General features: G+C 48.3%; 9 protein-coding genes and 1 long non-coding RNA gene across 14 annotated transcripts in view; 7 read left to right on the top strand and 3 right to left on the bottom strand.

Annotated features, from left to right (window-relative positions):
• LOC112897163 (putative receptor protein kinase CRINKLY4) overlaps positions 1 to 3,973 on the top strand; it is a 4,088-nt gene extending 115 nt beyond the window's left edge. Inside the window, exons 1-4 of one of the 2 annotated variants that reach the window (XM_025965384.1) lie at positions 1 to 418; positions 563 to 668; positions 831 to 1,282; positions 1,361 to 3,973. The exon at positions 1 to 418 is cut by the window's left edge and continues 115 nt beyond it. In XM_025965384.1, the coding sequence (XP_025821169.1) occupies positions 844 to 1,282; positions 1,361 to 3,567 (2,646 nt within the window). In that variant the 5' untranslated portion in view covers positions 1 to 418; positions 563 to 668; positions 831 to 843 and the 3' untranslated portion in view covers positions 3,568 to 3,973. Of the gene's footprint in view, positions 419 to 562; positions 669 to 830 lie in introns of both variants that reach the window. The other variant, XM_025965383.1, reaches the window with a different exon arrangement.
• A 4,700-nt stretch (positions 3,974 to 8,673) lies between these two features.
• Positions 8,674 to 11,139, bottom strand: LOC112898526. 2 transcript variants are annotated; one of them, XR_003229846.1, is made up of 3 exons: positions 10,984 to 11,139; positions 8,841 to 9,805; positions 8,674 to 8,688 (listed from the first exon to the last, which is right to left on the bottom strand). It is a non-coding gene; the product is annotated as an uncharacterized LOC112898526 (long non-coding RNA). The 2 variants fall into 2 exon arrangements; XR_003229847.1 differs by having other exon boundaries at positions 8,892 to 9,805.
• Positions 11,140 to 11,943: 804 nt separating this feature from the next.
• On the bottom strand, positions 11,944 to 17,388 carry LOC112896841 (WD repeat-containing protein 26 homolog). Of its 2 annotated transcripts, none has more exons than XM_025964966.1 (5): positions 17,178 to 17,388; positions 15,269 to 16,166; positions 14,658 to 14,759; positions 13,300 to 13,929; positions 11,944 to 12,499 (listed from the first exon to the last, which is right to left on the bottom strand). In XM_025964966.1, the coding sequence occupies exons 2-5, from the start codon at positions 16,061 to 16,063 to the stop codon at positions 12,227 to 12,229; spliced, it is 1,800 nt and encodes a 599-aa protein (XP_025820751.1). In that variant the 5' UTR covers positions 16,064 to 16,166; positions 17,178 to 17,388; the 3' UTR covers positions 11,944 to 12,226. The 2 variants fall into 2 exon arrangements, with proteins under 2 accessions (XP_025820751.1, XP_025820752.1); XM_025964967.1 differs by lacking the exon at positions 17,178 to 17,388 and adding an exon at positions 17,070 to 17,093.
• An 11,844-nt stretch (positions 17,389 to 29,232) lies between these two features.
• Positions 29,233 to 34,586, top strand: LOC112896314 (protein CHUP1, chloroplastic-like). Of its 2 annotated transcripts, none has more exons than XM_025964247.1 (8): positions 29,233 to 29,401; positions 30,671 to 31,536; positions 31,631 to 32,587; positions 32,698 to 32,829; positions 32,923 to 33,104; positions 33,212 to 33,323; positions 33,808 to 33,951; positions 34,226 to 34,586. In XM_025964247.1, the coding sequence occupies exons 2-8, from the start codon at positions 30,754 to 30,756 to the stop codon at positions 34,307 to 34,309; spliced, it is 2,394 nt and encodes a 797-aa protein (XP_025820032.1). In that variant the 5' UTR covers positions 29,233 to 29,401; positions 30,671 to 30,753; the 3' UTR covers positions 34,310 to 34,586. The 2 variants fall into 2 exon arrangements, with proteins under 2 accessions (XP_025820032.1, XP_025820031.1); XM_025964246.1 differs by having other exon boundaries at positions 29,233 to 29,405.
• Positions 34,587 to 36,130: 1,544 nt separating this feature from the next.
• LOC112897068 (chaperone protein ClpC4, chloroplastic-like) lies at positions 36,131 to 40,691 on the top strand. The gene is made up of 9 exons (XM_025965259.1): positions 36,131 to 36,206; positions 36,711 to 37,144; positions 37,251 to 37,403; positions 37,488 to 37,673; positions 38,067 to 38,285; positions 38,375 to 38,592; positions 39,012 to 39,087; positions 39,179 to 39,274; positions 39,396 to 40,691. The coding sequence occupies exons 2-9, from the start codon at positions 36,734 to 36,736 to the stop codon at positions 40,545 to 40,547; spliced, it is 2,511 nt and encodes an 836-aa protein (XP_025821044.1). The 5' UTR covers positions 36,131 to 36,206; positions 36,711 to 36,733; the 3' UTR covers positions 40,548 to 40,691.
• A 243-nt stretch (positions 40,692 to 40,934) lies between these two features.
• Positions 40,935 to 44,920, top strand: LOC112897069. Its single transcript, XM_025965261.1, has 6 exons — positions 40,935 to 41,175; positions 41,263 to 41,564; positions 41,747 to 41,808; positions 43,606 to 43,696; positions 43,781 to 43,865; positions 43,946 to 44,920. Exons 2-6 carry the CDS (start codon positions 41,317 to 41,319, stop codon positions 44,633 to 44,635), a joined length of 1,176 nt encoding a protein of 391 aa, XP_025821046.1. The 5' UTR covers positions 40,935 to 41,175; positions 41,263 to 41,316; the 3' UTR covers positions 44,636 to 44,920.
• Positions 44,921 to 54,888: 9,968 nt separating this feature from the next.
• LOC112896228 (methionine aminopeptidase 2B-like) lies at positions 54,889 to 59,242 on the top strand. Its single transcript, XM_025964149.1, has 13 exons — positions 54,889 to 55,215; positions 55,780 to 55,876; positions 56,360 to 56,486; positions 56,614 to 56,647; positions 56,729 to 56,836; positions 57,046 to 57,145; positions 57,241 to 57,386; positions 57,490 to 57,581; positions 57,670 to 57,764; positions 58,077 to 58,173; positions 58,276 to 58,419; positions 58,609 to 58,826; positions 58,922 to 59,242. The coding sequence occupies exons 2-13, from the start codon at positions 55,808 to 55,810 to the stop codon at positions 59,030 to 59,032; spliced, it is 1,341 nt and encodes a 446-aa protein (XP_025819934.1). The 5' UTR covers positions 54,889 to 55,215; positions 55,780 to 55,807; the 3' UTR covers positions 59,033 to 59,242.
• A 472-nt stretch (positions 59,243 to 59,714) lies between these two features.
• Positions 59,715 to 60,856, bottom strand: LOC112896827 (BTB/POZ and MATH domain-containing protein 1-like). The gene is made up of 2 exons (XM_025964957.1): positions 60,631 to 60,856; positions 59,715 to 60,475 (listed from the first exon to the last, which is right to left on the bottom strand). The coding sequence occupies exons 1-2, from the start codon at positions 60,854 to 60,856 to the stop codon at positions 59,715 to 59,717; spliced, it is 987 nt and encodes a 328-aa protein (XP_025820742.1).
• LOC112896826 (BTB/POZ and MATH domain-containing protein 3-like) lies at positions 60,651 to 62,171 on the top strand. The gene has a single exon (XM_025964956.1). It carries the CDS (start codon positions 61,221 to 61,223, stop codon positions 62,169 to 62,171), a length of 951 nt encoding a protein of 316 aa, XP_025820741.1. The 5' UTR covers positions 60,651 to 61,220.
• A 1,360-nt stretch (positions 62,172 to 63,531) lies between these two features.
• Positions 63,532 to 64,106, top strand: LOC112898616. The gene has a single exon (XM_025966971.1). The coding sequence runs from the start codon at positions 63,546 to 63,548 to the stop codon at positions 64,101 to 64,103; it is 558 nt and encodes a 185-aa protein (XP_025822756.1). The 5' UTR covers positions 63,532 to 63,545; the 3' UTR covers positions 64,104 to 64,106.
• The last annotated feature ends 2,979 nt before the right edge of the window (positions 64,107 to 67,085 follow it).

Genomic DNA, 67,085 nt, shown 5'->3' with positions numbered 1-67,085 from the left:
CCGCCTCGGAGCATTCAATGCCGCCCTTTCCCTCCTCCCCCACTCCTCCGCCGCCGCCGCTCTCGCTCTCACCACTCTCATCCAGCACTGCGCGGAGCAGACTGCGCACGCGCGGCCGCCGCTCCGCAATCCTCCTCCGCTACCGCCGCCCCCCTCTCGCTGCGCCGCAGTTGCCGCCGGGGGCATGGTGCCCGCTCGCCCTCCGCCGTCGGCGACGAGCGCGGGCTGTCCCGGGCCGCTGGAGTAGGAGATCTGGGTCGCTGTGTCCCCGGTGCCCCAGGGCCCCGCGGCGAGCTCGCCCCCATGGAGTAGGGGCGGCCTTCGTGGAAGCTTTCATGCCGCACTGACGCTCGTTCGTGCCTGAGGACGGAGGCTTGAAGTTGAAGCAATCTTGGTCCGGGGACGCGTCGAAATTTCGGTACGGATGAGCCGGTTCCTCACTTGCTCTCTATTTGGGTTCTTGATTCGCCGGCCAAATGCAGCAGTAAAGTTCAGCATGTCATTATTCAGGTTGCCTTGTCTCTACGCTAATCGTCGGTGTTGTTTTCTTCCTGCTTGGTAGGTACCAGAGAAAAAGGGGGGAAATCAACAAATCAGTCGGCTGTTCCCATGCTGTGCGGTGAGGGTGACTGACTAGCTACTCCACCACCCCTGTGTTCTTGCTCCTGGTATGCCCTGCTGAGGAGAAAGCTTCTCTTTTTGTTTCATAATCTACAATAAGACTCATTCGCCTGATTCCTATTGCTCCTGAAACGATTTTTTCAATATAATAAGACTCTTGTGTGATGCCTGTTGGTACTAACAAAGAACAAAATCTGTAATTCTTGCAGGGATCTTCTCAGCATGAGCGCCTGCCCCAAGTTTCAAGAAATGGGACATGTGCTGGTCCTAGCCGTGTGCTTCCTGGTCTTGCTGCCCGGTTGGGCCTGCGGCCTTGGCTCTATGTCATCCATTGCAGTGTCTTATGGGGAGGATGGTCCGGTGTTCTGTGGCCTCAGCTCCGACGGCTCCCACCTGGTCACCTGCTTTGGTGTGGACGCCTCTGTTCTTTATGGTGCGCCGCCCAACATCCCGTTCCTTGGCGTTACAGCAGGGGATGGGTTTGTGTGTGGCCTTTTGCTTGACACAAGGCAGCCTTACTGCTGGGGGAGCAACTCCTATGTCAAGAGCGGGGTGCCACAGCCGATGATTGAGGGCGCAAAGTACTCTGAGCTCAGTGCAGGGGACAACCACCTCTGCGCTCTGCGAGCGGCTGCGGATGGGATTCATGGCGCTAATGATGGTGCGTCATTGGTCGACTGCTGGGGATACAATATGACTGCCACACATGTTCTCACTGAAGCTGTTTCGACCATTTCAGCTGGTTCGGTGTTCAATTGCGGCTTGTTTGCGCGGAACAGGACAGTGTTCTGCTGGGGTGATGAAACAGTGAGTGGCGTCGTCGGGCTGGCACCAAGGGATCTGCGTTTCCAGTCTATAGGAGCAGGCGGTTACCATGTCTGTGGGGTGCTGGAGAATGCACAGGTGTTCTGCTGGGGCAGGAGCTTGGAAATGCAGCAGGTGGCACCATCCAGTGCTATTGGTGATGGCGATGTGAACATAGTGCCAATGGATGCGATGGTCTCAGTGGTCGGTGGGCGGTTCCATGCTTGTGGCATCAAGAGCCTTGATCACCAAGTAGCTTGCTGGGGTTTCACACTTCATAACAGTACATCACCACCAAAAGGGCTCAAGATGTATGTGCTTGTGGCTGGGGACTACTTTACTTGTGGAGTACCTGCTGAGACATCAGCGATGCCAAGGTGCTGGGGCAACAGTGGGCCATTGGCATTACCAATGGCGGTACCCCCTGGGATTTGTGTACCTAATGTATGCAGCCATGGGTACTATGAGTTTGTGAACCATGGTGAAGTTGGCAGTAGCAAGGTGTGTAAGCCTGCAAATTCTAGACTCTGTTTGCCCTGTAGTACAGATTGTCCAGAAGACTCGTTTGAGTCATCTCCTTGCAATGCGACAGCTGACCGTGTTTGCCAGTTTGATTGCTTGAGGTGTGTCACAGATGAGTGCATGTCATTCTGCTTATCACAGAAGCGGACCAAGAGCAGGAAGTTGATGGCTTTTCAGATGCGTATCTTTGTAGCAGAGATTGTATTTGCCGTCATCTTGGTGCTCAGCGTATCAGTAATCACTTGCCTATATGTCCGGCACAAACTTCGACATTGCCAATGTTCAAATAATGAGCTGAGACTAGCAAAGAGCACAGCATACTCTTTCCGGAAGGACAACATGAGGATCCAGCCTGATGTGGAGGATTTGAAGGTCAGGAGAGCTCAGGAATTCTCCTATGAAGAGTTAGAGCAAGCAACAGGTGGCTTCTCAGAGGATTCACAAGTTGGCAAAGGCAGCTTTTCATGTGTATTCAAGGGCATATTGAGAGATGGGACAGTGGTTGCCGTGAAGCGTGCAATAAAAGCATCAGATGTGAAGAAGAGCTCAAAGGAGTTCCATAACGAACTTGACCTCCTCTCCAGGCTCAACCATGCACATTTGCTCAACCTGCTTGGTTACTGTGAGGATGGCAGTGAGAGGCTCTTGGTTTATGAATTCATGGCTCATGGATCTCTGTACCAGCATCTGCATGGTAACGATCCAAACTTGAAAAGGCGACTGAATTGGGCCAGGCGGGTCACCATTGCTGTCCAGGCTGCTAGGGGAATTGAGTACTTGCATGGCTATGCTTGCCCTCCTGTAATTCACCGGGACATCAAGTCGTCAAATATATTGATTGATGAGGATCACAATGCGCGTGTTGCTGACTTTGGTCTATCTATATTGGGTCCTGCAGATAGCGGTACCCCACTATCTGAGCTGCCAGCAGGGACGCTTGGCTACCTTGATCCTGAGTACTACCGTCTCCATTACTTGACTACAAAGTCCGATGTCTACAGCTTCGGAGTTTTTCTCTTGGAGATATTAAGTGGCAGGAAAGCAATCGACATGCAATTTGAGGAAGGGAACATTGTTGAATGGGCAGTACCACTGATCAAAGCTGGGGACATTTTTGCCATCCTTGATCCAGTCTTATCTCCACCCTCGGACCTTGAGGCTCTCAAGAAGATTGCTTCTGTGGCCTGCAAATGTGTCAGAATGCGAGGGAAAGATCGGCCTTCCATGGATAAGGTGACAACAGCTCTGGAGCATGCTCTTGCTCTGCTGATGGGCAGTCCGTGCATCGAGCAGCCCATCCTACCAACCGAGGTTGTTCTCGGAAGCAACCGGATGCACAAGGTATCACAGATGTCCTCTAACCACTCTTGCTCAGAGAACGAGCTCGCCGATGGGGAGGATCAGCGGATCGAGTACAGGGCGCCATCCTGGATAACTTTCCCTAGCGTGACCTCATCACAGAGGAGGAAATCATCTGCATCGGAAGCTGACATCACTGGCCGAACGACCACAGAAGGTAGGAATGTCGGGAGCAGTATAGGTGATGGACTGCGGTCGCTGGAGGAAGAGATCAGCCCGGCCTCACCGCAGGAGAACCTGTACCTGCAGCACAACTTCTGAAGAATGTCAGGAATTTTACCGCAGAATTTAACGCAGTGACTCTCTGCCATTGCTGGGCAGCATTTTAAATTCAGACTTTGCGCCCTGTTGCTATATGGCAATGCATTACAGTGTTTATACATCCTATATAGTAGCAGGCCATTTAAAAACAAAGAGCTAATTAGTAGTGTAATGTAAGAAAAATTTAGCATCCAGGGGCATTTCTTTGTAGATTCATATGGCCTTTTCTTTTCTTTCCCTGATGTTATTTGTCTGTGGGTGGCTACAATTGATGAATTATCTTGTCTCCTTCGCTTACAAAATTGTGTAGTTTCCTTAATCCTTCGAATCATCTCATTGGTTCGCGATGCTCTTTCAGCAACGAATTGTGATGCCAAATGCTTCATAAACATATGTTATTGTGGAAGGTTTCTTCAGTTACTTGATTTGTGATTCTCAGTAACAGGTTGGTTGGCCCTGTAACATACCATGTTAACCCCTAGGGGGTTTGTTTAACAAATATCACGAATTTCAAAAAAATTTTGTGTACGATCATATTTGGAAATGGTTGAGCATTTTATTGGATTTGGATTTTTGAAATTGTTTGACTCCATTGTGGGGGATTTGAATTTGGAAAGGATGTTCAAATTCAAATCCAAGTTTTCCTTCTTTGATTCCCTCGTGGACCGCCAGCCCACGCAGCCCCGGCCCAGTCCACCTTCTCCCCTTCTCCTTTTTCTCTTCCCCACGCGCGTGAACCAGCCCGCGCGAGCCGGCCCAGCCCAGCTTCGCGAACCGTCCCGGCTCCCCTTCCCTTTTCCGCCCGGGGCAGCTGACGGGCTCCTCCCGCTCGCTCACCTCCGCCGCGACGCCGCTCCGCGACAGGAGCTCCTAACCGCTCGCCTCCTTTTTCCTCTTTTTCTCCCCCGGCCGCGGCCCCGCTCCTTGCGTCACCTGCCAAGCGCGCGCCCCTGTCCCCGCTCCGCGACAGCTCGCCGCAACCGCCCGCGCGCGCTCCTCTTTTCCCCCGCCTCGGCCGCCCGCGCAGCCGAGCCCTAACCCTAGCCGCGCTCCCTCCGGCGTCGCGATGCCGCCACGCGTCCTGGCCCGGACGCCAAAAAGCCCCAGCCGCCGCCGATCCCGAGCCCTAGGACCGCCCCATAAGAACCCCCTCGGCCACCACCCCGAAACCCTAGCCGCCTACGCCATTCTCCCCGTTCCGCCGCCGCACCCGAGAGAGAGAGGAGGAGGAGGAGCCGGAGCTGCGCAAGGAGGAGAAGGCCGACGCCCCGGAGCTTCACCAGGCCAGCGCCCCGTACGGCTACGTCGACGTCGCCGCGCGTCCTGCACCGCACCGACCCGCCGGCACCAGCTCGCCACCGCGTCGCGCACCCACGCCAGCGAGCCCTCGGTGAGCGCTGCCGCCACCGTCTCCCTTTCCCCCTGCTGCCGGCGTTGCCGATGAGCCTCCCGTAGCAACCCTAGGTACCCTACCCTTCCGGCCTCTATGCCATTTTCTGCAGGAGCCCGTCGCGCCGCGATCCCCACCGCTACCGCCGTCGCCCTGCCGCCGCCGCGTCGTGCCGCGGGCCCGGGATGCCGGTGCCCCGCGCACGGCACGGCCACGCCGCGGCCCTGGGCAGCCAGGCTCCGCGCGCGTGCGTGCGCACCCGCGCCGCAAGGCCACGGCCGCGTCCACCCACGCCACGCCCAGCCTCGCCACGGCTTCGCCGTGCGCATTCACTCCCGCGACGCGGCCGCGACGTCGCGTTCGCGTCGCGGCCATGTCGTTGGGGCCTTTCTCCGAGCACCCTCCGGGCGCTCACACCCGTACACGCCCACGCGCACACACGCACACTCGTCTGCCACACCGGATCTGAGCCACGACGCACTAGATCCCGCGGAGGCTGACAAGTGGGACCGCCCTGTCAGCGGAGGTGGAGGCCAGAAGCCGCCGGGCCGTGAAGAGGAGAAGGCGAAGAGTCAGCCCAGCCAGAGGAGAAGAGGAAGGAGAAGGCCGCCAGCCCACGGAGGAAAGGAAGCCGGCCCGCGAGAAATCCAAGCCGAGCCGGACCGCGCGCCCAGCTAGCCCACCTGCCCGAGCCGGCCTGCTGAGCCGCAGGCCGAGCTGCACCGCGAGCCTAGCCGAGCTTAGCTGGGCCTCGAGCCGGCCCAACCTCCTTTGAGCCCAATAACAAAACCGAACCCTTTTCTTTTGTCTTACCCAGCCTGACCCATGGGGCCCACCTGTCAGCCTCGGGGTGAGGCTGACCAGTGGGGGCCCGATGACCGCTGACCCGACCTTGACCGTTGACCGGTCAACGTTGACCGGTCAACGCTGACGTCAGCAGGGCCCACTGCTGACGTCATCATCCAGGACCCCCCCATGCTGACGTCATGCTGACGTCAGCATGCCACGTGGCACGCCCTAGTGCTGCCACGTGTCCCTGTTTTCAGACCTTCTTTTCTGAAACTCTTTTATTAATTTCAGAAATAGGTTTTCCTTAGAAAATTCATAATAAATTATCCGGACCTCCGAAAATTATGAAACCAGTTTCATAATTCTTCTAAAATCATGAACCACCTGTTAGAATAGGTATTGTGGTGATTTGGATCTTATTTGCAACCTTTTGTGCACTTTTGCACTTTGGTCCCTACTCTTACTCGTATTTACGAATAGGACCCGTCCGCGAGGAGCTGACCGACGACCCGGACTACCTGGAGACTCAGGAAGACTTCGAGGAGACGCCAGGTTCACGCCCATCTACGATTTGAATTCCTATTAGACATTTGCTTATAGATATGCTACCGCTGTATGTGTATATATATATGTATATATGTATCGAGATAAACCTGCATGGCCTCTTTTATGTACCCTACTCCTTGCCAACCTATCTTACTCGTTTATTATATGATACGCCTTGTAAATCCTTGAATGTGTATGTGTGGGATTTGGATGGATAGTCTTGGCGTGTGTGAAGTGAATCTCTTCAGGAGTTGGTGAATAGGGTTTAGCCGGGAGTGGGCAACCTAACTCGATCATGGATCGAGGGCTTGGGGTGTGTATCTTGGCACACCCTACGGAGTACCTGTGGCGGGTACAGTTTGTTACGCGTTTGGGGTGTTTGGGGCACCCGTTAAGGGTGCGGTTGCGGACCACCGTGGTGGATACGCTATTGACGGAGATGCCCGCTCCGGCAGATAAGGACCGGGTGAGAGTAACTATGACTTGTGGGACTTTGTAAGCGTGCACACCACTTACCCATTATGAGGGTGGGCCCGGTCCGGACTTAGCAAGCGCGGTACCAAGCCGGTAGGAGGATCAAGTATCGGTGCAGGGGGAAGGAGGTGCTGACCTCACGTTCCCCGAGACGCATGGGAGGCTTCACAGTTCCGGGGCGACCTCTCGCGGGAGGATGCGCCCAAGACCCGGGAAAGCCGGATGGTGCCGTGGCTCCTGTTTCCGTTTCTGTAGACCGGTGTTTCGTATACTAGTCGGCTGATCTCCGGCTAGTGTCGATTCGAGTGGGTCCAGGTGTACAACCCCTGCAGGGTGAAAACTATACGTATAGCCGCGTCCTCGGTTATGGACATCCCTACTCCTCTGTTGCTCTTATTAGATAGTGTTACTCATGATTTCTACCTCCCCCTAGAATTTTGTCCTGCCAGGGGGCAGTTGAGATGCGAGGAGAGGGAGTCCTCGCATCGACTGGGTGGCTTTGGAAGGTGTGTGTGACCGGGAGTCCGGAATGCCGGAAGAGCCCGAGTCGGAAGAGAAAGGAGATGTGTATTCTTATATATATATAATGCATGCATAGGGAAACCTCAGCTTTACTCCTTGAACTCTTGTATACCCGTAGAGTAGTCCACAATAAAGCTTGCATACAGATGGTGACGTGAACCTATCCCATTCCTTGGGGATAGCCTGGTACGATGCAGGATCCGACCCGGAATTCGACCCCAACGACGACGGATGGTACGATTGAGGCCCGAGCTACGCTCAAGTCGCCTGTGGAGATGGATCCCGAAGATGGAGGACGGCCGAAGACCTAGCTACCGCTATGCGCCTTCTGCTTGTTCGATTTAGCCGAGAGGCTTGTAATAAATTCCGTACTATACATCCTCTGGATTTATGTAATAATTAAACCCGTGATTGACCTCTTAATGAGTATGACTGTGATATTATGTCTGAAATGAGTTCTGTATATGATAGCGCTTGATCCAGGGACTATCACGACGTTACAGGGAGTCGGATTCCTCGATTCGGGAATCCGGTTCATTTCAGGCCCAGTCTTCTTTTCAGAAACAGGTGAGATGTGATTCTCAGAGGTCTGCCTCTGGAAGGGCTGCTGCCAGTTTCCATGACCTGTTTAGGATGCTGTTTACAACACAATAAAGACAGTTTGTTCTAACCAATTAACTCCCTAACACAATGAAGACAGGCCATTTTTAGTTAAACTAGAGGCATAACGATGGGTTCTTCTTGAAAAACATCATCCCCCTCTTTTCTGGTTCATCCCTAAATGTTTGCTGCAGAACTTGAGTGTCTGGAGTTGCTACAAAATTTCTACTTTCAGTGACGATAATGCTTAGCCATCAGAAATGGATTTTTTTACATTGTTTTAAAACGGCAAGGATTTGCAAAATTAACAGAGTTTTGCTACAAATTTCTTCTGATTTAGCATATCAAGCAACTGAAACGACGGGCGGATTTGCAAAATTAACAGAGTTTTGCTACAAATTTCTTCTGATTTAGCATATCAAGCAACTGAAACGACGGGCTGTTTTAGCTATACAATGTCCAAGCTTAAAACTTCTTTTCAAGCGATGCACCACCGACCTTCTCGCCGTCGGCCGTTCGTCGTCTACACTGCAGGTCCGTCTTCCGCCACTGCGGAGACCGCAGAGCATCTCATCATCTTCGCGTATCTGGCCGCTCGCCGAGTCCCCCTGACACTCAATCGCCGGACGCCGGGGCTATGGCCTGGAGAGAGCGCCGCTCCCCTGCAGCCGCGTCGAGTTCTTCTTCGCTCCGGCCGCTGTTACCGCCGCCGCAGTTCGTCTCCGTGCTATGGAGACCTCACCCTCCGGGTTCGACGTTACAGGGTCAGCGCCTCCTCGTCGCCGGTCCTCCGCCGCCGTCTGTCAGCCGCAGGTGCGAACAGGGGGTTATTCGTAAACAATAGGGAGGTATTTGCATATATTCGGATCGCGATTAATAATCGCGATCCGAATCAGAGGTGTATTTGCATATATTCGGATCGCAATTAATAAACTCGATCCGATCTAGGGACCTATTTGCACATTTAGGGGGTAAATTGTAAAAGTTCCGTCCGCCTCCGCACCGGGCTCCGGCCTCGACCTCGCCGTGGCGCCCCCATCGTCTCGCCTCTCCGGTGCTCACGCGGCCACCTCCCTCCGTCGACCAGCTGGCTCGCCACGCTCACGCCGCCGCCTCTGATAGATCGCCCCCACCCGCTCCTCCCTCACGGCTCTCTACAGCCGGCGGCTGCCTGCGGCGCTCGCGGCGCCGCGACAGCTCCGGTTAATCTGTGGCTCTGATGGCGGTCAGGTCATTCAGGACCACTGGCGCCAGGGAGAGCTCGCCGAAGATGCCGAGGCCCCCCCGGCGTTTGGACATGCTCATGTCCCCGAATCTCTTGGTCCCGCTGGCGGTCAGCTTGACGGCCATCTCAAGCATTATGATGCTCCAGTCGAGCAGTGCATCATCCAAACATAGCTCATAACAAAGATAAAGATTAATAGCACTAAATGTTGTGCAGACAAACATCACAAGACTAGAGCACACTGAAGCCTCTGTTGCAGTGACTTCAATCCACAGCAATCAACCACAGAGCTCGAGCCAGCAGCAGCATCCAGAGGACCATTAAAACACAGATGCAAGAAAATCACAAATTGAGCACCACGGGAATTACTTAATAGGTAGGTAGATATTAGCAGCAAACAAAGCTCCATAACAGGTCCACAAAACGACTCATTTATCTCAGTGCAAAACTCTTGATAGAACTAGAATGACGATAACAGGCATACTGAACCGCAGGTTCCCAAGACAAGCCATTCAACAGATGATGAACAGTGACGCCATTCCTATTAGACATCTCTCCATGAGGCTATCGCATCCGAAGATATGCATACAGTCATGCCATCACCACAACCATCCATCTCTATCAGCTTACTTAGATCTCTGCCTCATCTTTCGGCGCTTCCTCTTCAGCCTCCTCATGCGCTTCTTCTTCCACTGAAGGTTGGTACACATAAGAGCATTAGCTTTATCAGGAACTAATTGCATGCACAGCAGAGGAAACAATACATCAAAGTAATGGGCAAAAGAATGCAAGAAAAGTATTATTCATACACAGGAAGCAAGTCTTTTAACAATAATATTCAAAGTAATTTGAAAGTGTTTGCTTTGTGAAATAGAAAATTTGGAAAACTACCCACATGGGCCTAGCTGCCAGTTAATGTTATATGCTCCATGCTTGTGGCACTAGGTGACTAACGAAGTGGAAGAAGCTAACAAATCAAAGTGGGTGAAGGTAAACAGCAAATCAATCATCATTAGGGTGGTAAGTACAGTAACAGGCTCAGAAGTAGCTCCAGGTGAAAGCTTGACTAATGCTTCATGCACACTAGAAGCTTAATCTATGCAGCATAATTAACACAGGAATGAAACATTAACATAATTTGACAGAAGTTTTACATCAACAGGCTGCAAGACCCTAGTTCATATGCCACTGGAAAAGAGCAACAAGTGTTGCACACTACACATAAACATACTGTAGGAAGACAACAACATAATTCCAGTTTCAGATCCACTACTATGCAAGCAAATTAACAACGGACCAAGTCCTTTGACATACCCAACATTGAAAGATCAAAACTTATCATCAGATGCTGCTAATCTAGAAGTATATTTCTTAACTAAACTGCACCAAGCAGAATACCACGATCCACGGGGCTCATATCAAGTGTATGCGATAAAGAAACCTTCACCGTGGCAGGGGAAGAGCACTACCAGGCGGCGTACACCATACGCGCGCGCCACACCTCCAGACCGCAGCGGCACGACGCGGACCGGGACCATGGAGCACGGGATACCAAGCCCGCGCGACAGATCGATCTCAGCTCGGCTCGGCTCGGCTCATGTTAAAGCAAACAGGCGGCACCCCGCGTCCCATGCTATCTATCCCAGACCGCCCGTCCTGCCGCCGCGGCGAGGGGAGCACGCGCGCACGGCGCGATCCGCCGGCCCGGCAAGGGCCTCTCCCCCAGAATTACGCCACTCGAGCCTCTCTCTTTGTAATCACAGCCCCAGCACAAAGCACGAACCGAGCGGAGCACTACCCGTGGCAAGGAGCTGCTACGGCACAAGGATCTACGCGACGGAGGATGGGTGAAGAGGAGGATGGAGGATACCTTGGCCCTCATGGTCGCCTCCTCGCGGACTCTCCTTGGCGCGTCTCCTCCTGCGGCGTCGGCGGCGGCGGCGGGGTTGCGATGGGGAGAGGGGAATGAGAGAGCGGCGGCGGCTGAAGGTATATATAGGTGGAGAGGGAAGCGGAACCCTAGGAGTGATCAACGACGTGGGCTTGGGCCTTAGGTGGGCCGGGTTCCCGCGAAGGGGAAGCAAACATGAGCCCAAGGCCATAGAGCTGCTGGATTATTACTGTACTCTCAGAAGAAGATATTACCGTCTCGTAAAACATAGCTGTTACTGTTGTCTAACAATATTGTTTCAGAATTTTTCCAATTTTTATGATCCAGTACTAGTTATTTTTTAGCAAAATGGGGTACATCGAACCTAATCCAATCTTTCAAAATTCTTTGCGGCGATCCCTTCCAGACCTGCCAGCCTATATAACTGTAATGACTTAAAATTAGCTTAGTAAAATGGAATTTGTTTCTCCACTAGCGCAAGGATTTCATCATTTTCCCTAGGATGTTTCTCTTCGACTGTTTTCTTGCCAATTCTCTACATCTGTTGCTCTTTTTGCAGCTGCGGATTCAACTCTTTTGCCTTTCGGGTACATATATGTACGTACGACACAACATTAGGTGCCAGAACAGTAATGAGTTGTTTAGTTCTCAATTATCATTTTACACCATTTACACTATACGTGGTTACTAGAAAAGGCATGGTGATCAAACAAACCATTTAATCCCCCAAACCAAATAAACGGATTGAACGCAAAGTTATGATCAGATGTTGTGTCCCATTCCTTGGACGACCGAACATCCAATGCCAACATGTCTCTTCTCAAGGCAAAAGTCCACTTGTTCTGTACGCAATAAGAGGATTTTCTTTTCTTTGATAGTTGGGAATAGGAGGAATTAACCATCGTCATCACCGAAAGGCACTCAGAATCAATCAGAGGGTAAATCAAGAGATCGAAGATGCAAATTAATATCATAATTCTATCCCAGCTTGAATTAAGAAATAAATGTGACAACAGTCATGATGGAACAAGGGAAAGATGGCGCCCGAAACCCAGCTGGTTTCCCCACACTTTGTGCTGCAGCTTTGTTTTTTTTTTTGGTTTTTTTCTTCCGTTTTCTTTACTATGGAGGCCGCGATTCTTCTTCCTGGAGCAAAGTAAAGGAAAGGGGGATTTACAGATGCCAGTCAACCATCCATGGGGATACATTGCCTTGGCGAGTATCATTTGGTGCTGTTCCCATTGCACTGGTGAATGAAACCGTTGCCATGGGTGTTGCCATTCGCGTGGATCCCATTGCTGCTGCAGCTGCTGCTCCCGACATCCTTGCGCTTCAGACCGGCCTTCTTTGCCCCCCATATACGAATGGTGTGATCGTCGCTCGCCGATGCGAGCATGTGGGGATTTGCAGGATTCCAGCTTACACAGTTGACTGTGCCCGAGTGACCAGCCAGAGTCTCGATGAGATCCCCGGTGGCTCTATGCCATATGTAGACCTGAAAATATAACAGGTTTTGCACAATATTACTTCAGGGCCACTTGCTGGCTAAGAGAAAACATGCAATGAACTGCGTAGCTGGACCAACCAACTGCTAGACATTGCAAAGGCCAGGTCTTTCTGTTTTCCACTACAACTTTTAAGAGATCTAACAATTTTTTATTTTTTCAACTGTAATGCAAGGCAGCATAATTTCTACTGCCAACCAGAAGGATGGATGCCACCACTACATGCCTCCATTATACCCATTAAAGTAATAGTTCATCAGAAAAGGCATATCAATCGAAAGAAACAGATAATTCCAGCATATCTCTAACATTCATAATGGTATCTGCTATCCTAAAAATAAAATAGCAGCATGATTCAAGTCATGAGACATATGGTACAAATGAGAACGAATGTGCCGCATACTGAATGTATAGAAGAAAACTTATGGAAACTGACATGTGCATGCCTATTAAATTATAATAGATCTGAAGAATAGGCTAGACAGAAGTGCCAATTAGCAATTGCAACAGCATATGAGTTAACTAAAGATTTCTAGATCTCATGATGTTTGAATGTTTTGTCATATACAAAAGAATAACGTGATGCATTGATGATGGTTAAAATGACAAATATATTCTCCACATTTTCAATTAGATTGGACTCATCAGATGACAAATATAATTTTCTAAAATGGCATTTGTCTGGGAGTAGCGCAAATAATAGAAATGGAACACAAAGACAACAAATTTTAAGTGCACCCACAATATATGAGTTCTATAGCCATAGGTGGTCACAAGGCAATCATCATACCTGTGAATCTTCACTCCCACTAGCAATGAAAGCCTGCTCAGACCCGCCAAAACAAGACCTTATCACAAACCGGTTGCGCTTATGGCCACTGTACCGATTGACTCGAATTGGACCATTTCGTATGTTCCACAAATGAATCACCTCATTTACGAGATTTACAAGCAAGCAATCGCCATCTTCCGATAGAGAAAATGAAGTAATTGTATGATCCTCTTCAATTAGCCTCTCCTGCTTTGTCTCCCTATCAAATAGAAGAATTGTTTTCTCCCCATTCATGCTTATTATAAGCTTTCCATCTTTTCCTACAACAAAATCAGGCGTTTTTGTTGATCTCTGCCCTTTCCAGCAATCTACTTCCTTACCATCTAAATCCCAAATGCAGAAGTGTTGATCAGTTAGACCAGACAATATTTGCTTTCCATCTGGAAACCAAGCACATGATATAAAACCAATGCCAGGTTTTTCATAAACATGAAGACATTTGCCAGATTCAACATCCCAGCGCCGGATGGTTTCTTCCACTCCACATGTGAGAAGCTGACAATCATCAGGGCTCCATGCAACCATCATCACTGACTTCTCATGACCATTCAATGTGTGCTTCAGTAATAGCTCTCCATCTTCATCGACCTACGAAATGTAAAGATTACTGCATGAAAAGATAACTGAAAAAAAAAGGGGAAAGGAAACTTCACACCAGATCACAACACAAGACAAAACAGACTCTTAAGTACAAAATTAAAGTACAGCTCCTCTATCAGTGAGAAATTAGTTTTTCTACCTATTGGAAAAGGCTATCCCCCCACCCCTCAACACGCACACAAAATAAAAACACCCTTTTCAATCCATAAGTAGTTTAATGATCTGTAGCATGTGGTATACTAAGGGAGCTGACCTTTGAAGATGACATGCTGAAAATCCTATATCTAAAAAGAATGGTCCAAAATTTTGTAACTAACATAAATCCCTCAACCATAAAAAAAACACAACAACACCCAGATCCACTACTTTGTGTGATTGTAAGATATGTAATGTAACAGGAGAACAGATGGGGACGCACGCTTTCATGATCAACAATAACTTGGCAAACATAGAAGCTAACAGGATGTAAGTAGTAGGTTTCGAGGAAAAAGCTCATATGAAATGGCAAGCTTCTGTCTTCTTCTCGAAAATAATCAAGGATTCGAAAATCAACCTTTGTAAAGACATAAAGAGCAGGAAGTGAAACGCATTAGTAAGAATGGACAAATTCAGTTCTTAGTGTGAGGTGTAAAATAAGAAACTAAGGAATAGGCCACCGAGTTTCTACACAGATCATGAGAATAGAAGACGTTAGAAGAATAGATTCCCAAGTTTACCTCCCATATCATTGCGGATTTATCATTTGATGCTGAGGCTAAATACTTTCCATTGTTTGAAAATTGGATAAACCACACCTCATCACGATGCGCACGCAAAACCTGCAACAAAATTTTACTTTGATTAGAACCATCAAACATTAGTATATGCAGCTAGTAGAAGAGATTAATCTTGATAATCAAATTATCTAACTTCAAAGTCAGTTTCAACCAAAAATAAAGTATGACACAATGTGAGCTGCATGTTTCTATTTATGTTTTACTCGGAGGGAAAGATCGGTTCCTTGACATGATGGAGCAAGCTAGAAGAAAGCTTAAGGTTTTTATGCTATAAAGCTTGATCATGCCTTCAAATTTACAAACTCAACATCAAAGTTGGAAGTTCCATTGCATTCTCATTGCCATACTTAATAGTCCAAAATATAGATGATGGCAGTGAAATACAATTATACAGAACAAAAAGAACCATCGAGCGGTGTTTAAAATAATGTACAAATGACGAATCAAGACAGTACATGAGCGGTTGAGTAGCAGACACAGCACTGGTGCTTATGTAGGAAAACTAGTGCTCCAAGCAAACACTGAAGCAGGCACTAGCATTAGTTTTTTACCTGTAGTGCGCGAGATGGTATCTGATCTTTTCCACAGTGATGATCAATGTAGAGTGACAACCCATCTATAGAATTATGGAAATAGCAAGCATCTCGTTGCACAGTAAGTGCTTGCTCAACTAAATTCTCTAACCTCCTCTCTGGTACCATAACATTTGGAGGAAGCACCTTTTCCAATTCCTCTAGGAGCTTTGACCGTGAAGTAGAAGAATCAATGCCAAGCTTTGAGAAACCAAGGAACAACTGTTGTGGAGAACAAGAAATCATACAACTTGATAGTTCGTGCACTCTTTTCCTATTAACACCAAGGGGTGTGATTTCACTTCGTAAAGTCTTCATAGCACCCATGACATTGTCGTTTCTCAGAAGTTCAAAGAATTTTTGTTCCAATATCAAAAATGCAGCAGATTTCACAATGTTCTCATCCAGGAGGCCGATCTTATTCAACGTAACCACTGCATTATCCCATTTCCCATCAATCACTTGCTCTCTGAAAAGATTCACCATAGGATTATGCAAAGTTATCCCTGATTCTTCCTCCAGAACTGCTCCGCTTTTTTCATATCCAAGACTATACAGAGTTTTTGTAATTATCCTGACAAACTCCTCCTTCTTAATAACACCCTTAGAACCAACCATAACTTCTTTCCCTTGGGAAGGCAAAGGTCTAGCCATTGTACTTCCCAAAGGATTGGCAGACTTCGAAAACGAGAAACAATCTGGCAAACTTGCAGATTCTACTGAGGATGCTCTTGCGCGTTTTGAGGGTGGTTCATCATCTTCAAAACCTCCCATGAAATGCCAAAATCAGCCCATATATTTTTCACTTCAGGGAAGGTGATGTTATTCAAGCTCCAAGTAAAATGTTCCAAAGAGTTACTAAAACAGATGGAGATTTCTGCAGAGAAGCAGCAATTAAAAAGTGTGAGTCATGAATCATCAAAGAAGGTCAAGATTCTAGCTCAGCCTTAGTACAGTAATGCAAGGAACACATTGCCGTGAGAACAAAGTGACAAACCAATCCTGTTGGACATAATACATACCACACGACAAAGACCATCCGCCCAACCAACAACAGCAACAAAGATTACTCGCTACTACTTGAACAGAAAATTGTCAAGATGACCTGCTTTACTCCAGTACAACATACTAAAAGGAATGTGCATACTGAATAATTTATATACCAAACAGTATCAGTCAACCTTCAGAGGAGCCAAAAGCTCTCCACCAATTCTACTTGCAACGCCTTCAGAGGGTAAAGTCGCCGCAAGCACATTCGACATATGTATATGCATAAGTTGCAGTCAGTCCATACAACAAGTACACTGCTAGAGTCAGTCACATGTTTGGCTGATCCAAAAGTTCTCTAGCATACCAGTATACCACTCACTCCTATTTTTGTCCATATCAGTACAAGATGAGGCACACAACCTCTACTGCCACGCAACATCAGCAATCCTCTTGCCCTCGCAATGCTACTTTTCCACACAGCATTCCTTCCACCCCAAACGTTCCCCGCACACAGAGCAGGCATCCCCCTTCCTAACCAAAAAATCATACCAAATGGATAAGAACAGAGTCATTAACGCCAACAGGTAGATTCCCGTCTGCAATCTACTCCTGCAATTATTAGTTAGTTACTGCTTAATTAACCACCATGAGCTAGCGCCCCGCTCGCACCCCTCCGCAACCTACTCCGCCGCATCCCACAACTCAACATACGCCGCCCTGACGCGAACCGATCATCGAATCCCACCCACCCAGCACCCAGTTCTCAAGCAAGTTCATCCGTTCACCGCACCTAGACGCGCCGCCCGCGACAGGTAACCGGCGCGCGCAGGCGCCCAAACCCACACCCCACGGGGCGGGCACCAAGCAGCGAGGGTTAGCGATCAGAGGGGGGCCTGACCTCCAGCCCGGGAGCCCGATCCCCGCCGATTCGCCGGGAAACGCCGAGAGGAGCCCCGAATCCGCGCCGAATCGCGCGGAATCTCCGGGGAATCGCCCGCCCCAGCGGTGAGGAGGCGGCCCGGCGGGCGGATTGGGTGGGGAAAGCGGCGAGGGGGAGTGGAGGCGAGGAGAGAGAAGGAGGTGGGGAGGGGGGAGGGGTGGTGGTGTTTGGCTTGGGGGAGAGGGGAACCGACTGAATAGAAAAGGGCAGGAGGGAATGCAGAGAGGGACACACCGGCACAGCACCAGGAGAGAGAAACAATGGGTAGACTAGAGAGAGAAGAGGGAGTACCTTGTGGATCTCTCTCTCCCCCTCCAATTCTTCGCACTCTTCACAGCTTCTCTCTCTCTGATCTCTTTGCTCTGTTGATGGCGTTTCTTGTTTGGGCAAGGGTCTTCTAAGCATAGATGTCCAGATGGCCCGTGGCCCCAGCCCGACAATAAGCACGTAGTTTGGGCCCGACACGAGCATAGCTCGGCATGATGGCCTCTATGCCCGTGCTGGCCGGCCCACTAGCTCGTGCCGGGAGTGGGCTGCTACCCTAGCACGCCGGGCAGCACGAGCCCGACACGGTTAGAAGAGTTGGCCCGCCAAGGACCCGTTACCCTCCGCCCCAAATAAATAAAGAAAAAACCATAGCAGTCAGACTCCTTACTTATCCTTCCCCTCGGCGCCACGTGCCTCTCACTCTCACGCTCTCCGTCTCCGACGCCCGCCTCTCTCTCCGCCGCCACCCGTCTCACGCTCGGAGCTCCTCCCCTCCGTCGCCGGCCGCCGCTGCCCCTCACATTTACTACACCGCCGGCGCCGCTCCCCCTCTCCTCTGTCACCGGCAACGCTCCCCTCCCCCTCTCCTCAACCGCCTGCGCCGCTTCCCCCTCCTCTCCTCTGCCACCAACGCCGCTCCCCTCCCTGTCTCCTCAGCCGCCGGTGCCGCTTCCCCGTCCTCTCCTCTATCGCCGGCGCCGCTCCCCTCCCTATCTCCTTAGCTGCCGACGCCGCTTCCCCCTCCTCTCCTCTACCGCCGGCGATGGAGGACAGGACTCAACCCCACTGAGCTAGCGCCGCTCTCCTCCCAGGCTCCCACTCGCACCCCACGACCCCACCGAGCCGCCGCCTCCCTCCCTCGTGGGTTGTCGGCTGGCACGGCACGCGCTGTCGGTGTTTAACCTCCAAGCCCACCGAGAGATACCCACGTTCGGACCGCAGTATGCGTAATATCCTACATCCTGTGTGGTGGTTTGTATTGCCTTAAATGATGTGATATTTGGAGGGGGTCTCTATCCGCTCTTATATAGTCTGGGGGGACAAGGTTACATGAAAATTCTAGCTAAATATGATCTTAGGAGTCCTACCCGAGTGTTACCAGAGTAGTTTCCTTCTGTTCTGACTAGTTCTACTCATGTACGAGTAGTTACAATTGGTGTAGGATGTGGACCATGTCCCATCCCTTATTCTAAAATATGTATGCCATGTGCACAGTCCCATGGCCTCAAATCTGACAAGCCCCGAGTTCTTCGTAATCGAGTACTGCAGACTTCCGAGTACTTCTGAAGGCGTCTTTGAGTTCTTCCGAACTCCGTCTTGAAGGTGTCTTCCGAGTACTTTCTTGGTTGCATCGAGATTGTGAGGTGCTCATGCCTCGATTAGATTTTAAATCTTCTTTTATACGGGGTGCAATGAAACCCACGCTCCATATCGCACTCCTTATGAAGTTGCCCTAGAGTTTTAGGTTGAATTGAAGCCGAGGGTCAAATTAGTCTTGAATCTTCCGGTCTTTATCTTCCAAATGAATTTAAAAAATAAGCCATTAATGACATGTGTTCCGCAGCTCCGGAGTCTTGAATCCAAATCCTAAGGTTTGGAAAAAAAGGATCCAATGAATTGTGGCATGGATTGTGGAAAAATTAAGAATTTGACTTGATGGTTAAAATTAGTAAATTGGTTCAGAAATTTGAACAAAAAATTCCGGGATAGCATCTTGAAAAAATGGTTAAGCAAATAACTTTCCTAAAGTAATCTGAAATTACCGTTCAGAACAAATTTTAACCCGATACGAAGTCTTAAGCTTCTGCATAATGATACGCTGAGTTGTTTCCTGCGCTCAGCCCCAAGCATAGGAGGCACACGAGCTGCTGAAAACATGCTGAGTGCCCTGTTGCGCCCAGCCCCCGAGCACGAGAGCTAGATGAGCCGCCGAAGGTACACCAAGTGCCTTGTCGCGCACGGCCTCCAAGTATGGGAGCTAGACGAGCCACCGAAGGTACACCAAGTGTCATGTCGTGCCCAGCCCCCTGTGGCAGAACCGCCTGAATTATTCCGGCTCAAGTACGCCAGTCATCGCGATTTAGCCGATACTAACTCAACGCACTTCAAACGGAACAACCCATGGGTCTGTCGGGTCTCCGCCCGATACAACCACGGTTCAACAGGATCGAAGCAGGTTTACCTCGTACGAAGTCGAGTTTACAATCACAGTACAGCTCCTCAACTTTTAATTTATAGATATTCAAATATTATTACAAACCTTGCTCAAACTCAAAGTAAAACTTATACAAACAGTGTTTAAACCGACAAGCCAAATAGTTTGTCCATGCTTGCAGCGGAAGGAAAGATAAACACGTGACTACATACGTCGCAAAGGTTGACACCATGCTCAGCCCAAGGCCTGGTGTCACTCAGGAGGGTCACTGCCAGCCGGGGACGGATCCCACTCTACGGATCAGCCATGTGGAACAGAAGTTGGCCACGCAGGACTATCTGCGGGGTTCTCGAAGATTATACCTGAAAATGATACTAGCAAGACTGAGTATTCTAATACTCAGCAAGGTTTAACCGGGGTTGGGTATACTTTAGCTCGTAACTAGACTCATGAAGGCATTGCAAAGGTTCTGGATTTATTTTCAGCTGAAAAGCAACAAAGAGTATGATCTATTTTCATATTTTAGCTTCAGATTCTAGTTTTATTATTTGTTCTAGGTAAGCATCTACACTAAGCAAGCAAGGTAGAGATTATCATTCATCAAGATTATTCTATCAATGGTTACACTTCTTACTCTATGTGGCAGAAGGAATAAGCAGTCTCAATTTCCACGAGAGACGGACGATTCTGAATCGAGTTTCAACCTTGCAAGGGTAAAACTAACTCTCACGCTTGGAACATCCAAAGATCGTTCCGAAGCAACCGTTTTCCTCATATTCCGGGTTATGGATCAGAGCCACCACAAGCGACTGCAGGACCGTACGCACACCAATTGTACAGGACATACGTCTGTAGCACGACTACATGACCCCGTATTCCTGTCTGCTTTGCAGAACGCACTCCCACACATCGGTGCGTGTGCACAATAGAAACTAAATAATCGAGTGGTGGAGACATGTCCATTTGCCGGGCCATTCAGGTACTAGGCTTACCGCTTACCATATTTCGCGGCATGTGGCTAGTACTTTCAAACGCTTAGCCACCACTACCACACACTACGGTGTTATCAACTTTTATCAACACGGACGGGGCAAACTTTCAGGTCATGTTACTGCACATGACCCGTCCATGATCCTTATAGTGGTTGTGAATGGTAACATTCAACTCCTATATCGCGCGAGTGACAGAAAATCACCCGACTTCTACCGGTCCTATTAGCAGAGCATCTATGCGATAAGGACTCAGGTACAATATATTGGTTCCTAGGATTTATGCATCTAGGGTTCCATCTCAACTCCTAGACTTAATGCAAGATATAATATATAAGTATAGAATTGCATAATGTAGTAATTTGAAATACTGGGTAATGCACCGAGGCTTACCTTCTTGAATGGGGTTGGGGGCAGGAGTGTCAGAGACTTCCGAACTTTGGTTCGGGGCTTCAGTTAGATCTTCGGCGACGTTTGTTGGGTCTTCGGAAAACCCTTGGTCTTGTCCCAAGACCAGCTTATAGTCTCCGTCGTCGAGAGTCGTTGATTCTACATGACATGCAATAATTTAAAATGAAACGGTGTTTGAGTTTTAAGAATTTTTATTTCACAATAAAGTTGCAATCCAATAATTTAATCAATACACACTCATGAAGCAAGGGTTTAAGTTACTACTTATACTTAAGTTAAGGTCATAGTACTGGAATTACTGAAAATAGAAATTAAAACATTGGAATTTGAATTCAAATCTCAAGTTTAAATTTAAACCTTAGTTAAATAAAAGTATTAAGTCTTGAAGATTAAACTATAAACAAATTATCAACACATTAGATTATGATAAAAAGATCCAATTAAATAAGCCTAAGGAACATGCTTAATTAATTTCAAATCATCTCAAATTTGAATTGCCCAAATTCAAGATAGCTTATACTACAAAATAGTGCTAAGTTTAAAACTTTTACACAAGCTCACATATGACCTATAGAAGCTGCATATCAAAAATCACAAGAAATAAAGTTAGCATGTGCAAGTTATGCATCCTATACTCTTTTATCTTGAGTTTAAAATAGATTAAAAAATATTTAGTTTCAAACTAAACTTTATTAACAAAAGTTGTAGGGTTTGAAATCTAGTTTCCAACAAAATTGATTTGATAATTTTTGGAATTTCCTACAATTTCCTAAGGATTTTACCAGTCATCAGCTTTACACCGGGGGAGTGCGGGGATACTTTCCCCCAACTCAATTTGGACAGAGACAGGTCGGAGAGGGGTGATCGACGGCGGGGTGGAGCTCGGGTTCTTACCGACGGTAATGGCGGCCGGCGTTCTGTAGGCTAGGGCGATGGAGGGCGGTGCAGGAGGGGCGGGATCGCTTTAGGAGGTTGATGTGGTGCTGATGGTGTTGTTGATCGGGACGGAGAAGGCCTGTATCGGTGGGTCGACGGGAGGCCGAGCGGCGGCGGAGGAAAGGGGCTCACCGGCGCTGCAGTCCGGTGATTCTGGTGGAAGAACTTGCAATTGGTTTGCTCAGTGAGCTTCAGTGGTTCGTGGGGATGCTGTTCGTGCTTCGGATTGAAAGGGGAAGCAGTGGTGGAGGCTGCCGACGGTGAGCAGGGACGGCGGCGGTGATCGGGCGGCGGTGATCGGAGCAGGAGGGGTCAGGTGAGTTGTGCGTGTGCAAACGCAAGAGCAAGAGTGCTAGAAGCTTTAGGGGGTGCTCAGGATCCAGGAAAAGATAGCCTCACACGGAAACAGGAGCTGGCGTCTCAGCGCGTGCGTGGCGATCGCGGCGGCGCTCGGGCAGAAGCTCAGCGACGTGAAGGGCGCACGGGCAGGCCAGCACGGGGTCGGGAGGGCGGCGGCACTGCAGAGGGGTGACGCGTGGAACGTCGGAAGGTAGGAGGTGGCGCGGAAGATGCTGCAACAGCGAGGTGCAGCTCGGGCAGACGGCGGGCGACGTGGCGAGGGCAGGGGTGGCCAGCGCGAGGGCGGGAAGCGGCGGGGCAGAGGCCGGGGTGGCACGTGCACGGGCGTAGAGGGGTGCTGGAGCGGCAGGGGCGGCGCACATGGCCGGGGCAGAGCAGCGGCGGCGCGCGGCAGAGAAACAGAGAGGAGGGAGAGAGAGGTAGACGAAGGAGGATCTAAATGTATATCCGAGAAATGCAGGGACCCTACTGTAATGCATCAATAACTTTTAAACCAGTGCTCAAATGGAGATGGGCCCAAAAGCAAAAGTGTATGATTTTTCAAAATGTACAACTTTGTTTCAAGGCTCATTTGCAGAAGAGCTAAGGATTTGTAAGTAATTTGAAACTTAACAAGATTTATAAACTTTGCATAAATCCTATTTTAAAACTACACTACAAATATATCCAAAGGGTAGTTCTACCTACTTTTACGATTTAAACATAAGTTTTTGACTTTTGCAAAATAACTCTCATACATTTGAATTACTACCCTCCATGTTTACCCATTTAGCACTAAAGGACCTTTATTAAAATATAATTATATAAATAACCCTTTTCCTTTAGTACTTAAATTTTTAAACATACTTTTACCACATTTTGCACATAACATCGCACTAAAATTTAGAGTGTGACAATACTATTTCCCTGAGTGTCACACCCCCGAGCATGTGAGCTAGATGGCTACCGAAGGTACGTCGAGTAGCGTAGGTACTGGCCGAATCAGAGGAGATACGCCACATAGTCGGCGGCGCCAGCCACTGAGCCTGGGAGTCGGCCGAGTCGCTGCTAGCACTCCGAGTGGTCTGTGCCGATAAAGTGATGGCCGAGTAAGGCAGCTCTCGGAAGCATACCTCACCCAGCAGCATAGTCCAGGTTTGGTCCCTTGCAAGGTAAACATAAAAATATGTTGTAACTGATATACATGATATCGAGTCGGGAACGAATCTCAGCATTATAAAATGCATGATAAAAAATCGTGTCTTGCTCTTGTCAGACCATGTAGTTTCCTCGAGCAGTTAGCCTGTTACGATTAAGCACCTGATCACTGATAGTCGTAGCCTATAGCGCAGGGAGCTAATCACGTGCACGCGTAGAAACATAGGCGTTAAGAAGAGTCAAGATTTCACGGATTAAGGCGTGCGCTACCCGAATACTTTAGCAACCGTTAAGAGAAGACAACAAATGCAGAAAAAAAGTAGTCGGCATACGACAAAGAGAATGCGCTTTGCGTATAAAGTAGTCGGCGAGAGCACGTGTTGCAGGGCCCATGCCCATAGGATGTAGCCGCTGTGAGCCCAACGCAACTCGGTGTACCAAGCGTGTGGTTTGTTAGTTAGCAAATCTTAGAAGTAGTCGATCATGGTGTAGCCCACCCATAGGTAACTCCCATCGAGAGGCGTACCCAAAATAGTAGCCGATTCTGTGAAGAACAAGTCAGAAAAGGTATAAGTGACTTAGCTTGATTTGTGAACGATTGTCGATGAAACCGTGGCGGTCGTTGGTGGAGCCGCGGCAAATTGTTGATAAAACCCAACTAGTCGGACTAGATTCCGACTAGTTATTGACGTTGTGACGCCCGCTTCCGACTAGTTTTCTAGTCGAGACGAGTAGTCGAAGTAGTCGTCGGCGAGTCGCTGAGCGTCCTCGCGAAGTCGAAGCGGTTGTAGCACGATCCTTGTTGGTAGCTTCTGTGTAGTAGTCGGAGCAGTCGGTCTCCGATCTTGAGCAGGCGATACAAGTCCTCCTTCAATACGAAGAGGGTCTCGAATCACATAGCCTTCTGGTAAATAGTGGCCGTATTGCATAGTCCGAAAGGTAATCGGGTATGCAAATCCTTAGACCGAATCAGATCCGATCTGAGGAGCTCTGGTGCAGTACGAGTTAAAGTAGCGTTGGAAACAGACTCCTCCTCGATCTCCTTGGTGAGATCAGGGAGCAGCGTCTCGTGTAGATTGTCGATGAACTCGTTGAGACTGCTGCGTTGGCTTGCCACAGATGTCTCCAGCTTCATACCGTTGACGAGGTGCCGACGAATGCTGCCCGCGCCATCATCGACGTAGACCCACGAGCTGAAGATGAAAGTTGTGCCATCGTCGAGCACCGCGCTAGTGAACGCACGCGCCAGCTGTCGGTGTTTAACCTCCAAGCCCACCAAGGGATACCTCTGAGGTGGTAGATTGTAGTTGGGTGTCTCCGAGATCAGAAACTCGAACCTGCAAGGAGCAAAACTTTAGACATATTCCGGCCGCTGTATGTGTAATACCCTACGTCCTGTGTGGTAGTTTGTATTATCTTAGATGATGTGATGTTTGGAGTGGATCTCTGCCCACCCTTATATAGTCTGGGGGACAGGATTACACGGAAATTCTAGCCAAATACGAGTTTAGGAGTCCTACGCGAGTGCTTCTCGGGTAGTTTTCTTCTGTTCCGACTAGTTATGTACGAGTAACTACAACAGGTGTAGGGTGTGGACTATGTTCCATCCTTTATTTTAGAATATGTATGCTATATGCGTAATCTCGTAGCTCTAGGTCTGATACGCGCAATGTGCCCGTACTTCACAGGCTACCCCGGCATGAAATAGGCCCGTGGGCTCATGCCTGGGCCGAGAACGCGGCACGACAGGTGGCCCGGCACGGCCCGTTAGCGTGGTTGTGCCGGGTGTGGCCCGGTCAGTTCGTGCGTGCTGGGTGGCCCGAATGGCCATCAACGCTTCCAAGTTGCAATTTACGTACGAGAATTATTGCTTTAGAATGGTGTTATCCTTTGGATATATATAAAAGTGGTGTCTGTATGTTGAAAGGTAGAGTGCAGATGGCGTTTTAGAAAGTGTTAGGAGTCATCCGTTGGTGGGATGGCATCTAGCGCGTTCGAAGCGTTGCTGTCCGTGTGATCTCTGCGGGCATATTTTGGGGTAAGTATGCCGTACCGTGTAACCTCAGGTTATCAACACCTTCCCACATAATTTAACACTTCATCTTGATAGAATTGCTTGATAGCTAATTTTGTTAGTAGCCATATAATCACCTGCTATTTAAAGCAGGAATTACATAATGGACAATCTAGAGGCATTTTGCTAGCTTTGGCTTCTCGCTTATCTAAAAGTCTACGACTTTGATGGTATTTAGAGATGGAGCATCAAAATTCCACATTCATCCTAGTATATTTATTGGTACTATCAGTCTCACGTAAAATCTAGACATTAAATATATACCATCTTGGAGCATCAAAGTTCCTTCCTTTTTTGTGCCAATAGGCGTGACAGTTAAAACTACAAAAACGTAACTATATGTATATTGTGTCAAGTGCTTGTCACTCAGTGATGTCTGGTCTCTGCTCTGCTAAGATAAAATCAAGGCAGCTATTTGCTGGCCCAACTTTATTATTGCACGGGTGAATTGATATGGACGGTGCCAAAAGTCTTAGGAATATCCGTGTAGCTTTTAACCAAATAGAGTGGATTTCCTGTGGCAACAAATTTTCCACGTGCCAAATAAGGAGTTATATTCAAACTGAAATGACCATTCAGCTTTTGTTTCAAAACAAAATAAATGCTATTTTTATTACTGGAAATAGAAAAAAGATGGAACATATGACTAATGTGATGCAACCGAAAATGCCGCGCAAGCATCAAATTTTTGTCCCTTTCTTTGAAATTTGTCTGTTGTAATATGCGCAAGGGAATTTGGTAGCCTCCCTTTTCATGCTCATAAAATTTTAATGTTTTTCTAATCTCGAGTCAGTCAACCGCGTTGACTTCGCCTATATTCCCAGTGATATGTTCTTAGAGGAAATTTCAGTCGATATTTCTGCTTATTTGCATTTTGGGCTACAAGTCTACGACAACAAAACAAAGTTGGGCCGGCCCATAAGATAACCACGGAGTAGCACAGTCTTCTACAAATTTCTAGTGACCCCATACAGAACTTGGAAGTTATATATTAGTCTTTTGTCTCTTTTTTTCAAGAAAGAGGAAGTCTATGCCAAGAAGGGAGTATTGCAGTTAGAAAAAAAAACTCAACTAGAGGGAATTATATCATTGTCATGAGCATATTTTTATGTTAAAAACGTAAGGTGCCAGGGAATAATTTCACACGACAAAAAGTTTTTTTTGTGAGGAAAAAGGAAGAATTTATTGGAGAAAAAGAAAAAGGTAAAAGGGACAAGATCGCACCAGATCTGAGCCTATCTCAACAAAATTAGGATAAGTCCATCTTTTTCTTTGAACTAATTGCAATAAGAAACATGATCTTAAAGTGTGCGAAACATTTTATTTTCTAAAATCATCATGGCCAAGCATCTATGTTCGTCCACTGCGATGAAAGGAATTCCACAAACAATTTGATCTTGATATTTTCCCACTGAGCTTGCCAATCACTTTTTGATGTAGTCCCTGTATGTAATACACTACACATCAATTTTTTGTCCCTGTCTGTAATACATTACACCCCAATTTTTTTCTAACTGCCTTGCTATCAAATGGGGCAGGACTTTTGCCTATCTTTTCTAAACAAACCTTTGGATGTAGTCGAAGTAGATTATTCATGATATTCTTCCCCGAGCTTGGACATCGACACATACCCCAATAGAAACACATCCTAAAAGTGTCAGTGAAGGTGATTACAAAAATGATTCACATTTTAAAGTTTGGGGCCTGTTTAGTTCGTTGCGTGTAAACGTAAAAAAAACTTTTTGCAAAAGAATCTTACCAATTTAAAGTACTAAATGAAGTCTATTTATAAAACTTTTTGCACAGATGGGTTATAAATCGCGAGACGAATCTAATGATGCTAATTAATCCATGATTAAGCAATAATTAGCGGATGGTTACTGTAGCACCACTATTGCAAAATATGGATTGAGTAGGTTCATTAGATTCATCTCGCGATTTACAGCCCATCCATGTAAAAAGTTTTGTAAATAGACTTCATTTAGTACTTTAAATTAGTAAGATTCTTTTGAAAATTTTGCGTTTAGGGTTTTTTTACGTTTACGGCCTGTGAACTGAACAGGGCTTTGATTAAAATTAAAATACGGTCGAAAAGTCACACCTGCTAGATTAGATTGATTGGAAAAAGGACTCTGTACGGTCATTATCCGATTAACCAGTGGGCAGACTTGGCGTGACAAATGGAACCGAGACGTGTGGCCGGTGTGCCATGCGTGGCTGCAAATTAAATGCCGGCTGCTTCCATCGTATCGCATGGATGTGTCTGGTTTGGTGGCCAGTTCCTGTTCCAATTCGTACCTGGCCAACCGCAGAAACCCACCTACCTGATCCAACATGGCAACATCTCATATTTAAATTCCTAGCAAAAAGGCAAAAAAGAAAAATCTGAGCCGAAGGAAGGAATCATGGAGGATGCTTCGCTTCCTTCGGAACGAGTCTGACCTGCCTTGGTTATGTGGGGGTGAGGAATGGAAGATGGAAGGATTCCGGGAGGCGGTGCAGTACCGTACTTATTTCTCCATAATTTGCCACAGTGATACTACAATAATCATCCGCTAATTATGAACTAATATATCTTATTAGATTCGTCTCGCGAATTAGCCCTGAGGTTCTGCAATTAGTTTTGTAATTAGACTTTATTTAATACTTCTAAATGATAAGATTCTTTTTGACGTGACACCTCTAAAATTTAGAACGTAGAAAACGAACGCACCCAAAGACTAGGTGAGATTTTACGCACCTACCAGCAAGACTCGGGTCATTTTCTTTGGCGCCAACTGTGATGATCAGATGAAAGAAGAAATGAGAACATCAACAGGTATAATGACAGAGGCGCTGTTCGAGAGAGATTTGGGACTAGCAACAGCGGTAGGCCGGAGCACCAAGGAGGCGTTCGAGCATATCCCCAGAAAGATTTGTGGCTTTTAATCAGATCGGTGGCGCAAGCGATCCCCACATACTCCATGAGCTGCTTCCTAGTGTCACCAGCCACTTGCAAGAAAATCAAGTGAAATTTGTGGATTCAGTAGCGTCTGCCCTGATCACAGAAGCTGAAAGCACTAAGGGATGGAATTCGGCTAATCCCTCGAGGGACTACGGAGCGGGTACTTGTGGAGACGGATTTCAACCCTTTTTTTTTTTTAAAAAAAACACCGGATTTGATCATGTTGAAATTTTGTTTGAAGAAAACATCTGCCGAACGAATCCTCTGCTAGGGTGTCTTGAGACACAAAGCAAATGCTGACCAAACAAACCTCAAAAACATCTGAAAATTGAAAACCTGAATTTGTTAACAACACGAACATTTAAACAATTCAACATTACCATGATGTCTGTACGTATACGAAAGCCAGATGCTCCTGTCCATACAGTGAGCGTCCAAGATATGGATACGGACGGAACCCGTTGACAAAGTCGCACGGGGAGCGTCTCGCTGCCACGCGGGCCCCACACCCGCCCACGCACGGCGCCCGGCGCACGGGCACAGGCAGCGAGAAACCAGGCGAAAAGCCGAACCCGACCGCCCCGACACCTCCGGGCCCACCTGTCAGTGAGACCCCCCTGCTCTGCCTGCCCCCCGCTAGCGTGCTGCCGCTGGCAGGCCTGCAGCTAGGCTACGGCTACCCACCTTTTCTGTTTCAAAATTCAAACCCCCTCGTCGTCCTCCTCCTCCGTCGCCTTCTCTCTCTTCGCCACGGGAGAGGAAGACCGAGGCCGGGACCTCGAGGCGGCCGCGTGGCGTCTCAAAGTTCGGGGAGGGAATCCATTGAAAAATCCGCGCGTGGGGGCCGGAGGCAATTCTTCGCTTCGGGCGGCGCGAGGCCGGCGAGCATCCGAAGCTCCATCCCCCGTTGTCGGTATCCGTCCTCCTCCCCCTCTTCGCTGTTCGATTTCGTTGTTTATTTATTGACTCGAGCAAGCTGCGGCTAAGGTTGCTAGCTGCTCGGTATTCAAATCGCCGCCGGCCACCACGGTCGCGGCTGCGGGTTTTGGTTGATTCGGGGGTTCTCGGTGCGGGATTGGAAGACTGGAGGCACGCGGCTCTCAGCTGCTTGGGGTTGCTGGTGTGCAGGGTAGGCTAGGTGGCGGATTTCAAGATCGATTTGAGCCGTGTTTGTTTCCTTTCCCCATCTCGTCGTACTGGATCCTGGTGATTTTGAGCTGGTAGTGCGGGGGGAAAGGTTCGGGTTTCTGAAGGGAGGAGTGTGCCTGAGCTCAGATTCGTCTCTCTTGCTCATTGTTAAGCCGTTAAGGTGAGGTCCTTCTGAGGGCACTCCTGAGCTGGGGTCTGTGGCATCAGGATGAGAGGTATGAGCTTCTCAACCAATTGGAATGTGCTAGCTGTGCTCAAATGCTCTCGGTTTCTTCTCGTTCTAAGATGCCGAATAGGTTGTGGTTTGATGGCATTAGGTTCATGTTCGTCGAATAAGTTGGCATTCTCTTTTTCTCTTTTTTTTTGGTTGGGGCTCTAGGACGCCCGTTTTTTAAACGGAGTTTTTGGATTTGGATGGGTCTTTGCTATCTATCCATGTTTCAGTAAGCCAAGTACTTCGGATGCTGTGGAAATGAGGTTGTTGCTAACTTGCTGTGTACATTTCCGTGAAGTCTGCTAGAATACAATTCCTGGAGCTTGTTTTCTAATCTTCCCCAACAAGTGCTGTATGATTTGGACGAATTAGGAATCCATGGTTGAAATGATTACTTAAACCTTGTGAGAACAGCAACCTAGTAGTACTAAACATGATTTCTCAGAACTTCGTATTTCTCTTTTTGCTTCACAATTGCTGTGTTCAGGGATAGACAGAGTTGATTCAATCACTCTGAATGTTACTCTCTTAATGCTACGTGTAAGGGTGTTATAGGAAGGGGAGGGCTTTTCGAGGCTAAATGGTTCGTTATGGCGTTAATTGCGTAATGCTTAGAGCTGGTGACTAATAACTCCTTTGGTTATAAACTGAGATTGATGAGTTAGTTACATACGAGGTGGGGCCATATACCTAGAGTTTAAAAAATTCCTATTGCTCTTTTGTGAAATTATTTTAGTCTATTATTTATCCTTCTCTCTCCGCGGCAAAATTAGCTGCCAGGTATAGTAGTACTGATTTTCCCCATTTATTTGCAGGTTTGGCTGCTGGAGCGTTGTACTGATCTGGTTCAGTCACAGTTGCATGGTTACTGCTCTGAGCGTGGTAATCCGGGGAAAAGATGAAAGAGGACATCATGTTTGACAACCAAACAAAGCCATGCAGATCAAGGGTTGACTCCAAAAGCAATCCAAGTTCTCTCAAGCCCAAGTTTGGATCCTCATGGGGTTCCCAAATTGTCAAAGGGTTTACAACAGACAAGAAAACCAAAAAGACAGCTGCCATTGCAAGCAAGAAACCACCTCTTGCGACTGTTGAAAATGTCAATCAGACCAACCAGCAGATTCCATATCACTCTAGGGTTAAAAGATCTCTTATTGGAGACTTCCCTTGCTCACCAGCTGGTGCTCAAGTGCATCCCCATGTGTTTGATTGCCACAATATTAGATCCCCAGCATCTCATGATCTTTTCCTTGAGTTGGATCATCTCAGGGAACAACTGCGTGAGTCAAAAGAAAGGGAACTAGCATTACAGGCAGAGTTGCGGCAATGCAGAGAAAACCCAAAAGTTTCAGAACTTGAGAAGGAGCTTGATTCTAGGAAAGGTGAAATTGACAGGCTTGCACGGCTTAATACTTCACTAGAAGCTGAGAAAACAAGCCTGTCTGAACAACTGTCAGCTCTATCTTCTATGGTAGAACAACGTGAGGAAAATGTAAGATTAGACGGGCATGGCAATCGGGTACCTAGTCTGGATGGGAACAATACACCTTCAGAAAACTTGGAGTTTGAAGTTGTTGAACTACGCCGGTTAAACAAAGAGCTTCAGTTTCAGAAACGAAATCTTGCGATTAAGCTTTCTTCAGCTGAGTCCAAATTGACCGGCCTTGAGAAGAATGCAGAGGTACCGTTGTTTGAACTTGATTCTTTTTCATCGTACTTTGCAAGGAAATATTTCCGCTAATCATTTTTTTGCTATGCATTAAATACTGTAACAGAGTGATATAGTTGCCAAGGTTCAAGCTGAGGCATCATTGCTGAGGCACACAAATGCAAACCTGAGCAAGCAAGTTGAGGGATTGCAAATGAGTCGGCTAACCGAGGTTGAGGAACTTGCTTATCTTCGGTGGATCAATTCATGTCTACGCCATGAGCTCTGTAACTCGGATCAAGCAGCTAGAGCAATGACTGATATAGATTATAATGGTGGCATGGTGTTTAATGAGTATGACAGCGTTGAAGGCGGTGCGAGAAATGCTGAGGACAATCCTGATATAAAATTCAGCATCGCAGAACGCATCAAACAGTGGTCTCGGAATGATAAGAGTTGTCAAGCATCTAAAAAGGAAGCACTTCTTGATAGGGCATGGGTAGAAGCTGCAGAAGCACGAAGTCCTACACGTAGGCACTCACTTGGTGGGCCAAAGGGATGTGCACAAGACTTCAACATCGTGAAGAGAAGGCAATCTGATACCTTTATCAGCCTTCCAGACGCAACAGATGATTCATTCTCCTGTAATAAGGATCCGACAATCAGGGAGAAGCGTGACCTTCTTGTGGACAAGTATGATTTTGGTCGATCTGAAAGTTCAAGATTTGTTCTTGGCAAGTCAGACGTATGCAAGTCTCAGTGTCTGGATGTTGAAAAGCGTGTGTTACGCATCCCTAACCCTCCACCAAGACCTTCTGTTTCTGTGTCAAATTCTGGCCCATCAAGCGGATCGACTGCAAATCCGCCACGGCCACCACCGCCTCCACCTCCTCCAAAGTTTTCCTCAAAAGGTACTGGGGTCATGAAGAGGGCGCCACAGGTTGCCGAGCTCTACCATTCACTTATGAGAAGGGACTCAAAAAAGGATACTTCTAGTGGTGGAGTCTGTGAAGCTGCTAACTCCGCTAATGTGAGGAGTAGCATGATTGGTGAAATTGAGAACCGCTCGTCCCATTTGCAGGCTGTAAGTAGTGCACTCAATCTAGCTTATCAAAATCTGGTGATCATACAGATAGTAATAATTGGTTGGTTCTGGCACTAACTGTGTGCTTTGACTTTTTATTTATTTTTCAGATCAAGGCGGATGTTGAGACTCAAGGCGAATTTGTGAAATCATTGATTAAGGAGGTGACCAATGCAGCCTACAAAGATATTGAAGATGTGGTTGCATTTGTGAAGTGGCTAGATGATGAACTTGGCTTCCTAGTATGTATATTCTAATGTGACTGATTTCTGAGTAACCATTTTCAATTGCAGCAGTCACTTTATTCCTTTTTTTTTTAATTTCCTCACATGAAGGTGGATGAGAGAGCAGTGTTGAAGCATTTTGATTGGCCTGAGAGGAAGGCGGACACTCTACGAGAGGCAGCTTTTGGCTACCAGGACCTGAAAAAGTTGGAAACGGAAGTCTCAAACTATAAAGATGATCCACGCCTTCCCTGCGACATTGCGCTGAAGAAAATGGTTGCAGTTTCTGAAAAGTATGACCAAGTTTTCTGAAATATACAATGAACATTCATCTGTTTAATAATTATTACAGGTAACAATGCACAGAGTACTGATAATTTGAATGGCGTTCTTAATTCAGGACTGAGCGAGGTGTCTACAACCTTCTGAGAACAAGAGATTCTATGATGAGGCAGTGCAAGGAGTTCAGTATTCCTACTGACTGGATGCTTGATAACAATCTTATTAGCAAGGTAAATATTCTTTGTTGGACTGTCCCCTGCAGGTTTAATTTCTAAAGTGTACTCTTTCATCAGCTAATAAAACTGCAAATGGCCTTGCCAGAATTACACTACTTCAGTGGAATGAATCAAAGCTTGTTTTCTATTACTTTTAAGCATGCTTTGCATGATGGCTACTAAAAATTCAATTGTGACATTACAAATACCTTTTGTTTTTCCTTTTTACTTGAAGAGTCTCATAATCCTAAATGAGGGAATCTACGATAATTTTCTCTAGTTTCCTTGAGAATGCTGAAACTATTGTTTTCAAGCACTTTCGCTTAAGGAATGCCATCGGCCTCTCAGGAGTCTTTGATCCCTTGTCAGCAATTCCAGATTATCTTGCTGTCATTATTCATGAAAGCCTATAAAGCAACACCAGCTTGTGAAATATCTGCTGGTCTATCTATTTATATTGCTGGAGTATTCCCTAATGTTTTTTGCTTGGTGACTGCAGATAAAGTTTGCTTCTGTGAAGTTAGCGAAGATGTACATGAAAAGGGTCGCTATGGAGCTTCAATACATGGGACCCCTGAACAAGGATCCAGCTCTGGAGTATATGCTGCTCCAGGCTGTGAGATTTGCCTTCAGGATGCATCAGGTAACACATTGCAGCAGTAATTCACAAAAGGGAATCTCTCATGCACTGTATCGCATACCCTACTGATCAGATTAGCAATCACTGTTTGCGTACATTATTACCACATACAGATGCATTTCACACCTCTTAATTTCCAATTCCATTAGTTATTCAATATATTCATTTTCCACTGGTGCTTGTCTACAAGCAGCTGTCGTTTTGCCAAATTTACATGTTCTCCCTTATTTAAATCTGCGACTGTTTTTTTTCCTAAACTACCCGCTCATTTTCACAGTTTGCTGGGGGTTTTGATCCGGAGACCATGGATGCATTTGAAGAGCTGAGGAACCTTGTTCATGTCAGAAATAGCACCCAGTAGCTAGGATGCAGCGCCACAAGCTTTGGCAAAAAAGGAGAAGCATTTCCGAAAAAGGACTAATTTCAGGCTTACCCTCTCAGTAAGCATAACAGACAGTTGGCTTTTGGTTGTGTGATGTTCGTGGGATTGGTGTGCATGTTCTGTAATATATGTACTCTTATCCTATGTGTGTAGTGGGCTGAAGAGATCTGCTGCAGCTGGCAGTGGGCTTGTGTAGGGTTTTGTAGCAGCCTTGCTGGAAAATAGAAAATGCGTAGGAACATGCTTCTTGTGTGTTGGGTATGCACTGAGCAGTGTTGGTTGTTCCCTGTCCCCTAGATTTTTGAATCCATGCATGATCAAAAACCTCTTACAGGGTCATGGATGGTTTCTGAAAGTCACGTGCCTGAAACCCTCAATCACCTGAAGCGGCGCTCCTTTCAGTTGTCTGAGATTTTGGAGACCGCAGTTGCCATCACGTCCATTGGCCTATAAAGTTTGAGAACACTTCGGGTTCTCCTGTACTGCACCCAAAAGAACACATCAAAACGTACATGAAAAAATCCAACCAAAATATACGAAAGGATAGATGATACAATATTCATGCAAACCTTGGGGTTGAACAAAATTTGTGCAAAAATAATGCATGCTAGTGCTAGCTTCAACGGGTGCTGCAGAGGTAGTACTTGGACCAATGCAACGCAACGAGCACAAGCCTACACCGGGGGGAGTTGGAATGGTAAAACTGATTGTGTACCATTAGGCCAGTCTTAATGGTGTTTTATGGAGAGTTGTATGGCATTAAATTCTATGCTGCATCATCAATTTTGCTAACGTATTGAGAAGAGGAGGAGGGAGTACCATGGAATCAGATAGAAATTTCATCCCTATAAAATTCAGTTGACATTTTACTAATTCTTAATTCTTAGTGCCTGAAACTATGCATTGAGACACTTCCTGGAGGATTTGGAATGGGACTGGAAACAGGTTCTCCTGAACCGACACGACTCCGCGGCGATCTCCAAATTTACTTTAGTACCCCCGTTGCTTCGCGCGGGATGAGATTTCCTTCCGATCCCCCCGGCCGCCGCCTTCCCTCACCTTCGCCTCGGCCTCCGCGGCTCACCCTCCGGCAAGGCGGCAACCCCACCCCGATCGCGCCACCCGCTTCGTTGCCAGCCATATTGCGGGGTGGGACCCGCGAGAAAGCTCGTCGCGGCAGCGGTCAGGCCTTTTTCAACGAGTCCTCTACGCCGCCGCCGCCGCCGCCGCGTCGTCACAGCAGGTACCAACCATCCTTGCCTCCTCGCGGCTGAGGGCTTTGCTCGCTTGGGGTTTTGTAGCTTCAGTGCTCGCTTTGTACTTACTGATCGTCCATGGAGTCACGGCAACTGTTGCTTGGCTGAAGCTGAAACGTCAGAAGCCTAGGCAATGCTTAATTCTGCCCGCCGAATTTGTTTTACCATGAAACCTAGCCAGTGATCGTGGTGATAAAATCTGCAATGTAGGATTTGTTGTAGTGCCATCAGCGTGGGCGATGCTTTAGGGCCTATTTTGAACTGATGGGTTTTACTGACAAAGGCATAATTCCCGTAGAATACTCGTGAGTTATTCAAATGTACCGTGCATACATTTGGTTAAGAATTGAGTTCAAAGCGTCAAACAAAAGCATGTTCGCGGCAACTTCTATGGTATAGATAAGTCTATTTTGTGTCACAAATCCCAATCCAGTTTTCATATTGGGGAAACATGTACGGTGCTTCGTTTTGTCACTTTAATCATCAACTTTTTAATGCATAGGCAACACATTAATTTGCAGTCATGGCCTTACTCTGGCCCCCTGCTCCACTGAAACTACCTCCTGTCCAAGGTGCCGTCCACCCTACCATAAGCGTGGAACAGGTTGCAAGGGTTGCAGGTGCGTTGAAAAACATATGCTTATTTGTGAAACCTGTGATTGTTTTGCAGCATGATTCATCTGATTTGTTTGGTGGTTAGTTCTTGTATTGTGTGCATGTGTACATGCGTCTGCATGAGTTTTAGTGGGTTTCAAGGATCCTTGTTTCTTTTGGTGTAACTATATTGTACTTAAAGTTCATCTGCACCCACTATATTGTGCATGTACAATATTTTGGTGCAACTTTTGATGCGCATGTAGAACCATGCATCATAGCGATTGACCATTGGATTTTGTAGCTTCGTTAAAACTAATTGTTGTTCTACAGAGTTGTTTATAATCAATTGAACTACAAGGCTGTAAAGAATGTGAATGACTCCTAGTACTTGTGAAATTCTTATATTCCAAACAATACCTGAACTCAAATGTAACTGAAGTGGGTTCCAGAAATTTTAATTAATTTTTCTCATCAGAGGAAGCATCTAGGATGTTTTACCTCTTAACCTGATTATCTGTCCTATTCAGGCTATGGGGCTGCATTTGCAATCATGGCACGAACCATATGCGGACCACCTTCTCTTAGATCACCAGGCGGAGGTAGCACAGCAAGTTGGAAATGTCAGAGCACTAGGAGGCCTCGCTCAATAGTATTGATGGCTCAAAACCATCAAACCAAGGCACCAGCATTTGCTGGTCTACGAGCAGTGCATAGTCCTATGGCTACACCCTTACTTGGATCCAAATCTAAGTTTCCCAACAGATCATTGAGAGAACAAAAGAATGCTCGTCTCCTCACCAGGGTGACGCTCAATAGCTTCACCGGGGAGATTATGAATATTTTTGCACTTGCACAAGAGGAAACACAGCACCTAGTGCTCAAGATTGGAAGAAACCAAATCTTGTGGAGTCACATTTCACAGTGCATTTGCATTTTGCTCTTGGACCTCATACTCAATGAGGTAAATTATATTCAAATAAAGTCTTTGACTCTGTAGAGCTGTATCACTCTTTAATACATTTATATGCTTAGTTGATTGATAGTCATAAACTTTTCTTGCATCTCAGGCTTTCCAATTGATCGATGGTAGAGTTGGGAGAGAAAGCAGCCAGACTTCTTTGAAAACTCGAAGCAGTGAGACTTCTACTGAGACAAAAGGCAAGATGTCAACACCGACACTTGATGAGTATGGAACTAATTTAACAAAATTAGCAGAGGAGGTACTGTTCTGGACTTATTAGAGTGCAACACAATCCATAATATTCTGGGACACTAATCGATAATGATCATGTGATTTACTCTAGGGAAAGTTGGATCCTGTTGTCGGAAGACAAGAGCAGATTGATCAAGTTGTACAAATTTTAAGCAGAAAGGGGAAGAACAACCCCTGCCTGATTGGAGAGCCAGGGGTAGGAAAAACGGCAGCAGTGGAAGGGCTTGCCCAGCTCATTGCCCGGGGGGATGTTCCTGAAACAATGCAAGGGAAAAAGGTTTGTTTCATTGTTATAAAGGGCCTCTATTGTGATTTGTTTTGTCTTGATTCTGTCTTCTTGTTATTTCAGTATAGCAAACCGTTTTACATACAAGTAAGATATATGGAAAAGAAATACCCATTATATTTATCAGTTGCTGCCTTGCTGTTTTTCTTTCATGTTTGTGCTTGTAGACATGTTTTTTTTGTTGTAATATAGGCTTTAATCACGATGAATTTTTAAACTACTAGCTTTGGATGAGTTTCTTAGGAGACATACATCCAGATTAATGCAGTAGTTCATTGCCAACTTCTGTGATGATTTTCTTTTGCTTTATTTGAGCTGTCCATCACAACATCATATGGGGTGGTCGGTAATTAATTCTCATTCCCTAAACTCCGTCAATGGTAGGTCATCTCTGTTGACATGGGACGTTTTCTTGCTGGTACAAAATACCGTGGAGAGTTTGAAGAAAGATTAAAGAATCTTCTGGAAGAAATCAAGAAGTGTGGCAATATAATATTATTCCTCGATGAAATTCACACCCTAGTAGGAGCAGGAGCAGCAGTAGAAGGCGCCATTGATGCTGCTAACATTTTGAAGCCAGCACTAGCTAGAGGTGAACTACAGGTGAGCATATCACGTTGGACCTGACATGTTGAGATTTTTTTTGTTCAATTTGTTTTGCTAAGGTTCTCACTCTGACATTGATGTTTCAGTGTATCGGAGCCACTACAACTGATGAATACATGAAACATATTGAGAAAGACCCGGCACTAGAAAGGCGATTCCGGCAGGTGAAAGTTCCCGAGCCAACAGTTGATGAAGCAAGAGAAATTCTAATAGGGCTTCGAGAGCGTTATGAAACTCATCATAAAGTCCAATACGCTGATGAAGCACTGAGCGCAGCTGCCGAGCTCTCACACAAGTACATCAGGTCTGTTAATCTAAGAAAGGAGCTATGGTGTCAGTGAATGTTGCTCCATTCAATTCATGAAAGAAATTTCAAGATGGAAACACTAGATTCTGAATCCTGCTGTTTGATAATTTTTTTTGAATTCTGATGACGTTGAAAGCTGTAAATTTGATCCTAAAACGTTACATCTATTTAGTTAAATATGTTATAGCATAAACCTTGCAATGTATTTTCCTATCATGCTGGGTGTACCTTCGATTTTCATGAAGTTAGATTTGTAAACACTCTATAGAGATAACAACCCATTTCAGATGACATGCAAGGATTTGAACCCTAAATTCTACTCCCTGATATCTGTAACTCTAATCTGGTTCATAATTTCACAGCAGCTTTTGTTTTGCAGTGATCGTTCATAATTTGACAGCATCTTCTGTTTGCAGTGATCGTTTTCTCCCAGACAAGGCCATTGACTTGATTGATGAGGCAGGTTCCCTTGTCCGCCTACGACATGCCCAGGTACAAACAGTCGCAAATGTGCCATGATTCTTTTGTTATCCTGAACTGTCACGTACATTTTTACAAAATATCAATCTGAACTGATCCACAGCGGAAGCTATCCAAGGAAGTTAAAGATCTTGAAACAGAGCTGAAGAAAATCATGGAGGAGAAGAACGATGTCATCTGCAGCCAGAACTTTAAAATGGTAACGATGCATCTATGCATTTCTTTGCTTGATAAACAACAGATCATGACATTTCTTTCGGCCATCTTCTCCAAATGTTGTAACATGTTACTGACAAGATGATCTGAACGATATGCATCAGGCAAAGGAGCTCCACGACCGAGAACTGGAGCTACAGTCCCAGTTCATATCTCTGATCGGCAAAAGCAAAGGGATGACCAACAATGAGATGAATTCCGGCATGTCTGTGGTTCCGGTTGTCACCAAAGAGGACATTCGCCACATCGTGTCCCTCTGGACCGGCGTGCCTGTCCACGAGGTCTCCACCGACGAAACCAACAAGCTGCTCACGATGGAGCAGGCCCTGCACCGGCGCGTCATCGGCCAAGACGAGGCCATCACGGCGATAAGCCGCGCCATCCGGCGCGCCCGCGTCGGGCTCAACGACCCGCGCCGGCCGATCGCGAGCTTCGTCTTCGCCGGGCCAACCGGCGTCGGCAAGTCGGAGCTCGCCAAGGCGCTCGCGGCCTACTACTACGGGTCGGAGGAGGCCATGGTCCGGCTGGACATGAGCGAGCTCATGGAGAGGCACGCGGTGTCCAAGCTGATCGGCTCGCCCCCGGGCTACGTCGGGCACGGGGAGGGCGGCCAGCTGACGGAGGCCATCCGCCGGCGGCCGTACTCGCTGGTCCTCTTCGACGAGGTCGAGAAGGCGCACCCCGACGTGATGAACATCATGCTGCAGATCCTGGACGACGGCCGGCTGACCGACAGCATGGGCAGGACGGTGGACTTCACGAACACGCTCATCATCATGACGTCCAACATCGGCGGCGGCATGATCGCCGCGAACGGCGGCGGCGACGACGGGAGCAAGAGCAAGGAGCTGGTGGAGGAGGAGATGAAGCGCCACTTCCGGCCCGAGTTCCTGAACCGGCTGGACGAGACGATCGTGTTCAGGCCGCTCACCAAGGTGGAGGTGAGGGAGATCGCGGCCGTCATGGTGGAGGACGTCGCCGCCCGGGTCAGGGAGGTGGGCGTCGGGCTGCAGGTGACGGAGGCGTTCGTGGACCTCGTGGCGGAGGAAGGCTTCGACCCGAGGTACGGGGCGAGGCCGCTGAGGAGGGCCATCGTGAGGCTGCTGGAGGACACCCTCGCCGACAAGATGCTCGACGGGGAGATCGCGGAAGGGGACTCGGTGACCGTCGACGCCGACGCGGCGGGGAACGTTGTCGTGCTCGGACGGAACAGCCGTGTCCTGCAGCTGCTGCAGCCTGTCACGTTTGAGATCTAGATCAGGCTCATTTTTTGCAGATAATATTCTAGGAGTTCAAGAAGTTGCTTAATTGTGTTAGAGGAAGTCCACAACTTTGCCCCTCAGATTGTGATGGTTAGTGAGCCAATGACAGTTCCTTGGTCAACATTGCAAAGAGATCAATATGGCCATTTCTGCAACAATAATCGTTAAAGGTTCGAGTACGTGTACGTTCTCTCTCTTTCGTATCTGACACCATCACATTTAAATTTTACTAATATTCACTTAGCTAACAGTTAGCCGAGGATCCCCAGCTAACAGGCCAGCTAGTGTCTTATCACTACGCGCCGGTTCACGCGCGCACCGGTCCAAAACCTGGTTCACACGCACCGCACAAGCAGCCCGTGACTCCTACGCGCCGCACCGGAACCGGTCCAGCCAGCCCGGCCCATGGAGTAGGTTCCGGTAACCCCTTCTCCCCTTCCACCCCGCTCTGTTCCGCCCACCGACCCGACCGCCGCCGCCTGCTGCGGCTCGTCGCCGGCGAGGTGCCACCCCCACCGATTTCCCAGTCTTCCATTGCCGAGTGGCACCGCCCTCTTCCACGTCCTCACCTCTCGGGCAAGGCTCCCGCGGGTCGATTCGTTCCCTCCGCAATTGGTGACTGGTGAGTAACCCTAGCTCGCTCGCCCCCTCGAATTGCTTCTATCCCGAATCAAATCCGAGCATCTCGTCTCCTCCTGCTGCTCTCCAGCGGGCGAGGTCGATCCACCGGAGCTGCGGGGGTCGGCTGGACTGAGGAGCCCCCATGCCGGACGTGAAGGCCCCCGCTGCCGCGGCCGCCGCCGCGGGCGCCAAGGCGGCGGCTGGTGACGCGCCTTCCCCTGCCGCCGCTCCCGCTCCCGCTCCGGCTCCGGCCCCCGCGGCCGCCAACGGCAATGGAACGCCGCATAAGCCGCCTCCCGTCCCCGCCGCGGCCTTCGACATGCCCAAGCCCAACCTCCGGGGCCTTAACAAGCCAAAGTGCATCCAGTGCGGCAACGTCGCCCGCTCCCGGTAAGAAGACGGAACTTATGTAGCTTCCTTATATTAGGCAGGATTGCTTGCTCCTACTGTTTGTGTGGTGTGTGAAGGCAGTCAGAGGCACCTGAAAAACCTTCACCTGTGTTTATGTGATAGACTGCGGTGTCGATGTTTGATATGTGAATTATATGTGCGCGCTTTGCGCGGCCTTTCAGGTGCCCATTCCAGTGCTGCAAGGCCTGCTGCTACAAAGCCCAGAATCCTTGCCACATTCATGGTATGTGCGATGACACTCCTTTACCTTGATCTGTACTTGTAGTTAGTGACCCAGAAGCAGTTTGGTGATATGCTATCTTTAACATCTGGATGATTTCATTATTATGTATCTGGTCAACCCACAGCAGTTTAGCGATACGATATCCAAATATCTGCACGTTTACATTTCTGGTCCGACCTGTTTTCCATGCATTGGTTTCCTTTCCGTTATATTTTTGTTCCAGGCAAAATTGCCTCATTATAACTCTCCATGAATCATTTTGCTAACATACCACTCTCCAATCTCATTTTTCTATTTTAGCACCCCCTCAAAATTGCCTCTATAGAACTCTCCACATATCATTTTGCTAACACACCACTCTCCAAACCCATTCTTTTCCTATTTTTGCACTCCCTACTCCTCCATTTCCCCCCTCCTAGCACAGTGCTCACGATTGAAACCGAAGTACAGATTGGATTCTAGGACTCTAACTCTTACCACTATCTTCTCTGTCTCCATAACCACTCCCAATCCTCCTGTCCTCCTTTGCCTTTTTATCCTCCATCTTCCTTCCACTCTATCTCCTTCCTCTGCCTTTAACCTCCATCTTCCTCCCCTCCATCCACTGTGGATCTCCCCGTCATCAGTGCGGGGCACTCCCTGGTGGTGGCTACGCCGCTGAACGTCCACGAGCACCACACTTGACCAACAGACAAACAATGGACCCCTTGTTGCCCAGAGCCACCATGAGGTAAGCAACCCCACATGCATGAGCTCATCTCCATCCTCCAGGGGACTCAACCATGAGTAAAGCCGTGCTCCATGTACACGCCCTGTCTGATGCTCCTTGGCCTTGGTCTCAGTCAGCACTAATTCTGCCAGATCTGAGGGCATCCTTCGTCCTCTTGTCCAGCAGATCTGGCAGAATGAGGCAACAGAGCAGGGGGAGTCTGGGCTTCCAGTGATGTGCAGAGAGAGATAGAGACAAGGAGGAAGGTGAAGAGATCTAGAGGGAGGTCTGCGTTGGCAACAAGGAAGGACAGGAGCGTCCGAAGATAGCAGGTTTGACGAACGAGTGCTAAAATAGAAAACTGAGTTTGGAGTGGTATGTTAGCAAAACAGTTCGCAGAGAGTATCATTGAGGCAAATTTACATTTGTTTAGCCTCACTTATCATTTAACAGTTCCAGAAATTTTTAATGTTAGAATTTAGTGGTGCATCTGGTTTCGTAGCCGAGATGAGCTAGCTTAGAGATACAAATTAGGAAATTTGACGAATCCATCCTAGTACTGGCTCACTGTTTGTTGATTTCTAATTTTTTTTATGGAAAATTTGTAGACTAGTGAATTCATTATTATGTTCAGATATTACCATCCAGAATTAATGTCTGGAACAATCTTTCAAATAAATCTTACAAACTGCAATCACCACTTGTCCAGCAGAAATAAAAATTTGGGGGGGGGGGGGTGGAGGGAGGCTACTGCAGAAAAAATTGAGAAGTTTTGAGAGTTTTTTGTAGTTCCAATTTCCAAACATCCAGTCTAGCTAATCAGCACAAGAAACTCTGTTGCCTATGATTCAAACATCCCCTTTGACATGGCACTGTTAGTGGTTATGTTAGAACAATTTCTTACAGGCATTGGTGTTTCATTTATGATATTTCTACCTCAATCTGCTTGTTGATTCCTTTTTCCGTATCAACTTTCTTTTACATGATTTTGTATCAGGTCTGCTGCTCTGTGCTATTTCAGAGTGTTGTTTATTTTTAACTATCCTCTGAACACCACTAATGTCGTCTTGCTTCACTGATCATGACAGTTCTGAAGCAGGCCAACACATTGCCAGACAAGCCATCACCTACTACTGCTCCTTTGACAGAACAGCCATCTACCAATTTACCTGCAACCGGGTAAAGTTCATGAAACAATGTTGATAATTCATCTCTGGCAAAGAATTGCATTGGTTCTGATGCTTCGTTTGCCATTTGTCACAGTTCAGCGTCGAGGCTTGCTTGCTTGCAGAAGCTTCCCCACCATTTTCTGAATTCTCTCCGAACAAAAAAGTCGCTTGCCAAAAAGGTTATTGGCTGTTTCACCCACTCTTATCTGTTTCGAACCCTTTTTAGTTTCTATCATGACTTTTGTTTTTTGTGTTCTAGGATGTTGCGAGCATAAACAAGTGGAGATTTATGAAGTTAAAGGAACATATGCAAGGAGATATTGATGCTGAAAATGAAGCATATGAGAGGTACACACAGAATGTTGGGCTCCTGGAGGAAACATTCTGTCCCATGGAAGATGATGCTGATGAATCTGAAGCTGAAGCAACTTCTTCAGAAGAAGAAAGGATGGACCTGTTGGTTTCGGAGGCAATGGTGAGGTTGAAGTCGGATAACGAAAATGCAGATAGCTTCAAGGAGAGGGTTGCCACTATCTTGGATGAGAAGCTGAAGAAACTGCAAGAGAGTCAAAGTGCCTATGAGGATGACAAACCATCTGATCAGGATCAAGATGATCATACAACCCCAGTGAAGTTTAGTGCAAAGCAGAAGATGGAGAGAGCCGCAAAATTTAGTGAGCTGCTTGGTAAGATGACAAGAGCACGGAGCGAGGATGATTTGAAGCCTTGCCGTGATCTTATCGAGCAGCTGTTTGGAAAGGAGAATGGTGCCTCCATGGGCGAGTCAAACAGAATGGAGACGGAGCCGAGCGGCCAGGAGTCAACTGCTGCAGCAGCAGCACAGCCGCATTCCTTCCCAGAGCTGTGCACTAGGATAGAAGTTGGCGAGGACTTTGCCTCCAACCTCGATGCTGAATTCTCTTCTTTGAGCGAGGTTGCGCAGCTATGAATCTGAAACCTGGGTGGATCCCTATGCCACTGTTCAAGAGGGGGAGTGTTGCCACCGAGCTACTTTGCTGCGTCTAACTTGACAGTGTAATTCGTAGGTGTGTAGTGACCGGTCATTTAGTGTAAACTAGTGTTTAGCTGTTTGCAGGGAAAGCCAAAACAGTTCGGCGTCAGTTAGAGTGATGCTGCGGTTCGCGGTTCATATACTCTGTTTTCTTGAGCTGTGTTTGTTCTGGTACATGAACATGAAGCATGAATGGAATTGTTGTCTCGGTTAAAATAGCAACTGCTGGGCTGCTCTCTTCATTGGTTCAGTTATGCTATTCATGTCCAACTGTGAACCTTGTCCATTGCACATTCAGCACGCCGAGGAGCATGCGCGCGACGCAGGCTTCTCTTAGCATCCTGAAGACAACAATTCAATTTCAAATGTCGGTTTTAGAACTGCCCCTACATACTTGCCCCAGGAGAAAGATGATTTCTTACATCTGTGTCGTTCTCGTATGCGTGGCAAGACAGCTCGGACGTCCAGCGTGGCCAGGCAACGTGAAATGACCTTTTGCCCCAGCTGCTAGTCCACACGAAATTTAAGGGCGCGTTTGGCTAGCTGTATATGGCTCAGCCTGGTCCGTAGGATGCAGGACGGGAGCGTTTGGTTATCTGGACGGCCAGCTAAGCCTGGCTCCTGGCGTGCAATTGGTCCTGGCGAGCCTGGCACCTCAGCGCACAGCACGGCATTGAGATGCCTGAAGAACGTAAACGACCAGGACGAAGCAAGTCCTTAGGTCAGGATGAGCATCATCATCTAATCGCGGGCCTGGTGCTGTCCTGTGCCCGAAACAAGCTGTCAACCTCGACCTCAAGCGGCCTAAACTGGAAGATGAAGCCGGGTCTGTCCGGTATCCTAAACAAGTCAAGCTCGAGGCTTGTCTTGAAGATGAAGCCGGGTCGGGGTCTGTCCCACAGAAGCAAGCCAAGCGCGAGCCTGGCCTGGAGGAGGAAGCCAGATGGGACCTCGCTCGGGCGATGGCGTCCAATAATGGACGATGCGACTCCTCGGTCGTGATGGACAAGCACTTCAGAAGCTTCATGAGCTACCTCGACCCCAGTTTCAAGCTGCCCTCGCCCGAGGACATCGACAAGATGCGCGATGATATCGGCCTTGGAGAAGCGAGGAATAAGCTCCGGCTCGCAAGACCAACAAGAACAAGTACGGGGGTGCCAAGCCGCCTGCAGCTGCAGGCAGGATCAGCTTGTCAGTGGGTAAAGTTATTACAAGCAGCGCCGAGGCTGCAGGTGGGGAAGCCCGCCTACTATACACCACGTGCAACTTCATTGATGGAAACTGGAAGCTGCACATGGTAGTCGACCAGACCTATGCGGCCCCTCTTAATAAGGATGCGGTGCATCAGATCGTGTCGGATATTTCAAGGCAGCAACGAGGTTTTCTTGACAACATGTTCATGCTGGTAGGTGAGGACGACGACATTCACAGTCTGAAGAACGAGATATGCAGAAAACTGACCGCAGACGACTGCCCGCTGAAGGTAAGAGAAGAATTCTGTTCCACCCACCTGGATCGTGTGCTTCACTCGGTTGCCCGATGCCTTCTGCCGCGCCAGATGAGCATCCCGGTGAATCTGCTAGAGCTGTCCTCCTCTCGACAGAGTCGCCCGGTTCTTTCAAATCCTGCAGGCTTGGAAGCAGACCCGTACAATGAAGAACAGTGGTATTCACTCTATCGTCTTCTGAAAGTTATTCGACCGGTGGACGATCCTTCTTCTTCTTCTTCTTGGACTACAACCGAAGCCACAGGATTCATCGGACTACTGTGCAGGCTCTGGGGGAGCATGCATGGCTACATTCAGAGGATCTCTGGCTCTAGCCGCCCCACTTCAAATCTTTGTCTTGCAGAGCTGTTCGAGGTGAGGGGAAGTTTTCCAAGCTGAAATAAAGAGATGGGCTAGTAGTGGAGACAGTAGTGCAGGCTTTTGTGGTGATGACAAATCCGTCAGAGATGTTCTCGAAGAGGCACTACGGAATTTAGATACGGCTATAGAGCATCCGTACCTGGTCTGGTCTATACCGCGCATACTGGACCCTCGGTTCAAGCTCACGGACCTAGAAGTTATTTTCACAAGAGCATATGGCAAGAATGGCGCTGGCAAACGAATCAACGAGGTAAAAACAATGATCGAGGACATGTTTGCCTTTTACAAAAAAGGAGAAGGAAAAGGGTCCTGGGATCTGATTATCTAGACCATGTAGGCACTGGCGTCGACAAAATAGAAGATTTTGACATCTTGGGATGGTGGTAGAAAGAGGAGGAAAGCTCTGGGCTTCGGACGCTGGGTCGGATGGCGAGGGATGCTCTCGCCATGCCCACATGCAGTAAGCTATCTTCTGAACAAACCGCCCATGTCCGCAGCATCATTCGTGGCAAACAATCCATGGTTCAAGCATTTGAAGAAGAAGAAGACACCTGACCGCACGCGCGCGCACACACACACGTACATACATATCGGACCGTTGCTCTTCCAAAATTACGAAATGTTTTCTGACCGGAATACGGTGATGCTTTTTTTGTTGTTCATTCAGGTACGACGACCCGAGAAATCCACCTCCCACCTCTGGGCCAACAAAGACGACGCCCGAAAGATCCACCAAACATTGGCCCAGAAGATCTGCTGGCCCAACAACACCTGGGAAGCTTGCCTGGGCCGGCCCATCAAACAGACAAATGGTGAGAGAGAGCTGCTGCTGCCTGCCTCTTCCTCCGGATCTATTATATCCTCCACCTTGTTCTTCCTGATGCTGACGACCGAAATGCATGTTTCATTGTTTCATGTGTAGGCATACATGCATGGCGATGGCCTGCAGGCACCTGTGCTCTCGTCGCCTGCATCCTATGCCTGGAGGCACTCCACCGTCTTGAGTACGAGAAGGCCCGCGGCTTGGGGACCTTTCCCGACACCCGCAGGGCTTTGGCACTTCAAACTCTGTTCAACGACGCTCTCTCGACAAGACCTGGGCTGAGGGCAAGGGCGCCAAAGGAAGCAACGTCCTGAACAAGATGCTGGAGATGAGGACCATACTGACCACCAACGAGCCAAGTAGCCGCGCCCTGCCACTGCGCTCGTGGCGGATGCACGCGTGGGAGGGCGACGCCGGCACCCCGGAGCGCGTGGCGGGGCTGCTCCACGCCCATGGCTCCGCTGTAGGGGTCTTGTGGTTCCAACCGCCGTATTACGACCTCGACGCCGGCAGCAACGCCGCGGGGGTGTACCGCGGCTGCGGGCGCGACGACGCGGCTAGGGCTAAGAGCAAAAAAACTCTACGGTGCCAAGGTGGAGTGGCACGCCGTCGTGTGCTTCGGCTACCGGTTCTGCGGCGACCAGATGCATGTGCTGGTGCTGGTGCTGGACAACCACGACGCGGCCACCGGCCCACGGCGTTGGATTCATTTTGAGGAGCTCGACATGCTCTACACGCTTACTGTGGAGCCGCTAGCAGGCCAAGACCCTTCTCCTTCTCCTATCTAGGTGGGCCTTCCTCTCGTATAGAAAAGCCGGTGGACTGAATAGAATAAACCCACCGCAACCCCAGAGTTTCTGGCCCGCCGGCTGTTTGGTGGTGGTGGTGGTGGTGTGTGTGAGGAGGCCTGCCTAACCCCAGAGTTTTTGGCCCAGTTAGGCCTGTAGTGTATGTATATTTTGGTGTCCATGCTGTTGTTTTTTTTTTCCATAGCTAGTACTATATATGGTGTGCTAATTTTCTTGTTGGTATAACTAGATGGTGTGTTAAGCTAATTTTCTCGTGTCCTGCCGCCCGTGATATTAGCTTTCTTCTGCTTTGACCTAAAGAAACCGCATATATATTTATTTCCTACGTGTTTCGCAATAATTTCTAAATATAGATTATTTTATCGTCCCCTCCCACCAATGAGTATAGTTGGCCATCCAGCCCGAGGCCCGTGGGCCGGCCCATGGCATGGGCCCAGCCCAGCACGGGATTAATCAGGCCTGGGCCGATGCCTCGGCACGTGGGCCAGTCCGGCCCGGCACGATTTTAGCCTGATATGCTAGAGTCTTCTGGACAATCTGAAGATTCAGGCACAAAGATCAATCATAGCTATGGACACCAACGGAAGAGATTAGCAATTAAGCATTGGTTTGATTTAGTTAATTAGTTTATACTGAAAACAGAAGTGTCTGATACGCTGATGGTGCTTTGGAGTAACAGACCAAAGCTCTTATCAACAGATTCAAAATTTTAGTAAAGCTACTGCTTTCTTCTATTTTGATCTTTTCTTGGTCATCAACTTACCAAGCTTATGTTTCTAACCTCTGTTCAGTTGCAGTCCATCAGGAAGATGGGGAAGCAGCCATCGAAAGGACTAAATGATGGGCAAGAACATTCAGCGAAACGTTCTAGCAAGGAGTGCCTGATGGTCCAATGCAAACATGCACCAGGACTCCAGGAGGCAGGCGGGGCGGCGACATGGTTCGAGCCGGCGGCTGCGCGCATCACCGAGTGCCGAAACCAGCAGGGGCGGCCAATCTCACTGCCCGGGCCCACGAAAACTTTGCCCAGACCTGATTGAGATAGAGCTTGCCATGATCAGCCAGCCGGCGGCGAAGCGCGAAGTCTCCCGCGCCGTCGACACCGAGCCCGGGCCCGAGCTCCGCCGTCCCGCATGGCGGCGCCCAGCTCCCGTCCCGGCGCCTGCCTGACGACTGACGAGGACGATCACCCAATCCCTGAATCTCCAGTTCACGCTCGATCCGGACCGCACGTGCCCGATTCAGCGGCTGTCAGGGACCTAGGGGCGGACGGTATTTCAGATACCGTCCACCCCCGGTCGGGGTTTCGTTTACCGTCCAGCCCTGGTCGTCGCCGCGACGTCGCCTCCGCCGCACGCCGTAGCTCGCCGGAGCGCCACCGCGTACCGGCGGTTGATTGTAATCCTTGCCTTCCATCAGCAGCTTCTCCTTGCGGCGCTAACCGCTTCCACCGGCCATGGCCACGGAGAGCAAGGAAGAAATTAACAAGAAACGGAGTCCAGAAGGAGATGCGTGAGTCTTACTTAAAAAGTCGACGGTCAGCACCATCCAACGCTACGCCGGGAGAACCATCCGCGAGCGAACGGAGGGAAGCGAGGTCGAGGGCGCCGCCGCACCGGTCTGTCAGTCTGGGACGACGACTTCCGATGTCCTGGTGCGCGCGCGTCCAGCCACGGCAGCTCGGTTGCGTTTAGCTTCGACAAGCAGCGTTGCAATCGCCGATGCGCAACCTCCGTGCCCGGCGGGAGAGGGACGGGGCATTGCGATTCCGACTGTGAGGACGGCGGCTAGGAGCGGACGCCAGCCAGGGGGCTATTTGCAAACATTAGGGTCCTAATTGCAAATATTCGGATCGCGACTATGGATCGCGATCCGAATTAGGGGGTTAAATGAAAAATATTTTCGGGAGTATTTCCAAAGTAAGGGTCTATTTAAAAATATTCCTGCGCTGGCGACATGGCACCCGGCGGCTTCGCGCGCGTCTCGCGCAGGCTTCCGTCTGGTTCACGCACCGCACCGCACCCACGCTCGCCGCCGCAGCCATAGCTTGTTTAGGGATGCTGCTCGGGGCCGAGTGGAGAACTGGAGATGTAGCCCCCCCTGCGGACGGCGGTGCTGTCCTCGAGGTGGTGGTAGCGGCCGCGCGAGCTAGGCATCGACGTCCACGGCGGCGGCGCGGCGCTGGTCGATCATCCGGAAACCTGCACCAGGTTATTCCAAAATGAAATCGCGGGAGCGCCGCCGCATTCTCCACGCGACATGCTCCTCTCTCCAGACTGCACCAGGTTGTTCCCCTGTGTTCAGCTTCATCTAGGAAGGCCGGCAGCAAAATCCATAACACTTTCAGGCTTTCAGCTACGTTTCAGTCTCCGATCCCAAAAGGCCTTGATCATCCTACCAAGCTTTTGTTTCCCATACTGGAACCAATCGGTACATTGTTTATTTTCAACTATTCATGTGAGGAACCAGCCCAAATTGATCTTATTTAATCGAGCCATGGCATCCATGGATCAACTCAATTAAAGAGAACGAATTCCGATAGTCCTTGAACACACTCTACAAGCACAACAAGTTGAACATCATTACACACAAGCATATCCATATATAGGGGTTCACATGACATAAAGAAAGAGATTCAAGTTACATACATCAAATCTCAAGAGTTTTGCAACGAAAAGTTAGGAGAACACTATATGCCGATAGTGTCCTTCTCATAGCCACCGGCCATCTACTCCTCACCCAAACCTCCATCCGCGGGGTAGAAGTACCCAAAGACGGCCTCCAGCTGCGGATCACCTGCATCAACTACAAAAGGTAATCGCAGGACTTATCCAATATGATTATATGCTTGTGCAACCTCCAGGAGAATGCATTTGGTTAGGTAGCAAAGAAAAGTTACGGTAATTAATTTTTTTCTGCATAAAAACCATCTAGATTTGATCAAGTTATAGTAAGCAAAAGATATAGCATCTATGATATATATTTCAAGCATCAAACAATTGCGTAAATAAAAATTATAATTCATGAGCTCAATCTTCCATGAACTTCTTCGGTAATTCTACGTTAAAGTCAAAGTGCAAGAGCATGCTCAATGACCGAGAGCACGACTATTGCAATAGATCAAAAACCCTACAGGATGTACAACTTTTCCCACACGAGAACAAGACCAACGATCATACCCACGGCCAAGGATAAGTATTGATTCATACCTCAACCGTTCACATACCCATACCCGGCTATGAGCGAATGGTCGGGAGGGACAAGTGCACCAGAAGCACCGATCACACTCCATTACAACCCGCACCAAATCCGCTCAAGGCAAGATACGACTTATGCTACTTAGCTTACCATTCCCATTATCAAGTATGTGGTTTGTACGGAAAAGTGCTCAAGTATCAAAGCGATTATGCATCGGTCCTTAATTAACCCAAGCAAATCTAACCATTTGAGTTCCACTCCCAACATGGCCCTACATACTTGCTTAAATCCGTATCATCATTAATAGTTGCTAATCTTTTATTCATCATTGACTAATCATGTAGAATTAAACATACATCCTATAGCTCGCGAGTGGTGGTGACCTTGCCACCTCTTATCTTCTACCGAAGCTAAGCATGGCTAAGCATATATTTCGTGACACTAAACAAACATACTCAATTAGAAGGTAATGTTCTAATCAAGGAGGATAATGCATCAATTAGGTTCTAAGAAATCATTGATACATATAGTAACTCATGCACAAACAAGACACATATACTTCATTGATCCAAAATATAGGTGAAAAGATGCATAGGTGCCTACCTTGGTTCTCAACAGGGGTGTCGTCTCCCACAGTCTCCGGCTTATCCCTCTCTTGCTCCAGCTTCACGGTCTCTACACAAGTGCAATGATGCTTGATAAATGAATATGCCATGAATGACTGCAATGATATGAGAATGACATGAGTAAGCATGCTTTAACATTGCAAAACCATGATAAAGAGGCTAGATACGTAGTATATAGGCTATACAACACCGCAATTGAGTGGTCTCGGGGTTTTTCTTTAGTTAGGTTGGATAGCCTTCTGAATGAGCTTTAGTCCAAGATCATCGAGTTCGGAGTTCGGAGCAAAAAGTTATGGACGTTTTAGTAGAGTGTTGTCTGAAATTTCCGACCCCCAGCGGAAATATCCGACTCCCAGCGGAAATTTCCGATCCGAGCGACGGAAATCTCTGGTGTGGGCAGAAATCTCCAACCCAGGGCGGATATTTCCAACTTGGACGATGGAAAACTCCGATAGGGAAGCCGAGGCTCACCGGAAGGCTTGCTGGCGGCGATTCCGACCATGGTTTGGGATGGGTTTCGTTCCTAAAGGTTCCTGAGAGTATGGGGAGTGCATTTGGCTAGTGAGAACACACATGCATTAAGGTTTCAAAGCTCTATATTATCAATGATGTTTGTGCTCTAGAGAGGCTTCATGGCTTCCAAACCTAGAGCAATGGGAAGGGATCGAGGGGGGGGGGGGTTTGTGAGCTCACCGATGACGAGTGGAACACCGGCAAGGGCTATAAGATGGTGTAGAAGGCTTGGTGAAGCTCGAGCTCGTCCTTTTTGCTTGAGACTTGGGGAGTGGATGAAAATGGGGAAAAACTTGGGAAGCTCCTAGCTCCAAGGAAGAAGATGGCATTGGGGTGGTGCAGCTCATTGGAGTCGATCTCCGGCGTCCTCCAGCAAAGCTCCGGTGAGGTGGAGGGGCTTCAATGGTGGGGAGTGTCGGGGAGCTCCTCCATGGCTTGGAGTTAGAGAGAGAGAGAGGAGTTGGAGTGAATGGGGAGGGGGAGAGAGAGCAGGGGTGCTCTGGTTTTAACAGGGCTCAGCCCTCTAGGTTTATAAATCCTAAATGCATGTTAACATGATTAGTTCTTATGATGATATGATTAACACTTTTATTAGCTTAGGGCTGTTACAATTCAGTACCAAGCTGATGTTTTCTGACATCCTATGGCCTAAAGTATGAAATACTATCATTTATTGTGCAGAGGTCCAAGATCATACTCAAATTCTGCTCTTATAAGGTGCTGTAGAGAGCTAACTGCCATGTAGGATTAAATTTTTCATGTGGCTAGTGGTACTCCAAAATGCCATTTTAACATGGGATAATCTGAAGATGAGGAATCGGCAAGGCCGCAAGGAGATTCAAAATGCGCGTTCTGTGAAGAAGAATCAATGCAACACCTGTTCTCCTGGTGTGCTATAGCTAAATATGTCTATTTTTTGAGGAATTATAGCTAAATATGTTATATGTGTGGAGTTTAATAGGCTATGTGCTGGGAGCTGATTGCAGGCCAAAACCAATTGGACGATCGATTCAACATCTGATAGATGAGCAATCCGGCCATTTCTGACAGCAACACTCAAATGAACAGCTTAGTTACAGGCTGATGTGGATTTCGCTCGATTGTAACGGTTTCTTTTCTAAAAAACGAGCTATGAGGATATACATTCAGTGACAGTCGGCAGGCAGAAGCTCAATTAATGCAACACTTCTCTTGGAAGAATATGCTGACAGATTGTTCCTCCAAAAATAGGGTAGGTAGAGTTGATCATGCATGAATACACTTCCTCTTTGCATACTGTTAGTTACATTCAGTACTTCAGTTCAGTAAAGGGGATGTACATTCAGGCACGAAGATGCATCATCGATCTCAAACGCAAACAGAACTATGGGAGCAACAAGCATGGCTTGATTTAATTTAATCTGTACTGAAAATCTGAGCGACGCTCCAATGCAAACATGCATCGGGAGGCAGGCCCCGGGGGTGGGGTGGGGGCGGTGAATACACTTTCTATTGCCTGCCGGCCTGCTGTTTATACTGTATGCGCATTTTGGGATGGAGTAAACGTGAATACAAGCTGATGAAGTGGACACCCCGGATATGTTTGTTCCACACATACCCGGCTGATTGAGTCCGTGGTACATGTCGTATTGGTATCTCCTGTATGGGACTATTCCATTCGTGAAACGTCTCTACAAAGTTGAGACGTACTCTGCATTGATGCTACTTGAGAAATGGATTCAACATCAAACTATACCTATTGCGTTAAAGAAGAAAAAGAAACTAATAGAGCTTGAAACCGCCTCCTGATTTCCTTGTTTCTAAAAATATTCTATCAGGCCCCAGCCCCCCTGGACGTTGCAAAGAACTGAGTATTATCATATCTTTGAATCCTTCCCTTGAGTTACTGCAACATATTTGCGATTCTTGCACAATTTAGTCAGATTCACTAGCTCAGGAAGTGTTTGGTTCTGTCACATTGATTCTTTGGTTACTAATTAGGAGTATTAAATATAGACTAATTATAAAACTAATTGTATAGATGAAGATTAATTTGCGAGACAAATCTATTAAATCTAATTAGTTCATGATTTGACAATATGGAGCTAATGATGAATTAATTAAGTTTAATAAATTCATCTCGTGAATTAATCTCCATCTGTGCAATTAGTTTTGTAATTAGTTTATATTTAATATTTCTAATTAGTAACCAAATAATCGATATGATAGGGAGGGACTAAACTTAGTCCCCGAAACTAAACACCCGCTCAGTTTGTTTGACGCTGAGAACAGGATCTTCTGAAGAACATAGTTCAGACTATAGTTCAGACGTTCACTTTTACTAGGAGAGACCTGCTCCTCACCGCTCCCAAGTCCCCATGCAGTTGCAAGGTAATTACCCATCTCTGCCATCCGGGGGCAAACCAGCCGACTCCCTTCTCCCCCCAGTCCCCACCGCCGCGCCGCTCCCGCCTCTCTCACGCGAGGGGACGACTAGGGTTTGGCCCCGCCGCCGCCGTTCCAGGAGGCCCGTCGCCCTCCTTCCCTCTCCCCGCGCCATCCCGACGCCCGTGGCCCACCGGACGCGGTCCGCCATCGCCCGCCCACGAAATCCCCGAGCTGCATAGTACCTGAGGCTGACGGAGGTTACCGGGAGCTGCCCGCCCCGGAGGACTCGCAGCCCGCGGAGGACCGATTCCAAGGTTAGGCCCGCAATCCGATTGGCGTCTGCGCCGTGTGGTGCTGTGAAACGGGACGCAAATTTGATTGATGTATGTGCCGCGTGATGCAGCTGCGTGACTGCATGTTTTTCATCAAACCGCGCAGTTGTGAATGTAGCGTCAGACGGGCCTTGTTTCATTATTTTTTAGGATATCGGATGATAACGAATAACTGAAGATTGAGTTATATTGTTGATGTTGATAATGAAGAACTGAACTATTGGGATAAGTTACTTCCCCTGTGGTATATGCATGTAGCTAAATGCTGCATTGCCAATTTGTGTATGATTGTGTCTATTGAGCATTCTTAACCTGACTCTAAATCTTGCAATCCACTTACTGAGTTTGATAAGTGAAATACTGGTAATCAAAATAGGATATTATTTGTTATCAATGGCTTTAACATTTATGGATGCGTCAAGCTTCTGTTAGGCAGTTCTGAATAGCTAGCTCTCTTTGGCCTTACAATGGGTATACATTTATTTGAAATTTAGTTTATCCTGAGATACATTGGTGCTTACGGTTTTGTTTATTCTGCAAATTCAGGTTTGAACTTTCTTTCAAAATATAAAATATGGCTGCGGTTGATACAGCAGCCAAGGAGATGGAGGCACTGCATGTTGGACAAAATGATGAAATGAAAGTAAGTAGCTGCATCAGCTCCTTTGTTTTCCATGCCCCATGGAATGAATCACTAATGCCATTTCTACAAAAAGGAGAATATATTTTCTTTGGCATCTATTTGAGAACTGGGGGAGTATTTTTGGTTTCAAGAGTTGATCCGGTTCTAGTCATGATAGCTGGCCGTTGTTCTTGCATACACATGTTTAATGCATTATTCCTATTCATTTGTTCTGTATTGCAATTATGCTCTATCTGAATTTGCCATTGTGAGTGATGACCAAAATTTCCTAATAATGGTCAATAAACTTTTGACTAGAGTACGTGGGTAGCTTTCCCAGGACTCAGTTTCAGAGCTAAATGATTAGAAGACTTGAACAAGTGATAAAAAATTAACTACTATCATTGTTACATGGATTGTGGATATGGCATATTTTTCTTGCATGACCCTTGCTTTGCTGTAGTTTTTATTTCATAGCAATTAACATCCATTTTTCTTTTGCAGGAGAATCTAATTAAAGAGGACAAAGCTGCAAACAGCAATAGTGCGGCTCTTGCAGCTCAGTCCTCACCACCAGAGGATGATGACGATGAAGCACAAACTGATGGTCCATCTCAAGATGGAGCACCAGGTGACAACTCTGTCTTGCATTTTCTCTTTGCCAAATTTCTTATATAAATCTGAAGCTTATTCTGTAATATCTAGCATTTTTGAGGTTAGTCTAACAACTGTCTTTTGAAATGGGTATTCTTCTGAAGCTGTAAAGAAGAAAAAGAAGAAAAACAAATCCAAGTAAGCTTCGCTGTTGAGTTGAATCATACTTTTCTTGTTTGGTCTTTTTAATATCACAAGGATGACTCATGTCTTCTGTAGAAAGAAGAAGGACCCCCTTCAGCAGACAGATCCTCCATCAATACCTGTTGATGAGCTTTTCCCTTCAGGTGAATTTCCTGAGGGTGAAATCCAACAATATAAGGATGAGTAAGTGCAAATCTATCACAGTAGTTAAGTTCCATTGAATTAAACTATCCTATGTGAACATATGCTGGTCTATTGTCGTATCAAATCCTTTACATCTGAAATGTATTGGGAATCCCCCCCTGCCCCCCCATCCTTTTAAGTACTGGCAATTCTGAACTATTATAATGAACTACCGGTAATGCTTACAAATCTGTATACATGCTATTCAGTAATTTATGGAGAACAACTAGCGAGGAAAAGAGGGAGCTCGAACGACTGCAAAAGCCAATGTACAACTCTGTTCGCCGAGCAGCAGAAGTTCATAGACAGGTTTAAAATATACCCCCTCTGTAATTTATTTGCAATACAATTTTGTTCTATATGTTGTTGGTTGCAATTCTACAATGTATATTTGTATTTTCTAGGTCCGGAAATATATGAGGAGCATCATAAAGCCTGGAATGTTAATGGTTGATCTATGTGAAACATTGGAAAATATGGTCCGGAAACTTATCAAGGAGAATGGACTGCAAGCTGGAATTGCCTTTCCAACTGGATGCTCCTTGAATTGGTACGATTTTCTTCTAGAGCTTTCCATCAGTTTGGTATACTTCTATTGTGTTTCCAAGCTTCGTTCCATTCACAAATTGATGAAATTAAAATGCATTCCTTAGGGTTGCAGCTCACTGGACTCCAAATGCGGGTGACAAAACTGTGCTACAATATGATGATGTGATGAAGCTAGATTTTGGAACACATATAGATGGTCTGTCAATTAGTTTGCTTTATTTTATTGATTTGGCCTTGTCAATATGCTATTTTAATTGCAAACACTAATTTTGTATTTGTTCCAGGGTACATTGTTGATTGTGCATTTACTGTTGCGTTCAATCCTATGTACGATCCATTGCTTCAAGCAACGAGAGATGCCACAAATACAGGGATCAAGGTAACTTTGACATGTTCCTGTACTCTGTAGGTTTTATTCGTGCCATTTGCCCTGCAGTGCTCTGTTTGATTGTACAAAAGTGACAGCTTTTGCTCAAGTGCAACACATTCATATGTTTTTGGAATACTAATTTCCATTAATTATAGTATATGTAGGTATCTCTCTAGCCAGTAGCCGCTACTGTATAGTTTGTCTTGACTAATTTGAATTTCTCCTGTTAGTGGGCCTGTATATGTGGTTGTCTGAAATTATTTGTTCTGTTATAGCTTGCACACATTGGACATAAATAATGATGTGATTACTTCATTTCAGGAAACTGGAATTGATGCACGGCTTTGTGATGTTGGTGCTGCAATCCAAGAAGTAATGGAGTCATATGAGGTTGAAATCAATGGGAAAGTTTTCCAAGGTACTGTAAAGCAGTCATATGCAGTTTCTGATTTCCCAATGGAAATAATGTAAAGTGAAAAAGGAAATCATAACTGAAACTACTTTGTTGCTTGTGTGACAGTAAAAAGTGTTCGGAACCTCAATGGACATAGCATTGGGCCATATCAAATCCATGCTGGGAAATCAGTTCCAATAGTAAAAGGTGGAGAACAAACAAAAATGGAGGAGGGAGAGTTCTATGCCATTGAAACATTTGGATCTACTGGTATGTTACTCTTTTGCAGCTTGAACTCATGGATATAAATATATTAGTGTAATGTGTCCTAACTGTTTTGCCCAAAAAAATCACTTTGTCACTTGTATTAAGTAGAATGACACTTGGCTTCACAACACAAATTTATTGTCCCTACTCGGGACAAGGCTTCAACTCTTCATAACCTTCATGATGTTGCAGGGAAGGGATTTGTCAGGGAGGATTTGGAATGTAGTCATTACATGAAGAACTTTGATGTTGGACATGTGCCTTTGAGGTTAGCAAAGGCTAAGCAACTGCTCGGGACCATCAACAACAACTTTGGAACACTCGCTTTCTGTCGTCGGTACTTGGACCGCCTCGGTGAGACGAAGTACCTCATGGCTCTGAAGAATCTCTGCGATAATGGTATCGTTCAGGTACCTGAATGTGAATCCCCTCCATCTCTGCCCCATCATCCAATCCTTGTCGCTGACATTCTCTGGTTAATCACCGACTTCCGCTCTGTCCGCAGCCTTACCCTCCCCTGTGCGACGTGAGAGGGAGCTACGTCTCGCAGTTTGAGCACACCATCCTGCTCCGCCCAACCTGCAAAGAGGTGATTTCCAGAGGCGACGACTACTGATTTCGTCCGCAGCGCCTCCTTTTAGTGGAGTACACACTGTTTTTGCGCAACCTTTGTACCATCTCTTTATGGACCATAGGACATATCACAACCGGATAAATAATTTTGCACTCCTGATCATATGTTTTGAGCCTGGAATATGTTGGAACTTGTTTTCTGATGGACTGAAACTGCTACCCCGTTGAATTAATGTTGGATAACCTTTGATAACGAGCATCAGGTGGAGTATAATATGATTATCAAATCGGAATATGGATGCCATAAATCAGGAGTTGCTATTGCAATGCAAAGAGAACGAGGGAAAATGCTCTACTGAAGAAGGCGAAACTTGGAAGCACACATTATTAAAGGCCCAATTGCTCTTAAAAAAATTAAAGGCCCAATTGAGCCCGTCGGGCGATTTTTTTTACTTTTATTTTAGTGTTTTGCAGAGGTATTGTCCGGGCAAAAAAATTAATAAAATTGCAAGCCTAAACAATCCACTGCAGCAAAATCAGAGAGTAAAATCCACTGGAGCAGGAAAAACGAAAAGGAATTTAGCATGCTTTGTTTGAACGAATGAATCCAAGCATACTTTTTGTTTTGAAACCCAAGCATACTTTATTTAATTAGGAGTAGTAGATAGATAAGGGACAACCGGACAATCATCAGCACCAGATCAGATGATAAGGGCATGGTTCGCTCATCCTTCCAATCCAGACGACGGCATGAACTGAACACAACCATCTCCAAGAGCCTGGCAATGGCGGCTATGACCAGCAGAATCCAACGCAGCTGCCACGGTCTTCGCATCAAGTTCTTCCTGCAGGATGACCCTGCATATCTGCTTCAGCCTGTGCATGGCGTACCGATCCGCCGCCGCGAGAAGATTCCGCACCAGTTCTCGGTACTCCTCCCTACCAAGATCGCCCAGGCCGGGCAGCGCGTCGGTGTAGATGAAGTGGAGCAGGGTCTTGAACACCAGAGGCGTCATGCCGTCGACGGCCACCGTCGGCGGCGACCCGGAGAGCTCGGCCTTGAGCACCGGCGACCGCGCCGCGAGCACGACCCGGTGCGCGCGGAACGCTTCTGCCTGAACGGTGAAGGCGACGTCCGCCCCCACCTGCGTCCGCAGCAGCGCGCCGAGGTGCCCCCGCAGGTCGGGCTGCGGCGGCGGCTCGACGGTCTCCGGCGACGCCGTGGTCCGCGACAGCCGCGTCCCCTGCACGACGTCGAGGACGCACTCGACGGTGAGGCGGTCGTCGCGGAGGTACGGCGACGCTGCAAGCTCGGCCCTCGCCATGAACGCGCGGGCGCCCCGCTCGCACTTCCGGGCCCTGCCCGCGTCGAACGCCGCCGGCTCCACGCTCCGGCGCACCGAGCGCGGCAACCCGGTGGCGCGGTCCACCAGCCTGAGGTCGAACCGCGCCCGCGCGGTGGCGCTCGGTGTCACCAGGGGCGTAGCTAGGATTTTGGGTTAGGGCGGTCCAAAGTTAATAATTAAGTCTGAATTTTGCATACTGTTGGATTGTTTGATGAATAATTACTATACTTATACCTTGAACTACTAATCTTAGGGTGGTCCATGGCCCACCTGTCCACCTAGCTAGCTACGCCACTGGGTGTCACTAGCCGGATGAAGGCGGACACGAACGCTTCGTCGCCCTTGCCGTCGGGGTAGTAGCGGATCGCCCAGTCGAAGCCGCCGACGGCGAAGGTGGCGGAGGTGAGGACGTTGCCGGCCTCGACGCCCTGCTTGCGGCTGTACCCTGCGATGTCGAACCGGTGGTCGCCGCGCACGGTCTCTGTCGTGCTTGTGGACTTCGTGTTCGGTGACGACGCCATTTCCTGCAGCGGCTGAGTCGTCGTCAAGGTCTCGACGCACTCGTGCTATTATATTCCTCGACGCGATCGTGCATTGATGGAGAGGACATTGAGTTCGATGGAGTGGAGGCTCCATTTACTGATTGGTGAGGAAGACGAGGGGATTACAATTTTGGAGAACGCGCCGTGTTCCCAACTCATCACCATGGGAACACGAAACGAATGCCAGTGGTGAATTCTCAGCCAAGAACTCAGCGGACTCTTCGACTACCACGATCACCAATTATTCAGGTTCTTGAACTTTCTGCCGTCGTCGTCTATAAACGCACACGGCCGCGTCAAATTCCGGCCGGTGCGCCCGAGCCCAACCTCCCATCGATCGCAAATGGCGTCGCCGCCGGACACCGTGACCGTCCGCGGCGCGCACCAGTTCGAGATCGTCGGCTACAGCCTCATCAAAGGCTTCGCCGCGGGCGAGTTCGTCCGGTCCGGCGCCTTCGCCGTCGGCGGCTACCGGTGGTCCGTCCGCTTCTACCCCGGCGGCTTTTCGGCGCCGTACCGCGCGTTCGTGTCGGCGTTCCTCAAGATCACGAGCAAGGACGCCAGGGCGTGGGCGCGCTTCGACCTCCGCCTGCTCGACCGCGCCACGGGGCTGTCGCGCTCCGTGCGCCGCGCGGCGGAGCCCGTCGTGTTCGACTACTCGGCGCCGCACAGGAAGTGCAAGGGCAAGCGCGGCGCCCGCGCGCTCATGCTGCGGAGCGAGCTCGAGGCGTCGCCGTACCTGCGCGGCGACCGCCTCACGATCGAGTGCGTCGTCGACGTCGCCGCCGCCGGCGTGGCTCCGCGCCAGCTCAGGGCGCCGCCGTCGGACCTGTCGAAGCATCTCGGCGACCTGCTGGATCAGCAGGACCGGACGGACGTCGCGTTCGACGTCCGAGGCGAGGTCTTCCGCGCCCACAAGGCGGTGCTCGCGACGCGGTCGCCGGTCTTCATGGCGGAGCTCTACGGAGGGATGAAGGAGGAGGGGATGGAGCGCATCGCCATCGACGACATCCAACCGGTGGTGTTCGGAGCTCTGGTTCGCTTCATCTACACTGATGTTCTGGTGCTCCCGGGCGATCTGGAAGGAGACGACTACAAGGAGATGGTGCGGCATCTCCTTGAGGCGGCGGATCGGTATGGCATGGAGAGGATGAAGGTGATGTGCGAGAGCATCCTGTGCAGGAGCCTCGATGCGAGCACGGTGGAGACGACGCTCGCCCTAGCTGATCAACACTACTGCACGGCGCTGAAGGATGTTTGCCTTCAGTTTATGTCCCTTGGATTAGAAGGATGATTGCAGGATCGCATTAATTAAGGCAAATTGTCTATTGTGAACTACTATGATCGAACATCCTGCTAGCTAATCTCCTTATCTATCAAGAAATTTCTTGATCCTTATGCATGTGTCAAATTGAAGTTACATCTTTATCTTTACTATTACGAAACCAAGCAATGGATACGACCCGTATCATAGGGTATTCCCGTCACCGAAGAAGAAAACCAAGTGATCAAGCATGGATCACCATGGTACTGATGTACAATCATACGATCCAATGATCAAAGTTTACTACTCTAGCCTTTGCCAAAAGTTTACTACTCCTAACGCAAAACCAAAACAAAAGGCCAAGGATTAGGCGTCAAGAGGTTTTCTAGATACATACGAGGAGGGTGGGCATTTGTTTTTCAACTGCAAGATAGTTCGTCCAGTATGGCGTATGTTGGGCCTGGAAGCAGAAAGAGAGATGCTATGCAGAACACTGTCAGCACGAGATGCAGTGAAACATGTGCTAGAGCTGAGGGAGGAGAAAAGTATGCAAGTCATTACTTTGATGTGGCACTGGTGGCTGGAGAGGAACCGAGTGCGAGAGGGGGAACAGAAGATGGATGCTGCTAAGTTGGCGTACATTGTCAGGAAGAACTCTGAAGATTTTCTGGCAATAGGAAGCTCATCGAAAGCCCCTGTACACAGGGTCAGAAAGAAATGGGAGAGGCCGGGAGTGGATGTGCCCAGGATTAATTGCGACGGTGCTTTCAGAAGTGAAACGTCACAAGGGGGAAGGGGTTTTGTCATTCGAGATGCTGCAGGCCAGGTGATTAAAGCTGGTGCGGGCAGCTGTCCACATCTGTTGGACGCTCTTCATGCAGAAATGCTGGTGTGTCTGGAAGGTGTCAGGACGGCGGGGAGATGGGAGTAAGCAGAGTGATCATTGAAACAGACTCCTTGCCTGTGAAGATGGCCCTGGAATCGAATTCCTTCGCCCTCGCGCCGACCGGTGGTATTGTGTACGAAACTAAGAACCTGATGAACTTATCCTTTATGTTTGTTTCAGTGGCTTATTGCCGTAGAGATTGTAATAGGGTGGCACATGCTGTGGCAGCGTTTGGTTGTAAGTGTCCTCATGGTACCATTCCCTCTTGGGAAAGTACGCCGCATGGCACCGAGGACCTTGTGACCAGTGATATCACTGCATCTATGGTTCAATGGAATGAGAGTTCCTTAAAAAAAAAGACGTGGGGGCCAGGATGCCACGTTTCCTTCTAGGACTCCGACGCGGCCAGGAGATATCTTGCCGGCCGCCTCCAAGAAAACTCGTTCACCTAGCCGAACGCGCCGCCGGGGGAAGACAAGACCCGCCGGCTCGCCGCGGCCGCGCGCGCGCACGTGCCTATGGCGCGAGACACGGACGACCCGCCGCCGTCGTCGCCGTGGTCGTTGAGCCTCCCGCCTAAGATAGCGGCCGCGGTCCTCCGCCGCCTCCCGGCCCACGCCGACCGCGTCCGCTTTGCCGCCGTCTGCCGGCCGTGGCGCGCCACCGCGGGGACCCGGGCACGGCCGACGCTGCCGTGGCTCGCGCTCCCGGACGGCGCCTTCTTCAGCTTCCCCGGCTCCGCCGCGCTGCGCTTCCCTAGCGCCGCGGGGTACCACGGCTCCTGCGACGACTGGCTGCTCTTCGACGGCGGCGGCGACGGGTACCTGCTCGCGAACCCGTTCACCGGGGGCACCGCGCGGCTCCCGGCCCTGTCCTCCGTCCGCTTCGTCGTCCAGAGCGACGGCGCGGCGCTCGCGTGGCGCGGCGTCACGGACGACTGGAGAGCCCCCCTGCGGCCTGCAGGGCGACCGTGCGCAAGCTGGTCATGTGCCCGGGCCAGGTCGTCGCCGCCATGGTCGGCGACGGGCGGCTCGGCAAGATCCCGATGTGCCGCCCCGGCGCGGGTTCCTGGGTGATCAGCGCCCATGACGCGTGGAGGGGGATCACCGACATCGCGTTCTACGACGGCAAGGTGTACGCCGTCGAGGATACCGGCGACCTCTTCGCCATGCCCACCGGCGAGCCGGTGGTGGCCTGGGCCAGGGGCGTCGTTAAGGCCCTCCACGCCGCGCCGCCGAGACGGCGCAAGGCACCAGCGCCACCGGAGACGCGGTACCTGTTCGTGTCCGGCGGTAGGCTACTGATGGTCCACCGAGCGGTCATGGGCGACGGCACGACCAAGTTCGCCGTGTTCAGGGCCGACCTCGTCTCGTCGCGGTGGTCGGAGGCGAGGAGCGTCGGCGACGACACCGCACTCTTCGTCGGCCGGTGGTGCTCCCTTGCCCAGCGCGTGTCCCAGTACCAGCTGCCGGGAAACCGGATCCACTTCTTGGATGACGACGCCTTCGTTGGAATCACTCCACAGTGTTAACACTCACTCACTCTGGTGGACGCAAAACACACACGAACAGAATAGCACAAACAAGCTAGTAATGTTGTTTGTCGACGCCATTCACCGGCTCACGTCGTTTTCTATTTATATGTAAACTCAAAGGTACATGCAAACTGATAAGACCAGCCAACTCACTCGGTGAGCACTAACCCATGACCCTAAACTCACGCTATGCACACACTAATTAAGAGGCTAACGGCCGCACATATACAGCGAGTCTCACGCCAACGTGCACATTCCATGCATAAGCTGACCTATTCCTTCGCCACGAAAATCACTTCCGCACTGCAACTCATGCACCTCCATACTGCATGTTTGCATGCAGTTACATCTCTCTTGATCATGTCTATCTTCTATGCACTTCACGCACTTACCGTGTCACATGGCCTAGTCTCACACCGTGCATACGTACGTGCCAGCTCAAGGCAACAGCAGTATCATAACCGAATGCATTCCATATGTGCCGCTCTTAATCGTGAGCACGACTGATATATCAGTTTTCACTCTGCACAGGTTGTACACTTTACCTACAACTTGTGTTTTCCTTGATGCCCGGGTTTGCAAGGCCCTTAAACACTTCCAAGGTGGGTGGCAGGGATTCACTACGAGGCCTTTACAAAAATTCCCTAACTTATGACAATCTGCTAAGGTTTCAAGTCAAAACAGTCATAACTCTCCCTAATGAGGCGGACGCCTTACCCAGGACCATATCACACCCTTAAGAGGACCGAGCTATACCCCGACGATGCAACCCCTCTTGCCCTTTCGGTAAGATCATCATAAGCTAGAGTTTCTAATTAATTAGGCAAGACCAGAGCCATGTAGTATTGTGATTGTACTGTTTTCCTAGGTGGTTCTCCATATTCTAATTAATTCAATAATCTTATTTGTCACCAATAAAGTATTTCGGAACATGAGTAAACCAGAGAGACATGATATCCAGGTTATCCAATCCAAAATCTAAGTAAAGCAACTAGCATAACTACAACATGAACATGAATAACCTAGGTTTAATCAAAAAGGTTCAAAAGAAGCTAGGTATATCCTTAACTTGGGATCCATCATATTCTAGACTCATGCATGCATATAAAGATAAATTGTATAAGTGTAACGTTATTAGGACTGAAATATGCTCAAAGACCACTTGGCTTCGTTAGCAAACTGCTCCTGCTCAGGAACTTCTTCAAAGTTCGGCTCCTGTGGATCCTCGAACCGCGTATCGTCTATCGTAGTACACAAGTACATACAAACAAATAAATACAATAAATAAGAAACAGTATACCAATCAATATAATCGGAACAAAATAATGCAATAAAGCTACTACATATGTCGTAAGGATCACGTGAGCGCAAGAATCAATGAAAATGGAGTTAAAACGGAGAAAATAAGGCTAAAACATGATTCCAGGGGCTTATTTCTAAAAGATTTGAAACTAGAAGGCTCCTAACAGAAGAAACCGAGTGCTAGATCATAATTAAACCTTAGACCTAGGGGTTAGATTGCGAAACAGAAACATCCGGGGCTGCGGGTTCTATATTTGAAAAAGTCAGGGGCCTAAACAGAAGAAAAAGGACCTAATCGCGATTAATTTTGAACTGCGGTGAACTGCGGGTTGATTTCCAGAAAACTTAAGGGCTAAACTGCAAAACTGCCACCGTTGACCGGTATCCGGATCTATTGACTCGGGTCTAGATTGGATCTGGACTGTCGGATCTTGATCCGACGGTGGGGACGGGGCTGGCGGCTCGGACGGCGGCGAGACGAGGGCGGCGGCGGCTCGCCGGCGAAACGCGTTTTCGCGTTCCCGGCCTCGGGTTTGGCTCGGGTTTTGCCCAGGGGATAGCGTGCGCGAAGGGAAACCCAATTAGGGGGTTGAGAAGGACCACCGGGGGCCGTAGGTGGCGGCCGGTGGCGAGAGGCGGCGCGATCTCGACGGCGAGGCCGTACGGGCGCGGGGAAGCTGGAGAGAGGAAAAGAAACAGCCGGCGAGGAGCAGTGAAACGGCGGCGCGGCGGCGGCCCGAGACGCAGGGCGGCAATGGCGGCGGTGGAGTTCGGCACTAGGGTTTTGAGGGTGCGAGGCGGCGGCTGCGGCTATGCGGGGCCTAGGGCACAGGCGGCGCCTTAAATAGGGGCGGCGGCGAGCCTAGGCGTGCGGGCCCGGGCGTCGCGCGCGGCGTGGACGGTGCGGGGGCCAGTGGGCCGCGCAGAGGAAGTGGGCCGGGCTGCAAGGGGGAAAAGGAGAGAAAGAGAAGGGAGAGGGGGTGGGCCAGGTGGGCTGGGCCCAAAGTAAAATAAAGGAGGAAAAAATCAAATCCATTTGAATGCATTCAAATTCAAATTTGTAATTCAAATTGAAGTGGGGGGGGGGACAAACAATAAAACAATGAAATGCGGCATGAGATGCACAACCTCCTTATATTTCTTTTTATAGATGAATAAAATACTTTTAATTCACGATAACCTGTTCTAAATTCAAAAGAATTTGAATCAATCCTTATGAATT

The sequence above is a fragment of the Panicum hallii genome, chromosome 6 (assembly GCF_002211085.1).
Source record: "Panicum hallii strain FIL2 chromosome 6, PHallii_v3.1, whole genome shotgun sequence".
NCBI lineage: Eukaryota > Viridiplantae > Streptophyta > Magnoliopsida > Poales > Poaceae > Panicum > Panicum hallii.
Note: the sequence above shows the minus strand (reverse complement) of the source record. Positions and strands in the feature narration are given on the sequence as shown.

Coding starts and splice junctions, on each gene's coding strand:
- LOC112898616 (XM_025966971.1), top strand. CDS start 63,546: ATGGCGCGAGACACGGACGACCCGCCGCCGTCGTCGCCGTGGTCGTTG.
- LOC112896841 (XM_025964966.1), bottom strand. CDS start 16,063: ATGGGAGGTTTTGAAGATGATGAACCACCCTCAAAACGCGCAAGAGCA. Junction 14,760..15,268: donor TACCATCTCGCGCACTACAG/GTAAAAAACTAA, acceptor ATTTTGTTGCAG/GTTTTGCGTGCGCATCGTGA. Junction 12,500..13,299: donor GTGGGAGTGAAGATTCACAG/GTATGATGATTG, acceptor TTATATTTTCAG/GTCTACATATGGCATAGAGC.
- LOC112896228 (XM_025964149.1), top strand. CDS start 55,808: ATGGCTGCGGTTGATACAGCAGCCAAGGAGATGGAGGCACTGCATGTT. Junction 56,487..56,613: donor ATCTCAAGATGGAGCACCAG/GTGACAACTCTG, acceptor ATTCTTCTGAAG/CTGTAAAGAAGAAAAAGAAG. Junction 57,582..57,669: donor TTTTGGAACACATATAGATG/GTCTGTCAATTA, acceptor TATTTGTTCCAG/GGTACATTGTTGATTGTGCA.
- LOC112896827 (XM_025964957.1), bottom strand. CDS start 60,856: ATGGCGTCGTCACCGAACACGAAGTCCACAAGCACGACAGAGACCGTG. Junction 60,476..60,630: donor CATCCGGCTAGTGACACCCA/GTGGCGTAGCTA, acceptor CCAAAATCCTAG/CTACGCCCCTGGTGACACCG.
- LOC112897069 (XM_025965261.1), top strand. CDS start 41,317: ATGCCGGACGTGAAGGCCCCCGCTGCCGCGGCCGCCGCCGCGGGCGCC. Junction 41,809..43,605: donor GAATCCTTGCCACATTCATG/GTATGTGCGATG, acceptor TGATCATGACAG/TTCTGAAGCAGGCCAACACA. Junction 43,697..43,780: donor ACCAATTTACCTGCAACCGG/GTAAAGTTCATG, acceptor CATTTGTCACAG/TTCAGCGTCGAGGCTTGCTT.
- LOC112896314 (XM_025964247.1), top strand. CDS start 30,754: ATGAAAGAGGACATCATGTTTGACAACCAAACAAAGCCATGCAGATCA. Junction 32,588..32,697: donor GCTCGTCCCATTTGCAGGCT/GTAAGTAGTGCA, acceptor TTTATTTTTCAG/ATCAAGGCGGATGTTGAGAC. Junction 33,324..33,807: donor ATAACAATCTTATTAGCAAG/GTAAATATTCTT, acceptor TGGTGACTGCAG/ATAAAGTTTGCTTCTGTGAA.
- LOC112896826 (XM_025964956.1), top strand. CDS start 61,221: ATGGCGTCGCCGCCGGACACCGTGACCGTCCGCGGCGCGCACCAGTTC.
- LOC112897068 (XM_025965259.1), top strand. CDS start 36,734: ATGGCACGAACCATATGCGGACCACCTTCTCTTAGATCACCAGGCGGA. Junction 38,286..38,374: donor TAGCTAGAGGTGAACTACAG/GTGAGCATATCA, acceptor TTGATGTTTCAG/TGTATCGGAGCCACTACAAC. Junction 39,088..39,178: donor TCCGCCTACGACATGCCCAG/GTACAAACAGTC, acceptor ACTGATCCACAG/CGGAAGCTATCCAAGGAAGT.